General features: G+C 35.8%; 2 protein-coding genes, 1 long non-coding RNA gene and 1 pseudogene across 11 annotated transcripts; 3 read left to right on the top strand and 1 right to left on the bottom strand.

Moving 5' to 3' along the window:
* The first annotated feature begins 6,426 nt into the window (after positions 1-6,426).
* Positions 6,427-7,484, top strand: LOC147556138 (uncharacterized). Its single transcript, XM_086658584.1, has 4 exons — positions 6,427-6,455; positions 6,694-6,820; positions 6,904-7,011; positions 7,095-7,484. Exons 1-4 carry the CDS (start codon positions 6,427-6,429, stop codon positions 7,431-7,433), a joined length of 603 nt encoding a protein of 200 aa, XP_086514710.1. The 3' UTR covers positions 7,434-7,484.
* Positions 7,485-19,856: 12,372 nt separating this feature from the next.
* On the top strand, positions 19,857-22,335 carry LOC147556137 (uncharacterized). The gene is made up of 3 exons (XR_015233469.1): positions 19,857-20,887; positions 21,137-21,260; positions 21,869-22,335. It is a non-coding gene; the product is annotated as an uncharacterized LOC147556137 (long non-coding RNA).
* A 1,072-nt stretch (positions 22,336-23,407) lies between these two features.
* On the top strand, positions 23,408-38,425 carry LOC147556136 (Mitogen activated protein kinase kinase kinase-like protein). Of its 8 annotated transcripts, none has more exons than XM_086663914.1 (19): positions 23,408-23,834; positions 24,394-24,437; positions 25,008-25,069; positions 25,552-25,939; positions 26,866-27,069; positions 29,769-29,957; positions 30,089-30,348; positions 31,274-31,396; positions 31,553-31,642; positions 32,895-32,993; positions 33,517-33,603; positions 34,291-34,408; positions 35,213-35,510; positions 36,147-36,270; positions 36,358-36,377; positions 36,671-36,827; positions 37,053-37,341; positions 37,429-37,501; positions 38,100-38,425. In XM_086663914.1, the coding sequence occupies exons 4-19, from the start codon at positions 25,694-25,696 to the stop codon at positions 38,183-38,185; spliced, it is 2,463 nt and encodes an 820-aa protein (XP_086520040.1). In that variant the 5' UTR covers positions 23,408-23,834; positions 24,394-24,437; positions 25,008-25,069; positions 25,552-25,693; the 3' UTR covers positions 38,186-38,425. The 8 variants fall into 8 exon arrangements, with proteins under 8 accessions (XP_086520040.1, XP_086520041.1, XP_086520038.1 ...); XM_086663912.1 differs by having other exon boundaries at positions 23,612-23,834; positions 31,271-31,396; XM_086663915.1 differs by lacking the exon at positions 25,008-25,069 and having other exon boundaries at positions 23,542-23,834.
* A 12,750-nt stretch (positions 38,426-51,175) lies between these two features.
* LOC147556135 (protein LIGHT-DEPENDENT SHORT HYPOCOTYLS 10 pseudogene) lies at positions 51,176-53,786 on the bottom strand (annotated as a pseudogene). Its single transcript, XR_015235168.1, has 2 exons — positions 53,143-53,786; positions 51,176-51,390 (listed from the first exon to the last, which is right to left on the bottom strand). The product of XR_015235168.1 is annotated as a protein LIGHT-DEPENDENT SHORT HYPOCOTYLS 10 pseudogene (transcript).
* Between the last annotated feature and the right edge of the window lie 7,162 nt (positions 53,787-60,948).

The following is a 60,948-nucleotide window of genomic DNA, read 5'->3' as shown; positions in this document are numbered from 1 at the left end:
AAAAACTAACCGTACAGATTGAATCTTTGAAAAAACAAAATCCAAAACTCAACTTTAGAACCCTCTCATCTTGTCTAAAATTTTTCTCTAGGTTTTCATCTAGCCAGAAATTTTTTTCGTTTTCTGGCTTCTCTCCGGCAATATCTCTCCCTCTATTTCTCCTTCTCGTACTCGTTATCTCAACCCTCAAACAAGACCAAACTTCATTCGAAATCCAAAATTTCATGTAAAGAAGATAATTTCAATATTTAAAGTTTGCTAATTTTCTACTGATTTGTGATTAATATGTGCTAATAGAGTTAATATGTGCTAATAGAGTTAATATGTGCTAATAGAGTGAATATGTGCTTAGTTGTGGTCGGTTTTCAGAGTTTTTTGACCTCTTTTGGATTCTGACTTATTAGAGTTTGTTTCCATTAATTAGTCTTTTAAAAACGCCGTGGAAATGGAAGAATTTGAAGGTGAAACCAACCTGAACTATGCAGAGTTTGGAAGTGAATCGTTGTTCTTCTTATAATTGTATAATTTGAATTCTTCTTTTTCTAATAAATTAATTGTAGTTGAAGAAGAGTCACTCAGTGAATAAATGTTGGACATCCTACAACATATAAGAGAGAATTAGTTGAGCCTAAAACACGCATGAAATTTAGTACCGACAAAGATATAGTTGATTTCTTAAAAAAATATGCTACGAAAGAGGGGTTTCTTGTTAGGAAAAGATTAAGGGATACATACGTAGATGGAAATGCCCGTTATGTAACTTTTGTGTATTCTAAGGCGGACAACAAAGTTTCTCGGAGTAAATCTTTGAGACAAATACCAAGTTACCAGACTGGTTGTTTGGTTAGGATCTTTGAAAAATTTAAATTAGATGGACAATATGGTTTCAAAGTTTCACATGAACCAAAATCATAATATTTGTCCTACAAGATCCTGACTCTTTCAATGTAAATTCTTAGAAGATGGAGGAAAGATATACGTTTATGTCACACAAAGATGACCATTAGAGTTGACTGTTCAACTGAGATTGTAGATCAATTGCGATATAAAATGTTGTCCCATAAATTTAACGATCTTGCTGACTTGGATTTAGAGAACGAAAAATATTTCTCAAGATATATTCAATGGGTTGATAATGAGATTGAAGGAGATGTCCTTCGACCAAAGATGTAATGCGAGCAACTTGTCGGATAGGACAATTGATGAAGAATATCATCAAGCCTAGACGATTTAGGGATTGTAATGTTTAGTTAGAAATCAACTATGATTATCGAATCACAGGGTGTTTCGCGGCTAACTTCGTCCGGATCCTACATCGGGTTACATCAAAGAGTGTCGATTTGATCGGAAGATATGACTAGAGGGATAAGACATACAAGTTCGCATTAGAATCCGGAAATATGTCCAAAATTAAGGTCAAGCGAGAGGCTAAGACAAAGATAGTACGGAGGTCAGAACTAAAGGTGTTTGGGTTCGACACCTAAGGCCCATTAGTGGGCCGACCAAGGCATGGCCGACCACACTAATAAGGGCCAGCCAGACCTAGCCCATTAGGACATAAGGTGACCGGCTATAACAAAGGGAATATGAGTTTCTATTTTCTGAAATCCTAAGTCTGTTTTTATTTTGTTTTTTAGGAATCCTAATTAGGGTTGGACTCTAACTTTAGGGATTCTATATAAGGTCCTATTAGAACAAAATTAGGTGTGAAAAATTCTCAAGGAGATTTCTTACTCTACAACATCAAGTAGAGAAAGAAAGAAAAATAGTTCCTAACTATCTATCTAGTCTAAAGAAGGTGTTCTTCGTTTAACTATCGTAAGGTTCTAGCTAACTTGAAGGCGGGAGATCAAGGTGATTACTCAAGTGTCTCAATTAGAGGATCTGCAATTGGAGCTCTTGGTCTTCGAATAATCAACCATATTAGTCTGTGGGAAATAACGATTAAGGTAGTCTCTGAACTACTTAGTTTCATCTTTAGCTGATGCATGAGATCCTGGGATACTAATGTTAGACATTAGATGTCTGAGGTTCTGCTTAGAACACTAGTAGACACCATAACCCAACAGAGATAGAGATGTTAAAGATGATGCATACCACTGTTTCTAGTGTTTGTACGAAGACCAAGAACACAGTTGAAGAAAACAATGAAGAAGTTAACTTCCATGACCCATTAAAGACGTCCACATATGAATAAATTGAAGCCAACTAAGTGGATAGGCAAGAAAAAAATGAAAATAAAAACATAACAATAGTTTGAAGTATTTATTAAATTTATTTCTTATATGTTGATGATGTTCTCTGAACTTGTTTTGTCTGTTGATGATTGATGGGCCTAAAAGGTCTCCACCCGCAAGTATACGGGCGTCAAGTGATAATCCCGGTAAGACCGGGTCGATCCTCAGAGACTTAGTCAAACTTGTTCTAAAACTTAGAATTAGTACGACTTTCTGAATGATTTGATTTTGGTGATGCAACAATAAAAATAATAAACTACTAGAACAAAAAGAAACACTAATGATACAAGGAGATCAATGGGGAGACGACCTAGGGTTTCGAATCCGCCTAATCATGGTCAAATAACAATCTACACTACAAAACAGTACGGTATTAGCGACGGAATATTACCGACGGTTTTTAATAAAACCGTCGGTAATGTGTCTAATTACGACGGTTTGTAAAAAACCGTCGGTATTGACCTTTTGTACTAACGGTTTAGCACAAAGCCGTCGGCAAGAACCTTATTTTACGACGGAATTACAGGCAAAAAAAAAGGAATGAGAGAAGTTGGCGTCAAGGTATTAACGACGGGTTGAAAAACCGTCGTCTATTACTACTACTAACGGCGTGGGAAAATGAAATTCCGTCGTTGGATGGAAAACAATTCCCGCAAAAAAAAATCCAAACGCGCGAAAACTTTCGCAACTACGGTAATTTCCCAAATCAGTTCACTTCTAAAAATTTCCGAAAACTTCACTCTCTCTCAAACCCACGATTTCTCCATCTCTTCTCCTCTTCACTTCTCTTCTCTTCTCCATCTCAATCTCTCTAACTCTCCTTCTCCCTCTCTCATCTTTTCATCTTTTTTTGTTCTTCAAATTACGAATCCAAGGGTTCTATTTTTGTTCCAAAACTTAGGGTTCTATTTTTGTTCTTCAAATTACGAATCCAAGGGTGGAGTTGTTCTTCATCACTAAGGGGCAAGACGAAGATATCTTTTTCCCTACAAATCGACCACATCTCTCTCTCTCTCTGCTTGAAGTTGATCCAGGTTATCTGTCCATCTTCATCTGGATTTCAGGTTTGTTATCTACTTTGAACTATGATTAAGAAACCCTATTATTTGATTTCCATTTCCATTGATCCTATTATTTGATTTAAGTTATGATTAAGAAACCCTTGAAGATTATGTTTTCTGTTCATAAGCCCGTGTCAATCAAAGAGATTAAGAAACCCTAATTTTTGTATTGATTGTTTGCCCTAGTTTTTTTTATTTACCAGGGTAAACAAGCTTGTGTTCATATTGTTTTAGTTCTTTACCAAACCCTAATACTCATAAACCTGATGTCTACTGCTTTATAGAAAGAAGAGTTTAGGTTTTCTACTTGTTCATCTTCCCCTATTCACCCATATTCACGGGGGTTTAGATAAGGACTTGGTAATAGCACTAACTTGCTTGGTAGATGATGGGCCTAAAAAGTTTCCTAAATAGGTCTACACCCGCAAGTGCACGGGTGTCAAGTTGTAAAATTCCGGTAAGACCGGTTCGTTCCTCAGAGACTAAGTCGAATCTCAATTCTAATCTTAAAACTATTAGGTTTTCAAGAAATGATTTGATGGGTAATATATTTTTTTGAAATAATAAAAAGATAAATAGTAATTCAAAATTAAATAATATTAAAGTTGATATTCAGATAAAGGGAACCTAGGGTTTTCGAATCCGTTTTCCTAACAATTCTAAGGACAAATTAATTTAGTCTAATTCGATTGTTCTTTGTATAACTCAGGTTTTCAGTCCATGGATGGTCTAAAAACCCGGAAGATATTATCGTTAAAATAATAAAAACTGTAATAAATTAATCATTAGAATAATTATTGAAACTTCATCTAAAACCCTAGATAGAAAAATTAGTTACTCATAGGCATTATGTAAAAAGAATTGGAAAATAAAGTAAAGAATCGGAGAGAAAACACCTTTTTTCGCTTTTTTTCCTTCTGCGCAGCCAAACAGAACCTTAGGGAAAGGATTTCCTGCTGATTTTCCACTGTTCTGCCAAACGCGCCCTCTGGGAAAACGATTTTCTCGTCTTCCCGGAATTGGTTTCCCTCTGGGAAATTTATTTTCTCACCTTCTTCAACCTCCTGTTTCTCTCTCTAAACTTTCTGCTTCTTTCTCTTTTCTTAATCTTTCTGTTAATTCTCTCTCTCTATCTCTCTCACAAAGACAAAGTAATTAAAATCAAAGAGATATAAAATTGAAATCAAAAATTGCCTCCATTAAAGCTCTCGGGTTTCTCTCTCTCTCTACAATTTCCTTCTCTGTAAACTCTCTATCTCTCTGTAATCTTCCTATCTCTCACAAATAGAAAACCTAAACCAAAGAAATAAAAGGAAAACAAAGAAATCAGAAACCAAAACCTCTCGGTTTCCCTCTCTCTCTCTCTCTACTTTTCTTCTCTCAAAACCGAACTGATATCTCTCTTAATCTCTCTGTCTCTCTCTCTATCTCTCACCAATAAAGAAGGAAACAATCCAAAATAAAGAAAAGAAATCAAAACAGAAATAATAAACAAAACTTTCTTTCTCTCTCCTGTTCTATCTTCTCTGTTTTTCTTTGTCCTCTAAAACCCGATTCTTCTTAGCTGTGGAGAGATAATTCCATGTGATGGAGCAGCTCCCTGTTATATAATAGAAGAAGCTCCTCAATCCGAATCGACTCCCTCTTTCCAGAATATCCCCTCCATCAATCACTCTCCTTCCTTCTTTCCATTTTCATCCTTTCTATCGATCTCTCTTTCCTTCCCCGTTTCTATCTTCCCATTCTCTGTTTCTAAGAAAAGGAAATAAAAACTTTCCTTTCTCCTTCTTTCCATTTCTAAAATATCTCTCTCTCTCTCTGTTTCAGTCGGTCGGACTTGGTGAACCTCTGTTTTGGGAAGTTTAGATAGCTCTCGGTTCTAATAAAAGGAAGAAGAAGATGATGACGTCAGCTGACGTCATCGAGTCGGGTTGGGCCGGGTCACGCGTACAGCTCGGTGTACCCCTGGACGTGACAGACAGTAGCCCGCGTATCCCCTGGTTCATTCGATTCCTTGCCGGATGCATGCCACGTGTCCCTCTTGACTTTTAGTATACCAAATTTGACCCGAACTTTGACTTGCTCTAATTTATTCATCCGGACTCCGATTTGACTTCCGTTTTCGCCTACGGGTTCGTCTTGGACTCTACTTTCCATCCGAGCACTAATACTGATCATGAGATCAGAATCACAAAATGACCAAAATACCCCTAGTCTGCATTTCTCCGACTTTTATCCGTTTTTCACCCTGAACTCCGTAAAAGACACCTGAGAAAGAAAATCAAGCAAATAATCAGAGTAACAGCTCGAACTGGACTAACTAACCGGAGTTAAGAGATTCAAATGAGACATTTTCACGTCTCATCAGTAGAATATCCCATTATACCTGTAGTAGCTCAGGGACAGTGAAACATGGATGGAGAAATAGTGCTTTATACTCGAACTCTTCTTTTGGTGATTTCTAAGTGAAGATTAGGTTTCAATTACATTCGGAACAGTGAAAGATGTATTCTCCTGTTCTTTTCGTCGAGTTCATAACAAAAAGAGAAGAAGCTGGGGATTGTCCTCATTAGTAGGCACGACGTCACCATATATTAAAGAGAGTTACATAATATCCATCAACAAGTTCATTTGTTCAAATAATTTGATTATGAACAAATTATTTGTTTGTTTTCGTCGAGTACTTCTTGATTGAATTTATTGTTTGTTTGTTTATTATTAGGTTAATCAACCTCCCACTGATTCTGTTTCTAGCCTTTGTTTTAGTCCCAAGGGTAATTACCTTGTTGCACTTGGTTATAGACTTCTGAGCACTAAGAGAAGAAACAGTATCTTTAACCTCTACATGAAAAAAACAAAAACTGTAAATAAATATGAAATTTGTGAATCTAATAAACTATATACCAGTTAGAAAATCATTCTTACTGGAATAAAATTCAAGTTTCTTTTCGAATTTGCGGTTTGTTTTTGAGAATCTTTATCTTTCTTAGAACTTGGTCTGAAACAGTTAAAGAAATCAATAATTTGATTAGTTTTGAAGTTCAGAAAAGTTCTAAGGATTTGATCAATGACCTAGCCTTACTGAAACCCTAAAAATGGTGAGAAATTGAAATCATTATAAATAGAACATGGTTGAAAAAAAGCTTACTTCAAACTTGTTACACTTGTTTTTTGTATCCCTTTGAGGTTTCTGTGGATGTATCCACGTCTCATCTAGGTTGTCTTCCTATTGTTGTACAAGTATCCAGGGTAAGCAAGCTTGTGTTCATATTGTTTTAGTTCTTTCCCTTGATATCTCCTGTTCTCTCTCTCTTGAAATCTCCCAGTAGGAGGAGTTGAAGAGGTTTTCCTTCTCACATCTTAATTCTAGGGTTTATAATTTGCATTGTTGTTAGTCATTCGTTTCTCCAATTAGGGTTTATAATATTGTTGTTAGTCATTCGTCAAAATGCAAAAAATAAGGCTCTTCAGCAAATTCCGCATACAGGAGGTTCAAAGTCCCATGCCAAATATGCTGATGAGGTAAATTACTTTCGTCTCATTCATATCAAATCATAATATTCAATTAATTTTGTGTATAACTCTTTCAGTAATTGCTTTAACAGTTAAGAAAAGAGCTTAATGCATCCCCTCCTCGGACAACAGTATACAAAAAGACTCATACACGGAAAAGAAATCTTGCTCCAGTAAACGAATTGGCAGCAGAGAAGATTGTAATTATTTCATTTATATATATGATATATTATATTTACTATATGATTTAATTCTAACTTATTAGATGTGGTTGCATTGACAGGATAAAATGGAAAAACTACAACATCAAATGACTCAGGAAGATGGAGAATTTGTTGATTCAGGTCCGAACGATATTTTCGCTCAAGTGATGGGACGTGATAGAGGCGGTCGAGTTCATTGTTATGGTCCAGTAAAGCCAAAGCAGTTTTGGGACAGAGATACTTTAAATTCAAGAAAGAAGAGAAGATCAGATGATGTTGAAAAAAATCAACAAATAAAGGATTTACAAGATCAACTCAAAAGTGCATTAGAGAGGTTGGAACAACTTGAAAATGATCGTTCTGGTGGCAGCAACACTCAAAAGGTGTGGGCTCTTAAGCTTTTTAATCAAAAAATTTAGTGACCAATTTTATATTTTGACTATTATGTTTAGGTTTTGATGATCAAATTCTTATGTAGGATTCCCAAGGCCCAACACCAGGCCAATCTTGATCGATGCTTCATCTTATTTTGGCTTTGAGAAGACGATCATAGTAAGTTATTATTTATTTGACATTGTGATAAGTTACTTATTCATGTTAACAACTCATATGTTACTGGCCATGATAAGAGTGAGTCTGACCAATCGTTTTCTGTTTAAGAGTGATCAAATTAGTTTAGAGTTAATCTTATTACTAACGGTACATATAGGTTGCCTTATCGTTCTTTAGCCAGCCTTAGTCACAAAGTGATGGTTATGTTAGTGATGCTGAATTTGTATGCTGGTTTGGAATATGAAAAAGAATGTTTCATTCGATCAGAGAGGCATGTGCAGCAAAAATCCATAAGTTAGAACTCGAAACCTATCATAACATTATGTTGAGTCCTGTTGATATATGTTACTGGCCATGATAAGAGTGAGTCTGACCAATCGTTTTCTGTTTAAGAGTGATCAAATTAGTTTAGAGTTAATCTTATTACTAACGGTACATATAGGTTGCCTTATCGTTCTTTAGCCAGCCTTAGTCACAAAGTGATGGTTATGTTAGTGATGCTGAATTTGTATGCTGGTTTGGAATATGAAAAAGAATGTTTCTTTCGATCAGAAGAGGCATGTGCAGCAAAAATCCATAAGTTAGAACTCGAAACCTATCATAACATTATTTTGAGTCCTGTTGATATTGTTTATCTTGTTCTTCAGTAGTAAATTATAGATGTCTTTGTATTTTTATCTCTTCTCCAGTAAGACTTTTTAAGAAATTGTGCGACTTAATCGATAGATACAAAATTATATCCTTGCAATTAAGATAGCAACCGTCTGATTGGGACCAACACCAGCACGAAGGGGACAACCTGACCTCCCTAGCAATGGAATTACCATAATTAGTTATATTAGTATATACTCCAGGAATTGATAACTCAATAATGAATGATTTTCTTATCTTATTAGTTAACGCCAATGATTTCGTAATCTACATTATTCTTCTGAATTATGTATGCGTTTAATTTTCATACCATTTCATCTAAAATTTTAACTCTGATTGATATCATGTGGGTATAGATTTACATGTTTCCAAGTGATTTTTAGAGTAAATTCATTAGTCTTTTTGACTTAATATTACTTGGTTTGAATCGAGTGATTCACTTGAATAACTTATGAAATCAGATTTGAATTGAGATAATTCTATATTGAAACCCCCGATCGAGTTAATTAGCATATGATTGAAACTTTATGCATTTGTTTAATTTGTTCATTGTTTGAGTGTTTAGTAATCACATGTTATAAACCTTGTTATGCAGGATATACATGGAGTTTTGAGAGGATAAAGAAGATTTTTAATGAAGATTAAGGGTCGTAAAGTAGTAGACACTAAAGTATGCACTTTTTATGTGTTTCGCATATTTGAATACAATTTAAATGTTGTTTCCTTTCAGGTGTCGACATTTTAGGATATGTTTGTGTTCACATTTTGAGATATATTAGTGTTAATGTTCGTTTTGTTCAATGGATGTGAATTATTGTTGCTTTTTGTGTCTTTGAAGGAATTATCTTGAGGGTTAGGCATTCTGCCAGTTAAAAAACAGGGGAGATATTGGAAAAAGATTTAAAACATTAGCGACGACAAGAACCGTAAGTAATATTATTAGAAACGGTATATACATTGTCGGTAATAAGTATTACTAACGGTTTTTTCCCGTCGTTGATGTTTAAAATAAAGAAAATTAACGTTGCCATGAATCAAACTACAACGACGGTATTAAAAAAAACGTCGTAAATGCCCAAAACATCAGCGACGGTATGAGTAGAAACCGTCGCAAAGTCCGTCGGTAAAAGTGTCGCCGACGCCACTTGTACCGACGGTTTTACTGTCGTCGGGAATACTTTTGGCGACGGATTTTCACTATTAGTGACGGAATAAAACCGTCGGTAATAACCTGTTTTTTTGTAGTGCTACTCATCATTTACATTACATAACTAGATTCTCTTGAATGATGATGAGTCAACTATTGACTAATGCCTAATAAGTATCCACCATAAAAGAATCTAATCTAATAATGATGGATCAAATCGGAAGAATAAACAATGAAAACTATATCGAAAATATCGAACTCATACCATATAATCACGGATACTAACTATTGTCTATCAACTTATCAAGCATCAACCATAAAAGAACTTAATCTAATGATGGTGGATCAGGCCTAAAAGCATAAACAATGATGGTGGATCTCACTAAAAGTATGATAAGAGTTTAAACGCGATAATATGATGAAAAGACTATATCAATAATACATAATTAAAACTGAAGGATCCTTCGGTCTGAAGGAGATGCCCTTCCGAAGGAGTGTCCTTCGACCAAGATGGTAATGCATACAATTTGTCAGTTGAGATAACGATGACTTTATCCTAAAGATCATCTAGTTCGGTTCAATTAGGGATCGTAATGCTTAGCTAGAAGCCGCTTACGATCGTCGGATCACTTCGGTAATCCGCGGCTAACATAGACCGGATCCTACAACAGGTTACACCAAAGAGTGGTATCTTGATCGGAGAGAGTTGACTCATGGGAGCTTGCCTATAGATGGATATGATCCAATATGATCCAGTCTGATAGTGTCAAAAAGATAAAAAGAATCGAGCTCGAAAGAGGAACCCGAAAAGGTGGAAAAACTCACTTATGGGGTGTCCTGATCAAGCCCATTAGGGAGTTAATCAGGACCGGCCATAAGAGTAGGATGGGCTGGCCAGGCCGAGCCCATTAGTGGGCTTAAGTGGCCGGCCATATACTATCTAGGGGAAACCCTAATTTTAGTGAGAAATAGTTCTGACGTGTTTATCTTTTATAGGACTCCTATGGAAACCTAATTGGACACAATTTCTAATTAGGGTTTCTCTATATAAGGGTCATTAGAGAACAGAAAAAGGGTTAGATTTTTCTCAAGAGAAAAATTCATCTCTCTCACAATATACAACTAAGTGGAGAGAAAGGGTTTTAGAAAAAAAAACTCCCAATCTATCTATGGAGTCAAAAGAAGAATATTATTTCTTCTCAACCTTCAATGGAGTTCTAGCAGACAACAAAGAAGGGAGATCAAGTTATTCACTCGGGTGTCTCAAGTACAGGAGCGACAATTGAAGCTCTCATCTTCTTCGGGATAAAGTCATTGGAATCTAGTTCGTGGGAAAGCGAATCCAGGTATTCTTCTTTCAGTTTCTAGTTCAGTATTAGTTCATGTATATGATCCTGGATAACTAGTGTTAATCATATGATGATTGAGATTCCGCTTACAACATTAGTTAGATGATTAGTGTATTAGCTACATACAAAACCCTACAAAAACTTCATCAAGAACCCTAGTCAGAGAGTTAACTACACATGATCATTGAAGATTAATTCAGAGGATTTATTAGAAGAGTTAAGATCAAAAGCAAAGTAGAAATAAATGACCCAAAGATAGACTCCTCAATGATGGTGATGAAGATGGAGTGATGGTTAGATTCTTCTTTCACAAAAGTAAGCTTCACCAAAACTCTCTCTGTAATTTTATAAATCAACCCCTTCTCTCTACAAATTGGTCTTAACAGAAAAGAAAAGAGAATAACAACTCTGAAATTATCTATAACAACTCGATTCTCTCCCTCTCTCTAAAGCAACAATCTCTCTGTTTTCTCTCTCACTCTCTCTTTACAATGCAGGTCTCTCTCTTCTCTCTGAAATTATAATGACATAAAAACAAAAGATGAAGAAGAAGAGAATGGTACCTCTGTTTCTATCATGTTCTTCTTCTTCTTCTTCTTCTTCTTCTCTCTCTCTCTCTCTCTCTCTCTCTCTCTAAAATATGCCCTTTAAGCTCATGAGAAGAAGAATAGAGGTCTGTGTAACTCCTAGCCGAGCTCCCTCCAATTAGGTCTTGTCCGAAAAAATGAAGATACCTTTCACTGTTCCCTGTTTTCATTGCATATAGAAGAAGAAGAAAGTAGTTGTCGGTTCCCTTCTGAAATCTCTCTGTTTCCAACTTGCTGTTCTTGTAAAGATTTCCAAATCTCTCCTCTATATTTGAATCTTCTCTATAATCAGTAGCAAGATAAAGGGAGAAGTTTCTCCATCAATACCTCTCTCCAATATCCTCAATCTCTCTCTATTGTTTCTATTTTCCACAAAGTAGATAGAGATGAGAGAGAGATAAAGAAATATAATGTTTACCCAAAATTTGAGCTCCAATAGAGAGAAAGTTTCGGTGTCAAGGTCCTGTCTCCCCCTCAGTTACTTTCTCTCTACTGTAAATCTCTTCATGAGTATTTACAATCTCTGTTCCAGCTATTTCACGATCCCTCTGAAAGATCTCTTATTTCCTTCCCTCGGTTCAACCTCTGTCTCTGTTTAAGTTTCTAGAGAGAGAAAATATCCTTCTTCCCTAACCGAGAGCTCTCCCTAGAATATCTTTGATCTTCAATATGATTATCTTATCTTCTTTCTCAATCAGGAAACAATCTCCTCTCTCCACACAACTCATTTGAATCTTTATCTTCTTTCTTCAAAATTTTTTTCTAACAACTGATTCCTAATCGACTCCCATTTCCCTTATCTTTGTTTCCAGCTCTCTTTCTCTTTCTACTATTAAGAACAGTTTCTAAAAGAAACAGACGAGAGAGAGAGAAAAGAGGAAGGATTTGGGCGCTTAAATGGGAGATTCAAAAGGATAACATATGTTGTAGCTGGGATTACCGTTTCAAAAAGCCGTCGGATAGACTGTTCGGTTGCGTGTCGCAATGTGGATCATTGGATCGTCTGGGGTGCACCATAGTATTATATGACGCAGCGCACTGAATCAGCGCCTGAAATGGATCCCGAAAATATCCCAGTGGTGCCCACCTTTGTACCGAAATTTCATACTAACGTTCTTGATCTGCGCCACGTGTCTCTGGATATTCTGGCTTTGACCCAAACTTCGACTTGGTCTAACTATCTCATATGGACTCTAATTTGACTTCTATTTTCGCTGTTGGGTTCATCTTGGATTCTATTTTTCATCCAAGTATCAAGATTGACCAAAATTTCCAGACTACCGTCATCGCGAATGACCAGAACACCCTTAGTATGTCTTTCTCCCGATTTTACCCATTTTTTGCATTGAACTCCGTAAAAGACACCTGAGTAAGAGAAACACATAATTTATCAGAGTAACTGCTCGAAATAGACTAACTAGCCCAAGTTAAGAGATTCAGATGAGACATTTTCATGTCTCATCAATGATGTATTTTAAACTTATTTATTTTTTGTGCAATGAAGGAACTTGCGTTGAAACTTGAAGTAGTTGTAATTAAATTTTATGTATGAAATATAGATTTATGAAACATTTATAATAGATTAGTTGATTGTCTTTTGGTTTTATTTTTAATTGTTCTGATGTAATTGTTGTTTGGAGCAACAATTTCAAACTTTATTGTTGTTTAGAAACTTGAATGTAATTGTCTTTTGATTTGGATTTTATATATAAACTTGAAGTAGCTGAATCTTTATTGTCGTTTGGAGCAACAATTTGGGTTGTAAAGGCAGCGATTTGGAGCTGCAATTTCTGCTATAATTGCAACAACAACTTAGAGCATCTATTACTGCTGAAATTGCAGAAGTTTGGAGCTGCAATTTAGGAAGTAATTGTTGCTGCAGCAGTTTCGACTGCAATTGGAACGAGTTTTGAATGAGCACTGGTTCTTGTAGAATTTGATGCCTTTCATTTACACGTTCTTCACAAACAACTGATACTCAAACCCATTGCTTTTAAAGATCTTTTGATTCGAAATCATGTGGACTAGCTCCCTGAAAAGCTTGATCTATTATTAAATAGATCATAAGATGCATATAACAAGAGAATGCAGGTTTGAAAAATTTCAATGAAAGACAAAAAATGGAAATACATAACAAATAGGGGCGGGAACCAGACCGAACGAACTATCCACGGACAATCACCCCATCGGACCGGACGGTTCAGACACCCAAACCTCCTGTCCGTCACAACAAGCGGACGGACTCGGACGGACACTTCACAAATTTTGTGTGTCCAAAGCCTGCCCGAGCCCGCCAAAAAGATCGGGCATAGCGGGTTCCGGACAACCGGACGTCGGGTAATTTATTACCACAACCTAAGCACAACCATCAAGGTGTGCCCTTAAAGCAAGGCCAACCCTTTGGAACTTATGCGGCAGTTAGCTGTGAGAGACTGGCTTATTTATTAACCCCCATCCTCGACCAATTCTTTGGCTTGTCCGTGTGGGACTAAAGTAATTGAGCATCCCAATTCTTTTTCTCAAATGCCTCCTCAACCTCCTACTTGAGGTAATGAATTCCTTCACTTTCCTGTAACTCATATGATCCCACACAATGACACAGCTAGACTACGTTACAACCCTTCATATCTTGTTGTATGAATACATATATACACAAATTGACTGGTGTTTATATAGTACAAATACATACATACATATGCATACCAATGTGTACAAACAATATTTGTATAAATATAAACATTCATTGTATAAGCGGTCGGTCAAGCAGACAATTAATCGGTCGGACTTTGGACGGTACACCGGACAAGGCATGGTGTCCGTGTCCATCCACCAATTCTAATCGGTCGGTCGGGCAATGTCCGTCTCGGACACCGGACGTCCACAGACTCAGTCGGTCTCGGGCGGGTGCGGACGGATTCGGGTTCGCGGGCTTTTTTCCCACCCCTAACATAACAACATTAAATTACTACATGTTTGAAGTTAGTAGTTGGTCAATACAAGTTATACTAACTGATTTACCAATCACATAAAGATGTACAACAATATTGAAACTCACAACAAATTACTATATTAGCCAAAAGTTCTTCAATTTCATCCAACTTCATCCTAGGCACTGATGCTTGGGATTTGACTTCGTCATTCAACCTAACGAGCGAAACTGACGATCATGAACTCCCTTCATATTGTTGATGCATATCCATTTGTGCATTTGTAATTCTTTCGCCCTGGGATTTTACTTGGTCTGGAAGTTCTGAGTTCCATTGTACCAGCATCACAAGCGCATTGTATTTGTGGGTATGATCTATCCTTAAAGTACAAATTTGTAATATGGAACGTCTAAGAAAAAGACATAACTAAAGAAAATATAACATAATCAGATTAGAAATTTCAGCAAATGATAACAATAATTAATCGTGAAATCCAGGTCATTTAGAGAAGAACAAGAGGGTTTTAATTACTCGGTTGAAACTCTAACAATTATTACTCTCAGAAAAAGAAGAAGGCTTCAATCACTGGGTTAAAATTCTATTAACAAATATTAACAACAAATTAATAGACAAATTAGCAAACCCTAGTACATTAAATTGAACTTCATCACTTAAGTCAAACTGTAAATACATTTAAAACTATTTCAAACGACAATAAATCGTATATCAGTGATAAAAGTGCAACAAGAAGTTTATATGAAATCGAATGAAGCTCAGGCTACATCACCATGAAAATGAGGCAAACATTCGTACACATTAGCGGATTACCAAATCCTAAGATCTGAGCGGTAAATCATGAAAATCAGAAATTAACATAAAGTCACTCTATTAACACATTAACCACAAATCAGTTCACAACTTAACAAACCCTAGGACATTAAAGTGGATTCCTTCACCAAAATAAACCATAGGGTTTTTAGGCTTACCTAAAGATGATTCCAGAGCTAGGTTGTTTAGCCGATGACGAATCTTGTTTGTCTTCACCACGACAAACTAAGCTTCATTGGTCTTCTTCATACAAAGAAAAAAATGAGTTCAAGCAGAAAAAACTATAGATAATGAGAGGATATCTTAATTAGTCTTCACCACGACAAACTAAGCTTTATATATCTTTCAAATATATTGTTTTCTATTGTATTTATAAAAGATATATAGTAATATTGAGATGATACCTTAATTAGTCTTCTTACCTAATAGAGTGACTGTCAGACTCTATATATTTCGGTTGTAATCAACAATTGTAATGGAATAAGAATTATTTCTTCTCTCTAATTCTATCATGGGGTCTAGAGCCTAAAAACTCTATCGAGTATTGAATTAGATCCTAGTGAGTTTCCGCAAAACCAGCGACGGTAGACAATATCAATTACTCCGTCTGCCGGAGTATTGTCAATTAATTTTTTTACTGATTTCTAATTGTGTTTTTTTTTTCAATCATTTAGTTTAAAATACTAATAATTGACTTCTTGATCTAGAATTGTTCATATTTTTCCATAGTAGAAGAATGTTTAAGATCTAAAGGAGATAAAGAGAGAACGAGTTTTGGATGTCTTATATTACAAAGTTACTCCTTCCTTGCAAGTGTCAACAATTTGATCTCGTCTGTCAACTAAATTCATCAAGATTTATGAACATCAAAACCTTGATTACTCCTAACTACCTTAATCTTTCCTTTATAAAAAACTCTAACGAGTATTGAATTTGATCGTAGTGAGTTTCCGCAAAACCGGCGGCATTGGACAATATCAATGACTACCGTCCGCCGTAGTATTGTCTATTAATTTTTTTTCTTTTTAGTGATTTCTAAATTTGTGTTTTTTTTTTCAATCATTTTTTTAAAAAAAAATAATAAACATCTTGATCTAGAATTGTTCCTACTTTTCCGTAATAGAAGAATGTTTATGATCTAAAGGAGAAAGAGATAACGAGTTTTGGATGTCTTACATTACAAAGTTACTCCTTCCATGCAAGTGTCAATAATTTGATCTCGTCTCTCAACTAAATTCATAAAGATTTATGAACATCAAAACCTTGATTACTCCTAACTACCTTAATATTTCCTTTCTCAAATCTCTCACTTTTTACTTTATGTTTCTGCTCTCTAGAGGATGCGTGAAACCAATTTTCAATGATTGATCTTAATAGAGGTAAATTGAATCAAATTCTTCCAAAATTTTTCTTTCTCTTCAATCTCATTACAGTATCTGGCTTCTTTTCTACAGTTGCAATTTTCTTCGATCTTTATATTCTCTCATTTACTAATCCACATGACTTTATCTCTTTCTTGGGATTTTCAACGACCTCTGTTTTCTCGGTAAAATTCCCTTTCTCTCATTTTCTAAAAAATAAAAATAAATAGAATTTGATTAATCCATATAACTTTATCTCTATCGTGGGGTTTCAACGACCTCATTACTTTCTCGCTGAAATCCTATGTCTCTCTCATTTTCTCAACAAAACAAAATTAGCTTGACTAAGATTTTCTGAACTCAAGGTCTAGTTCATATTTTCTATTTCTTTTCTTCCAATTCGATTTTCTTTCTAACGACGAAGGGAGAAATTGTGGTACAAAAGAAATAAGTTGATCTAGCTCTGGTTTTCCAGGTATATAAAGAAATCTGCGTCTACTATTTCAAAAAAAAAAAAGTTTTAAGACAAGAAACAAACTTTGAAGAAGACTTGACAAATTGCAAAAAGTATAATTTACATGGCAAGCTAAACAAGTCTATCGACCAGCTTAATTTGAGGGGGGATGTAAATGAGATTAATATCTACCATTGGATCGTGAAGATGTCAACCACATCTGCGATTAGATGATGAAGACTTAATATTATTTGTATATCTTTCAAATATATTGTTTTCTTTTGTATTTATAAAAGATATATAGTAATATTGAGAGGATATCATAATTAGTATTCTTACCTAATAGAGTGACTATGAGACTCTATATATTTCGGTTGTCATCAACAATTGTAATGGAATAAGAATTATCTCTTCTCTCTAATTCTATCATGGGGTCTAGAGCCTAAAAACTCTATCGAGTATTGAATTAGATCCTAGTGAGTTTCCGCAAAACCAGCGACGGTAGACAATATCTTACTCCGTCCGCCGGAGTATTGTCAATTAATTTTTTTACTGATTTCTAATTGTGTTTTTTTTTTCAATCATTTAGTTTAAAATACTAATGATAGACTTCTTGATCTAGAATTGTTCATATTTTTCCATAGTAGAAGAATGTTTAAGATCTAAAGGAGATAAAGAGAGAACGAGATTTGGATGTCTTACATTACAAAGTTACTCCTTCCTTGAAAGTGTCAACAATTTGATCTCGTCTGTCAACTAAATTCATCAAGATTTATGAACATCAAAACCTTGATTACTCCTAACTACCTTAATCTTTCCTTTCTAAAAAACTCTAACGAGTATTGAATTTGATCGTAGTGAGTTTCCGCAAAACCGGCGGCATTAGACAATATCAATGACTACCGTCCGCCGGAGTATTGTCTATTAATTTTTTTCTTTTTAGTGATTTCTAAATTTGTGTTTTTTTTTTCAATCATTTTGTTTTAAAAAAAATAATAAACTTCTTGATCTAGAATTGTTCCTACTTTTCCATAGTAGAAGAATGTTTATGATCTAAAGGAGAAAGAGATAACGAGTTTTGGATGTCTTACATTACAAAGTTACTCCTTCCATGCAAGTGTCTAATTTGATCTTGTCTCTCAACTAAATTCATAAAGATTTATGAACATCAAAACCTTGATTACTCCTAACTACCTTAATCTTTCCTTTCTCAAATCTCTCACTTTTTACTTGATCTTCCTGCTCTCTAGAGGATGCGTGAATCCAATTTTCAATGATTGATCTTAATAGAGGTAAATTGAACCAAATTCTTCCAAAATTTTCTTTCTCTTCAATCTCATTACAGTATCTGGCTTGTTTTCTACAGTTGCAATTTTCTTGGATCTTTATATTATCTCTTTTACTAATCTACATGACTCTATCTCTTTCTTGAGATTTTCAACGACCTCTGCTTTCTCGCTGAAATTCCCTTTCTCTCATTTTATAAAAATAAATAAATAAATAGAATTTGATTAATCCATATAACTTTATCTAAATCGTGGGGTTTTCAACGACCTCATTGCTTTCTCGCTGAAATCCCCTGTCTCTCTCATTTTCTCAACAAAACAAGAATAGCTTGACTAAGATTTTCTGAACTCAAGGCCTAGCTCATATTTTCTATTTCTTTTCTTCCAATTCGATTTTCTTTCTAACGACGAAGGGAGAAATTGTGCTACAAAAGAAATAAGTTGATCTAGCTCTGGTTTTTCAGGTATATAAAGAAATCTGCGTTTACTATTTCAAAAAAAAGGTTTAAAGACAAGAAGCAAACTTTGAAGAAGACTTGACAAATTGCAATAAGTATAATTTACATGGCAAGCTTAACAAGTCTAACGACCAGCTTAACTTGAGGGGGGATGTAAATGAGATTAATATCTACCATTAGATCGTGAAGACGTCAACCATCTGCCATTAGATGATGAAGACTTAACATAATATCATTTGTATATCTTTCAAATATATTGTTTTATATTGTATTTATAAAAGATATATAGTAATATTGAGAGGGTATCTTAATTAGTCTTCTTACCTAATAAAGTGACTGTGAGACTATATATTTCGGTTGTAATTAACAATTGTAATGGAATAAGAATTATCTCTTCCCTCTAATTCTATCAAGGTCGACACAGGCGCCTTGGAACCCTGTGATGACCCAGATTCACATAAAGGGGCATACCAAAACAAGCTCTAAAAAGAACCTTAATTCGACCTCAGAATAGTGGATGGAGGTCTACAAAAGTGACCTGAGCTAACTTTGTAACTTGATCTATACCCTGGTTGAAGAGTCGAAGCATAAATATCGATTTTTAAAATGGTCCGAACATTCAAAACTTACATACAACTATGTTTTTTGATGGGTTACCGACTCTTTGAAGATAACCTAGTGTTTGAGGGGGCCCTGGTGTCGTCGCACATGTGACACCCTCTCATCCAAGCTCTTATTTGCTCTTCCCTTAGACACCTGTCATGCCTTTTCCATTCTTATTATTTACCTTTACTGAAGCAATTCCCTACACATACTCCACTTGAAAAAACGAAGACATGATGATTTCTTGAAGAATATAGAACAAAATCACAGAGATTTCTTTAAGAATACAGAACAAAATCACAGATATTTCTCTTAAGAACTTTCGGAAATAAATAACCAACACATCTCAATGCTTTATGACTTCTTTATCTCACCTGTCTTTGGAAACTAAGGCGAGACGTACCGTAAATGAGTTCCATAAATCTTGAATTAATTGTCTAGGAATAGGAAAGATTAATCACTAAGATGATCTATATAACAAAACATAAAGGTTGTGACTAGGACAAGCTTACTAGGACAAAATTAATGTTGTTATTGCTGAGTTGGATGCTGATTTGGGTTGCCACATTGACGAGTGCCAACCATCCTCTTTTAATGTGGATTTTATTTCAAACTTAATGTGACAACCAAAACCCTTTTCCTCCCCTCGATGCTTCTTCTTCATCCATGATCAGTTGCTCTCCCACTGTCGTTTCTTTCTCTTCGACTTCTCTACCACAGAAACTCACTTCAGCATCATCAATTTCAATTGATTTGGAGTAAATGAACAACATGCCAGGTTTCTACATCTGATACAAGAAGATGATGGACTTAATTTGGAGCAAATGAACAAAATGTGATAGTGTTCAATCAATTTCAAAACTTTGCTTCAACTCTTCATTTCTCAATCTCGTCTAGGTTTATGATGATTTCATTTTCTTCCGTGCTTCAAATTTCTTATTCTTTTACTATTTCTTGTTCTTGTCTAAGGAAAAACATCTTTTATGGTGGAAGATGTGGAAACCCTAACATGAGTTCCTGTTCCTAACTTAATTTATTTTTGTTTTTCAAAGTTCGGGAATCAACTGATCATTATATTTTTCTCTTCAATTACCAATCACTTTCAAACGAATTAAACTCCATAATTAAGGTATGACTTTGAATTTGTTAATCTCATCTTTCTCTTTCAAATTGGAATCAATTATATCTTTCATGTTCGCCCTTTTTATTATTCATTGATTAAATATGGTAATTTTGTGTTCTAAAGTTTATATTGTTCTAGATGTGTCTTACATTCTTCACTTTGTGTTTTTCTTCCATTAATTTGTTATTCTTCCATTAATGTTTTTTTCTTCAATTACTGTTTAATGGAATTATAGTGATAAGGTGTTTGACAAAATGTTAGAGGGGCTGGAAATCAACAAGTTTTACAATAATACTCATAAGGTGTTTGACGAAATGTTACATAGGCTGGAACTCAACAAGTTTTAGAAATGTTACTGGTTGTGCTCTAGAAGTACTTGGCTTATGCGTTGAAGATGACAAAGAGAATAAAAATGCGATGTAGAAGGTTGCAGTGGATAATTTTCTGTTGAGAAAAAGTAAGAGGAAGGTCAGATTTTCTTGGGGAATGCTGAGACAACAATGCATCCATTGACTTCTACGATTACTGTTGTCGGTGGAAATGCCAGGTTTTGTGTCTCTACTTAATAACTTGTAGATAAAGATATAATCAGAAGAGGATTTGTATTGAGAAATCGATACTTTTTTAAAAGTGTCGTTCTTATTTTCGGATCGAGCCCACTAACCTATTGAAGACACATAAAGAGAGTGTGTGTGTGTTCCGAATGAAAATTAACAGTTATATTTTCATTAAGAATCTAATCTGACCACTTTCTTAAATTTGAATTAATACAGTTATGTGCTTGATGTTGTCCCAGAAATGAGAGAGAGATTGGACTTGGTTGTGGATCTAAAGCAGCTTGGTGTCGATGCAAATTGTTCCTTGAGCACTAATTGTCCTCATGTTTGCACTAATGCCAATGGAGCCTTCCCGGAGGAAAGGTGAGGTTTATGTTTATCTCCTTTGTGGGTCATTAAGCATTTATATATATACTACTTCTTCTCCAACTTTTTTTGCTTTACATATTTCAACAGCAGAAACATCAACAACAAGACTACTAGGAATTATGTTGTTTATAAGTTTTAAGATTTCAAAGATTGAGAGTTTATAACTACAATAGGTCATCAATTTGGTTATTCAATGTGTGCAGAAAAAACACTCTATCACCAATACAATAACCACATATTTGTTGGATGCGTACACTACTAAAGCCATTGTCACTACCGCCATGAGGCTGAAAACTACTACCACCATAGTTTCATTTAGTAAAATAATTCAAATCCTTTGAATAACCATAGTTAGTCGGGAGTAAGCGAATCGAAAAATATTCAATGAGTTAATTACAATTTTGTCTGTGTTATCAGTGGATATTTGTACTTGATGTTTCACTTCTCAATTTAGGATTCATGCTATAATGGCAATAGTATTTGACACAAGAGGTTATTTATAGGCTTCTCTGTTTCGGGTCGCATGATATTCATATTATACTATATTTGGTCACTTGATATGTCGTTCCAAGTTACAACTAACTAATTTGATTTTATGTTAGGCATTTTGTTATACATGTCAGTGGGGAGAAGACTAGCTCTAGCTTTCAAGCGTGAGCCAGGTCTTGGATTCGGCATTGGTTGGTGGGCATGACATTACATTAGGAAGGGGCCTCAGCTAAGCTCTTAAAATTGGAATACTTTACTCTTGCTCTTTGGCTTTAGGAAGAGAAAAGCATTATTTAGCTTAGATCCTTTTTTAGATGAAATGCGAAAACGTCCTAATCAAAGGCGAAAGGACCGACCCGGGAATGTCTAGGAGAAAGCACATCTTAAGAGAGCAGTCTAATTGTTGTATTCGATGGTAGGACGGTTTAGAAACATCATGTATTGTGAGTTCCATTTGTTCGATGAAAAACCTCAATTAATCTAGATTTTGTATTTCCAGGTACTTGCATCATTTTGCCTTTTTTTTATGATGCAATAATTTTTGATGTTTAACGTTAGTTTTAATGCAATATTCTTTTACTACCTTGAAGTTATGTTCGGGTTTTTCTTCAATGTAGAGGATTACAATCTCTATGTCAGTAGTTTTAGTAGGCAAATTATTCAGCAAAACTCCTTTCATTCTTCATTGGTTTGAGTAAAAAAAAATGACGAGGAAGGGTGACTCTTAATCTTAACTATATGTATTATTGAAGTTCATCTTTCTTTACATTTGGTTTCTTCATAGCATAAACTCGTATTCATCATCGTGGATCCCTCTCGAAATATATGTTTACTGCTAAGAATCACAAATGCGTTGTTGGTGTTTAGTGAAGGAAAAAAAACAATAACAAGAAACATAAGAGTTCTTTGATTTGTATGACTTGAGTCTTCTTTAGATAAAAGGAGATAACTTTTGGGGTTAAGTTATTATGACGGGTAAAAAATTTCAGTGATGATTCACTTGTTACTTTGAGTTTATATTGTAATAATTTTACTGTTCGTTGTCCAAAAGCATGAAAAAACAAATTATGTGAATTTGATGGTTGTTACCTTTAAATATTTATCACTTTTTGATCTTTGATTCTAAAAGTTATTTGTCAGTTCAAACCTAAATATCATACTTACGATCATTGACTGATTTCTTTTACTGATATAGTTGGGTTTTGGTTGTTATTTCTTGACACTTGTCATCAATGTCACAAGGGAGTTGCTAACTGGTAAGGACAGTTCTTTTTCATACCGGTTCAAAGTTTAATTCAAAACGACCTCGTCCGTGCCAAAGGCACGGGTTATGCCTAGTACATACATATAACCCAAACTTTGTACCTTAAGTAGTAAAGGCCAATTTATGACTTCATTCTTGCAAACTCTTCCCATAACTAATTGGTACTATATACTCTTTTATGGCTTTCTCCATCAAACAAACATAATTGAACAGGGCAATCTAGGCAAACTAACAGAAACTATTTTTTGTTGTTCAGAAATGACTAAACTCTACACGATGTTTTTTTCTATCTAGTTCAGACATGAAATCTGATCCAACATTTACATACATTTACAAATTTATACATTGTTTCAACTAAATTTATACAATTTATCTCAATTACATCATTGATTTAAGTGTAAATCTTGATAAAAAGATCATTGTTCGAAATAGTCCAAAATTATTAGTATTTTGTTCGAAGGACTCAGATTCAGACAAGAAAAAGACAAATAATAATACCCTTGGCGGAAACGAATCAGATTCAGACAACAAAAAGACAAATGGTATCCTTCTGTACCACCCGATCTGATTGCTAATCTGAAAACAACACCAGAGATATTAAGACACGTGCAAATTGCACATGCCACTTGTTAGTGAAAACTAATAAAGAGAGTGTGTGAGCAAATGGGCTTTCTTTCGCTTCTCATCGATCAGACACAGTAGAGAGAGAGAGAGAGAGAAGAGATTCTAGAGAGAGAAAGAGAGAGGCCGATATAAAAGGGTGAGAGATCAACAGAAGAAGACTTTTCTCTGATTTAATCGTCAATCTGATTGATGTAAGTATTATCTCACTCTCTCTCTCTCTATACTCCATTCGATTTCATCTCCTGTTCAGTTCATCCCTCTCTCGACTTCTTATTGATTCTTCGATTTCCTATTCCTCTCTGTAGAAAACCCTTTTCTATCTTTATTTCTTCCTCTCTTTAGGTATAGTTTAGACCGTCCGATCCAATTTGATCTGGATCGAACTATTTAAACAACATAACTTATCCTAAACGAATCCTTCTAATTATATGCTAATTATGGATCTTGGATCGGACTACCCTTGAATTTGTTCTTTGTATTTGGTTTGCTAGTAAGACGATTTCATCGATTTAGAAAACCAATAAGCCCTCAAATAGTTCTACTAATTTCTCATCTTATAAATGAAAAAGATTTAATTTTGAGGTTTGGGTTATTTGGGCAAAGCAGATAAGATCAAAGAACATTGAAATTACCCAAAATTCATATAGGTTTGATGAAGTTATTAACTTATTAGGTGTTGAATTGTTGTTCATTTGTTCTCATTTTTTGGCCGTCCAATTTTCTGATGAAAACTGATGATTTTGTTTGCAGTTTTGGTTGGGGAGCTGCTTTTTTAGTGTGTAATGATCTAAGCTGTAAGTAAATCATCTGCCTTAACTATTTCTGTTACTCCCTTACTATTCTTATCTAAAGTTTCATCTGGATTGGATGAAGTATGATTAATCATAAGTAGATTCGAAAGAGAACATTCAATTCAATAAATAACTTGGTTTATTAGGGCAGAAACAACTGCACTTTCTCTTGTGAGTTACCAAGGTTATTGGGTTAATTTTTAATTCAAGAAAGTAATTTTAGCTACTATGTAATTTTCTCAGTTTACGTTCCTAAAATTTGGGTACTACGTTAAAATTCAAGTTTTTATGTATTGGAAGAAGAAAATCTGTTGAAAGTTATCTGCCAGAAGGTCTACCATTTGAGAGTGCATAGAGTCCTATTAAGTTTTTGGGAGGATTAGGTTATATATGAAACTAGATAATGTAGGAATTAGAACAACTTACTATTCATATAACACATCGTCACGTTGGTCCAACACCACCTCATTTCATGATATTCTATAAGTAGCATTTTTGAGTGTTTACGTGTCTATATAGACGCGTCATCTGTCAATTGTGGTAATCAGTTGATTTATGTATTTCCGGTTATAGGCTGGCATTATGTTTTTGGAACTGGCTCCTATCCAAGAGAAAGAATTTCACCCTGATTTCAGGTTGGTTGCTTATAAAATACTTTTTTTCATGGAAACTAGTTGCTGAAGAATCTTATCTCCTCTGCATATCATTAACCCACTATACCTATATTTTAGCTCTATGACGACGTGAGACTTAAAAACAAGGAGAGAGTATGATATGTGTCTTCTACTCTTCCATGATTGGCGTTACTATCGTTTCCTTGTCGTTCCGGGTTTGTAATGTTGTTCCGAACTTGCAGTGCTGGTAGCGTTAGTATCGGTTATCCAGTGTTTGAGAAATATATTCTGAACAGGGTGGTTTGACTTATAGATTAAGTTAAAAACTAAATTTTGAGGTGATAAAGTAGACCGATTGTGGAGAGACCCATGTATTTGTTTGAGAAGATATTCAAACTCTTTTGAAACAATCCAAGGCTTGAAACCGTTGCAATCTTAGCAAATGAGTAATTTCATCTCATTTATATCAATTGTTTGGTAAATCCAGATTTTACTTTTTGCAGGTCATCTAACCTCCAGGCTAAGGAATTTATAGTACAAGAAGTACCTGTATTCTATTGTCTAAGAATTCTGTCCAGATTTCAAATGTTCTTTATGAGGTGAGAGGTTGGGCGAAATGATTTTGTGGTCCAAAGGTTTAACAAGATGGACGAGATACGAGAAGATGCTGGGCCATTGGAATCAGGGTCTCCTAATGCTAATTGGTGGCCCTCAGGATTCATGGAGAAACTACGATCTGTTTCTCTGAATTCTGAAGAAGAGGGTTTAAGTAGTAAAGAATCAACGTACAATGCTGAGCACAATGTGTTGTTGCAGACAGCATCACAGATTCTCTGGACTACTGGGACGTTTTCCGGACCAATCCCGAATGGTTTTTACTCTGTTGTTCCGGTGAGTTGTTATATATACTTCGTTATAGTATGATAACTACTCTTTTAAGGTACATTAAGAATTGTTTCTAGCGATATTTCAGTCTGGTCTTTCTTTTTTGTTATATCTGATCTGGCAAATACTTTTTCAGTGCTAAACGTCAAATTTTCACCTCTTCGTTAGTTTCTGCTTTAGTTTGTCTGTAGTACTTTCTAATAAAGTGTTAATAGGTTAACTCTCTCATGGGCCTTTTGTTATTACAAATAAGCCCTATGGTACCCTACCAATAAAAGATAACATCCCTAGATTTTGCATACAAACTATCAAGTGGACACTTATTGAAATGATTTTAAGTATGATTTTTGAGAAGAATCCTCAAGAAAATGAGGTTATATTTCTGTCTGTGGTGTATTATTTCTCCCATTTCTGCGGTTTTGCATGCAATTTTTACTTGACTGAAATTTGTGTATGAAATATTTCTCTTTAGAGTTGTAACTATACTACTATACCGAAATTTAATAGCAGAAAAATGTTTCTGTTGCAATTGTTTTGTTTACTATTCCGGTAAGCAAGAGATATCAACAAACAGAACATCAATATGCAAACATGGATTTTTAAGTTAAAACTATGTGAAAGCAAGTTATGTAGTAATAATGCGTTATTTTTTAATTTTCTATAAATTTGATGCACTTTACACTTACAACTCTTTTTTATGATAACTATGAGTGATTATATAGGAGAAGGTTTTATTATTAAATATTGATATGGTATACGGATAAAAATCCCGATAGAAAATATTTCCAGTGTTCTTTCTTTAAAACTTAATTCCAAGTGTGTGAAATTTTCTATTGAAACTTTAGCGTGGAACTCATTTCGTTGCTTGTTAAGGTTTGTAGCAACATTCTGAGAAGCATGGTCAGTATTTGATGAAATTACTTTACTTACAGGACAAAAGACTCAAAGAACTTTTTGACCATATTCCATCTCCAGAGGAAATTTGGGCTTTGGGTTCGGAATGTCTACGGGCCGAAATCATTTTGGTCGATGCTGAGAGAGATAAGAAGCTTTCCATGCTAAAGCAACTCATTGTGGCCTCGGTTAGAGGAATGAATTCAAACCCAGCTGCAATGATAAAAAAGATTGCCGGACTGGTGAGTCATTTAAGTCTCTAAAGTTACGCATCTCTCTATCGCTATCCATAATATTATTACGGAAACCTTAGGGACATTACCCAAGGTCGGTAATTACATAAAAAGGAGTTTTTTTTAATTGAATCTCTTACATATATTTGTTGCGGATTCCTGGAAATTTGTTATGGTAAGTTTTTTTTTAATAGTTCACAAGTCACTAGAAATAGGCTAGTGGAAGAAAGTAAAGATCTGGCCGAACATATTTGAGGAGTAGTTTTTGGTGACGGTCAATGTTTTCAGCTACTTTGGGTTATGTTAAATTTGTAGTTTTAATTATTGGTTCAAGTAAGGGTTTTCTCCGCAGTTCTGCCAATGTTTTTAAATCTTATTTGGTATACGAACAGTGTTCCTTGGACTAATGGCACTTTAAAAATGATTAGAAGATTTCATATTTATTAATCATTTGGACACAAAGCATGAGTAGTAACAGTAGTTCACACAACAGATGGAGGTTTCAGCGTAAATCTCCAATGAAGCTTCCATTGACATGGACTGCGTTCCACATTTCATCTTAGTAGCTTTGAGTACTTGTTATACTGTAGGGGGTAGTGACGTCGACCGACAGTCACATATAAGGTGGGCTATGGGGTAACTTCAGATTAGCAGTAGAAGGTGGTAGAATATGTCTATGTACTTCAGATGTCTATTGACTTTCACAGGGATGTCCTATACTTCACATTATTAACTAGTAAGCTACTATTAGTTTTTTTTTTTTTGAAAAATTAGAATGAATATATTGAAGAAAAAGAAATTTACAAGGAAAATAAAAGCTGAAACTTGGGGAACTTGTTACATCATCCAAGCATCCCAGTTACCAACCATGTAAAAGAAAGAAACATCCTTAAAACCCAATAAAATCCTAGACCAAGCGAAAATGGTTCCATTGATATCATCTATGTCAACTTTGCTTGTCAAGTTAGCTTCCTTAAAAATCTTGTTGTTCCTATCCTTCCAGAGATTCCAAATAATAGCCGCTGGTATTAGTAACCAAATATGTCTCCTTGCCTTTTTAACTTTCATTCCTGACATTGAAAATTAAATTTTATTGCTGTACATAAACTTAATGAACTTTGAAATGTACTTCTTGTGAGAAACTCCAACAATTTTGGTTTCTGATTAGAAACAATTAATCGATGTTTTTTTAATTGTGTAAGAGGTGCATTGTGTTGCTTTGCCTCTTTGGTACATGACAACATGTGCTCACTTTATACTGATTGAGAAGCACCAATTTGCTGTTCATGATGTAACTCCATTTGTGGTACCAGCCATACGTCCTTTTATTTAGACACCACCTAAGACTAGTGTCTAGTTTGATGTGGTTGCGAATTTGCGATGTTGTCAAAGGTGTGTTGGCTCGACGCTTCAGCGCCCAAGATGATGAGTTGTGCAAAACTTGGACCCATAAATCTTTGATTCCCCCATGTTTAAAATTTTGCAATACTCCCTTAAACTCGCCTATGAGAGTGCATGAGCTTGCCCCGGGGAATGGTAGTCGGTGAAAGGCAATAGACTGGGTTTCGGATTTAGAGAATTTAAGACTTTTTTTTGATGAAGCTATTTAGAGAATAAAGACTTGAAAGACTCAAATGGTTGCCCAAGGTCTTGCATACTTTTCTCCATACTTCCTCTTTATATTTTCTGTACTTTCTTTTTATATTTCTAAAAGAACAAGAAAATTTCTTTATCTCTCGTATTCATTCTACTTTTTTCTTGAGAAACTCTAAAACGTAATAGCTGGCATCATTTTCTGGTTGTTTGATTATTACCCATGTGGCAATATCAGGGACTTTACTGTTGAGCAGTGTATTTATTAACTTATTTGTGTAAAAATGATTTTTCAGCTGTACTCCCTAGTCCCTACTCTGGTACTCCCTGCCCTATCTTCTTTATGGAACGAGAACAGAAAACCAGAGCATCATTGAGTCACCACCAGTTTAACTTAGTCACAGGAAATGACCTTGTTTCTGGGTCAACTAGCGACTCAGACAACATAGCATGATACGTTTTCCTTGACATAGACTTTCCCTAGACCTAAGTAACTATTTGACGCTTGAGCTGACCAATCAAAGCACCCAACCACCCAAAAAGCCCAGGCATTGTGTAAGACCAGGTTTTATTTAATAATCCGGGTCCGGAAGGTCTTCCTAACCCCTAAGCAATATCGGACTAAATGCCCTGCACATGAAACTTTTGTGTCAAATGATCCACCTTTACTTGAGAGAGAGCCTTGCTAGGCTGTGATACCTTTTGATGTAACACGCTTATAAATACAAGTAAATATTGTTGTTGTTACGGAACCAGCTAGATCCTTAGTTAGATGTGGTTACAAGGTATTTCAACTTCGCATGTACTTTCCATAGACCAACCTAGACTTCTCCACCTGAGCAATCTAGGCGCTAAACCCACCGAGTATGCTCAGTCGATGTGCAGCACAAAGTTTTATGCTATAACATAGGTGTGGAAGCTCTTCACAAGCAATGTCCGGTGAAGTGTTCTCATTAGTTCAAAAAGCTTGATGTGATATTTTCAAGATAGTGGCGTTGCGTGATAAATTTATAGAAATCAATGTTCTCGAATTGCTATTGTTGTTGTTCAGTCAAACATATTGAATATTATCTACTTGTGGAGCTCTTGTGAAGATCAAATGTTACCCCTTACAGGTTTCTGACTTTTATAAGCGCCCAAATTCGGAACTAAGTCCAGCAAAAGCTGCGCTTGAGGAAATCTCGTACTCTGAGAATCGGGGTGTCCAGTTGTTGGGACAGATAAGACACGGTTCATGCCGCCCTCGAGCTATATTATTTAAAGTTCTTGCAGATACTGTAGGTCTTGAGAGCAGGCTTGTGGTGGTAAGGTCTTCATTTCTCGCTTTAAGAGAATGTGCTAAATTTATTTAGCTTAGAGTGTTGTGCTTTTGATATATTTTCTTATGCCTGGTCCATTTGTTGATTAGCCTTATGCTTATGCTTTTCTCATTCAGGGTCTTCCAAGTGAGGGATCTATTGAACACATTGATTCTTATAAACATATGTCTGTGGTTGTTGTCCTGAATTCTATGGACCTACTGGTTGATCTTATGCGTTCTCCAGGCCAATTAATACCATGTTCGACGAAGGCAATATTCATGTCCCATCTTTCTGCTGCAGGAGAGAGTGACTCCGCGGAGAATGACTCCTGTGATTCACCTCTTGAACCAAATAGTCCTCTCTATGGGTTTTCAGATAGAGCTGATACTGAGGGGTAAGCAGATGCTGTATAAAGTCTCTAACATGCTACAACTCGCTTCTGTTTGTTTCCGCCCTTATTTTCGTAAAGAGCATCGGTGGTTGGAGAACACAATCCACGTTGTGTTCAGTCTCTTTTCTCTGACTTACAACTAATATTGTGTACATAATTTGTTAAAATAATCTTAACTCTTAAGCTATACTGTGGGTTGTAGATTACCGGAAATACACCTTCATGTTTTCCCCACAGTTTTTAAAGAAGATTAAGGTCGATGAAGGAAGGGGTATGATAAAACTCTATATTGTCAATGCTGCAGAACTTATTTAGTAATTTATCCTTGGTGGAACTTCCTCTTCTGTTTGGAGTGTAGATTTGGCTTGTTTATCATTTTGAGATTTCTTTAGGATACCAATTTGACTAACATAAACTGTTAGATTGTAAATGTTAATCACAACGTTAGGATTATCAGACTAGATAGAAGAGATAGAGTACATGAATCTGGTTGTGCCAATGAAAATCAGATATATCCCTCACAGTTGTTGCTAATGAAAGACTATTCTCAGTTTCTCATTGTCAACACTTGGTTGCCTAAGTGGTTGATAGTGTTGACATAAACTGTAAAACCCTGGAGGTCCCACGTTTGATTCCCAGAGGAGGTGGAATTTCATGGTTATTGAATTTGGGTTATTAAAAGGTATAAATAATGATAAGTTTGTCGGGCTCTAGGCTCTATGTTGTTGGGCTTTAGGCCCTTTTAATTATTGGTTTAACTTAGACAGTTATCGTGCTTATCACATCTTGATGATGTATCAATGCCTTGTAATGACTAACGTAGATCGTAGTCGATTTCTCAAAAACAAAGACTATTCTCGTTAGAAATCCCATTGGGAATTTTTCCAGTTTTTGTGCTCTGATTTTCTTTTTGTTCCATGGATAGTAGTCCTGAGCAAGATGAGATACTTCAGTCCTTATATCAACGAAGAATCGAAGCGTCGAATGCATCGGGTTCTCCAGCACGTAATATAATGTTGCGACAAACAACCTTTAATGACGGAAAGCTAAGGTAAGGCTTATTTATTTCTAGTAATGAATCCATTTGAAACTAATTATGGTATCCACTATTTACTTTTCTATTAGAATGCAGCTTCGAACTTAGTATTTAGTTTCAATTCTGACCTGCTGCAATTGTGATTATTCTGTCCTTAATTATTTGGCTCAGTTTATCACATAGCGAACCCAACACTGCAAACAATTTATGGCGCCGTAATAGGAGAAAAGTGATTGCTGAGCAACGCACAGCCAGTTCAAGGTTTTTTTTTTCTCTTGCATCGTCTGCTCACCTTGGCATGGTTATATGAATGGAATATGCTAGTATCTGCACAATTTTTGTTTTTAACTTAAATTAATTTTGTTCTTTTGTTTGATGTTTTATTTACTTCGATGAAAAGTTTAATATACTTCACAAATTATGTTAGCTGTAAGTTTCTACGCTTTTACTAGTATTTTATCTTAAAGGGGTCTGCATGCCATTTAGCTGTAGCATCGATACTGGTACACTAAGCAGCTTTAAATCATCAAAATTTAAATGCTTTCTTTTTGGTGTTAAGATATCGTCGTAGTACGCTCGTAAAAAATTCTCAACAGTATTACTTGTAGATCAGTTAATTCTGAAAAGGAAATGATCTTAATGGTAGCTCGATTTTAAGTGGATCTGGAGTCGACATATTCTTGGGTTTGTTAAACAACATAAGCTGCTGAAACAACATTATGGACTGTAAAGAATTTCTTTTTATGGACTGTAAAGAAGTTCGCTAACTCCTTAAACTAACTCTCAAATTTATCATAATGTCATCAACGAGATTCTCGTGCAAGTAAATATTCCAATCAGAGTACATTGGATTTGTAATTGACATATACCTTAAAGAAACATGATGAGCTTTCGCTTTCATATTCGTCTTCAAATTTAATGCATGAAACAAATGAAATCAGAGTTTCATTATCATGAGCATCAGCACCATGATCATCATAATATTGATGATAATGATCACCATCTTCTGCGTTTGGGACCAAGTGTGTATATTTGCATACAAGACCACCAAAAAAGATCTAAATGTGATGTTTGGGAGGACGATCTGCTTGCTTCACAAGTCAGCCACTGTCACAAAAAATGGGACAGCGTGTATATCAGCCGCTTGCGAGACGCTCCTATGCACTTATTGGATATTTTGGGCAGTTTAGCGGTTACTATCACATAATATTGTGTATTTCTTGAGTTCACTTGCATGTAACGATGCTAGGACCATAGAATTCCATTTTTGTGCATATTATATGACCAAGTTCGGTGTAAAACTGAAAATTATTTAAAAACCAGTGATGTTAAAGTAAGATAAAAAGATATGTGAATGTGTACGTTCATGTCCTTGTTTTGGCATTTCTAGCTCACCGTGTCAGGCAGTCTCAACCTCTATCGGGTTCAAGTAGACTACCTGTTTAAATGTTTACTAGGTTTTAAGGTATTTGCTAAGTTTGAACTTTGGTTTTGATTACTTACACTTCTGCAGTCCAGAGCATCCTTTATTTCGAGCACGTGGACGTTCCATGCTCAGCGGTAGCGGTAGACAATCGTTTAGAGAATTTGCGGATGATATAGCTTCATCAAGGTCTTATCTTTGTATACTGTATTAGACTACTTCACAGTATGAATGAAAGAAAGTGCCTATCATGTTTCAAAGTATGAGCATAATAAAGGGCATATTTGTTAGATCCAAAGGGGCTAATATATTACTTGATTTCTCTGAAATTTTGATATGGAGATCTTATTATACAAAATGATTCACAGAATGATCTAATAAACAATTAATACAATATGATTATTCAATTAGTAGTACTCGTAGAGTCCACCATACTACTAGTGAAAGGGAAACTGAAAGACTGCCATCAAAGCAGCCCAAGCTTACTAATGCATGTGAATTATGTCCCTCTATATGAATATGAAGGAATAATGAACGCACTCGACTACCTAGAGGCCCATTAGTAGCCGTCAATGGGGCACCCCTTACTTGACTCTCGAAGTCATAAATCCCCTTACGCCAAAAACTATGTATTACTGTTTAAGGAAATATACTTTCTTTAGTTCTACATGCTGTTATTAGAGTAACTAATTAGGTAAAGATATATTTGCAGGTCAGAAGGTGTGTCGACACCAGAAACTCGTAGAATAAGAAGAAGAAGCATCAGCATTACTCCCGAAATTGGTGACGACATCGTAAGGTTGATTTCTGTTATACGATGTATGCTAACTTTTTCTTGTATAGATAAAGCTGTAGCAGGCGTAAAGCTGTTCTTTTCTTGTTAGAGATAATTATTCTTCACTAGGAAGTACATTTTTTCAGAGGTTCGTTTTTGTTTCATTTTGATGAGTTTCCGTCTCATCGGGTGAAAATTCCTCTCACTGTTCTAGTACTTAATTTCTTTCCATATCCCACCAATAATTTCTTTCCGTTTGAGCAACAACGGAAAGAAAGTTAAAAAGGCTAATATTGACATCTTGAAATGGCCAACAAAGACGTGGATAAAAACCAAAGATTCCAAATTTAGTTTCATTTTTCCTTATGCGGCGAGCGTAACAAACTCCACATGTTTGGTAGAAAAATAATATCACACATGCAGATAGTAGGATTGGAGCATATACTTAAAAACAAAATGCAGTTGGAATTGAGACTTCTGATATTTATTATTTGAGAGATCAAAACATGCACATCGAGGAAATTGGATTATGAGTTTGAATCAATATACCCAATATCATAAAATGATGTTGTTGTTTAGCTGAAGTACTACTAGCTTGTGAAAATATGTATGTCTGTATCTGTTTTCTGGTTCCTATGTAATGTTTGATGGATTATCTATTTTTCTAGATCTCTGCGGTGCATATAATGTGATTCATTTGCTTTTTCTCAGGGCTGTGCGAGCTATGAATGAAACGTTGAAGCAAAATCGACTTATAAAGCAAGAAGGTGATGGATCAGTATCAAATTCTCCAAATAACAGAAATGATGGTCCAGATCTTCGGAGAAATGTACCTCTCTCTCTCTCTCCACTTTTGGTTGTGTTTGGAGTGTAATGCAGGTCCTATCTTGCTTGTGATTGTGCTCACAGTGTTGGCTACGACATCAGCCTGTTAATGACATTTATCTTGTACTGACATTAACCGGGATCTTCTCGATTTCTACCTTTTTTCTGTTAACGAATCTAGTGACTCTAAAAATAATAAATATATATTGGAACTAGTCATGGAAACCAACACCATAGATATCCACGCATCTTTCCTTCCAGCTCTTATAATAAAATTAAACTGAAAATCTTTCCAGTGATGGCTTCTATTCCTACACCAACTCTCATTAATGTCACCAAATTGTGGACTGTTAACGGGAATCTCGGAGATTTCCTTCACTCTTCAGTAAGATAAATCCTTGCCATCATATCCTAGTATTTAGATTACTAAGGGATACTTATAGAAGGACTCAAGCTAACAAAGATGGTACCTGTTATTCTTTCATAATTCATAATGCTTTTTTTTTTGACTTGGGTGCTTGAAGTTAAAAAAAGATAGCTCTTTTGTAATCCACCATCACCAATTTGTTTCTTGGCTTTATTTATGTCCTGGTACTTGTTTGTAAGATCTTATGTTGTTCCAAGATCTAAATTTCTTTGATGTTTGGTTTGTCCCAATCATGCTTTGTAACTCTGCTTTCAAATTTGTATGCATATTTGAATACTTATTTATGTTGTTGTCCTAATTAACTTTTTTGGAAAATTGACTAGTCGTTTTAATACTTCAGTCACCTTGTGCAATTGAGCTTAATGTGTTCTCCAAATTCAGGTATCGGACTTTTGTCTGGATGATCATGACAAAGTATCAAGTGAAATATCTGGTAGATATAATCACACAGGAAAGCAACTAAGTTCTCAGACAGCTATGTCATTACCTTCATCTCCTCGTGCATTTAGAGGCCATGCTTCTGAAAGGAGTGGTCGCCCGGACTTTGTTGGAACTGAATTAGTTTCAACGTGGAACCACGTGCTCGAATCTTCGACTTTCCTCAACAAACCACTGTTACCTTTTCAGGAATGGAGTATTGAATTCTCAGAATTAACTGTTGGAACTCGTGTTGGTATCGGTAAGCACTATTAATTTGTGAAGTATTACTACATCTGAAGTATAATTTAGATAATGATAGAGAAAGAACCATCATTTGTACGGTGCTCATTGAAAAAAAATGAAGCGATTACCCCTCAGGTGTCTGTTTCATAGTCCCGGATCAGTGTTAAGTAATCTTTGTCAAAGTTCCATCTTAGCTTTTCAGCGACTATCCTGAACACTCGTGCCTCAAATATTTAACTGTTTCATTTTGCTCTGAGTTCTATATCGAACATTAACGTTATGTTCATATGGACAACGTTTTGGTTTACGTCTGGAGTGAAATGCCTCTCTTAGAATATCTTCGTTTTGCAACCATCAGAAATATCAGGTGGAAATGTGATTCTAAACATAGGTAATAGTAATCAAAGTATACTTCAGAGGTATATTTGCTGTTACCAGTGATCCGACCTAGTTGTTGTTTTATAACGTATTAGGTCCTTATTGTTAATATATATGTACAATGCGAAAAGCTTTTTTCTTAAGGATAACACAGGAATATATGATTTTATATTCCGGAATTAATTGTGTTTCTTGAAAAGTACCAATTAACACCATAAAAGTAAACACCTCAAAATAATCAATGCTGACGTCATATTCTTATGCTTTTCCCTAGGGTCCTTTGGAGAAGTTTTTCGTGGAATTTGGAACGGGACTGACGTTGCTATCAAGGTTTTCCTGGAGCAAGATATGACTTCCGAAAATATGGAAGATTTTTGCAATGAAATATCTATTCTAAGGTACTATATCATTATTCTTTGCGGAACATGAAGTTGTTCAGTTCTATCTTTCTTTTTCTGACTATGGGCTTTTGTATTTTTTTACAGCCGCCTTCGACATCCAAATGGTAATTTACTAGATCCTAACTTGTTCGCCGTACGACTTAGATTAGATTTCTGATATAAAATGTTCCCAAAGAAGGTTTTTTGATGGAAAATTTTTTGTTTTCCACTTCTATACTCGTAATAGTGGAGCAAGCAAATATTTCTCTTGCTTGGGTGCATTTTTCTGCAAAAATATGGCGTTACCATTCACGTTTTCCTTTTCTATTAGTCTTTCATACTTCAAATTTTTCCAAGTAGGAAATTTACCAAGCTTACTGTATGTAACTTTTAGAGCATTTGTTATCTATTCCGGCAGTTATCTTATTCCTTGGAGCTTGTACAAAGCCTCCTCACTTGTCTATGGTTACTGAATACATGGAGATGAGTTCGTTGTATTATTTGATCCATATGAGTGGCCAGAAAAAAAAACTCAGTTGGCGCAGAAGATTAAAGATGCTGCGTGATATTTGCAGGTTGGTCTATTTAGACATGAATTCCTTTGAAACAAGATTATATATAATTCGTAGATTGCAGACTTTTATCATTTTATAGGTGATGCATATTACTTCATGTATGCTCATGCTATCCTTAAGTGTGGGTTCACAGTTTAAGCTATATTAATGTCTATAACATAGAACCTTTACCTCTCAAAAAAGTATTGGACTTAATTTGATCTTTTGTTCATGTTATCAATTAAGGGGATTGATGTGCATACACCGAATGAAAATCGTTCATTGTGATATAAAAAGTGCAAATTGCCTCGTGAATAAGCATTGGGCTGTCAAGATATGTGATTTTGGTCTCTCCAGAATAATGACTGACAGTCCCATGAGAGATTCCTCGTCAGCAGGAACTCCAGAATGGATGGCTCCTGAACTTATACGGAACGAGCCATTTACTGAGAAATGTGATGTGTTCAGCCTTGGGGTGATAATTTGGGAGCTTTGCACTTTAAATAGACCTTGGGAAGGCATACCTCCGATGCAGGTATAGTGATTCATTTCAATTGCTTGCGTGATTTATAAATGCTATTGAGGACTTCAGAAATTGATTTATGAATTCTCCACTCCTTAGGTTGTTTATGCAGTTGCAAATGAGGGTTCACGACTAGAGATCCCTGAAGGTCCTCTTGGGAAGCTAATTGCAGGTACATACTGTTCGCTCATTCTCGCGGAACTTGAGATAACTTTTCTTCGCTCAAGTTTTCTCTGATCTTCTAAACATTTGTTCAGGTTCATTCTATAATGTGGAATTTTGGCATAGTTTGATTAGTAACTATAGTAAATCCCTTGATACCTCGGCCCTGCTTAGTAATTTTGCCTTGAGGTTTTTGCCAATTTTCGCCAGCAAGCTTATGTTTTCATGCAATCTGCTGTGGTTGTACAAACACGTTCAAAATCTACCGTTCTCCTAGGATGAACTCCGCAAAGGGTGCGCTTTAAACCACTAATATGTCCACCCTATTCTAAAAGCAGATTAGCTCGTGTGGAAAACTGTGCAGCCAGACCAAAGATAGATGTAGATCTTGCAAGTAGTACTTTGGTTTGCGAAAATCACAAATGTTCACATCATATCAAGCCATGAACTCTACGTCACATACACTCTAAATAATGTAGTATAGAAACTCTACAACGTAGATGTGCTTGTAGTTTTAACCCCCCCCCCCCCCCCCCCCCCCCCCCCCCCTCCTTTATCGGGCAAGTGTTACCGAAAGCTGACTCGCTATTAATGGACCAAAATTGCAGATTGTTGGGCTGAACCTGATGACAGGCCGAGCTGTGCAGAGATACTTTCCCGTTTGCATGACTGCGAGTATACACTAGCTGATTGACTTCGTCATGCAGCATAGGCATTGAAGTTAGTAGGGTTTTAAGTTGTAAATTAGCTTTGCTTTTTCTTATTTCAATTTGTTCTGTTTTCTCTTCTCCCTTCCCCTGAAAACAGATCATTGTCAGGCCCAGTTTTACCATTTTGTTTGTATTTCCTTTTACATTAGATTTGAGTTGTCCATTTGAGTTTTGGAAATATGCTGAAAGTAATAAATGAATTTTTTTCATTCTCCCCATGAAAATGGTTGAGCATGGCTTGGTTTATGTGGATTCAGATGGCTAGTATGTGAATGTTCCTACTTGATCTGTTCAAACCTATTCTGTAGTTGGAATAAGTCCTTGGAATTTGGTTCATCTGCAGTTCTGCCCTATCTGTCTGTAGTTTAGTTTCTCACTACATTCTGCTGCACCATCTAGAACACCTGATTTAAGTGTGTCTCTAGCTGATGCCACAAGTGTTTTTGAGCATATAGGTTTATCCAAATCAGACATACTGGTTGAGTGAGCTTAGTTGGCGATAGTCGACTATATTCATGGGTGATAAATGGATTTTTGCTGCTGTATATGGCTCCTGAAAGGGTGGTTATTTCCAAGTACCCAATTGGTGATGGGAGAAGTGTTCCTTGAATGATTAGCTAAGTCAGTGAGCGGATACCGAAATAACCAATAACAACTAATTGAAGGCACAAGGGAGGAAAGGACTAGTGCTCGTGAGAGGCATAAGAGGGTTTGGCCTGCAGTCACGAGTGACCGATAGGATAGACTGGGTTTTGAGGTTTGAAAGAGCAGATCGGCCGGAAGAGGATTGGACCACAAGAGAAGAGGTTTTGGAGACCCATGTCAATTCGGATTGGCTGCACTCACAGGTAATAGTCAAATAATTGGAAATCCAGAATAGTCTAGTGATTCAGTGCCCTAACTTCATACTTCGGCATTGAGCCGAGCAGGAGGAGCAGTCACTAAAACTGTCAGGGTGGTATGAATTGGGCAAGTGAATGGGTGGGTTTCTTGTGGACGATGAGTGTGGGAATTTGAGTCATAGATGATGGTGTGAATCGATTGGCAGGGTTCGGTAAATGTAAGTAGGTAGGTTGTCTTGGCTGCATGGTTGGTTGTTTGAACTTAGTAACCAAGTAGTGTGTCTGATGTAGTAGAGTGGGCGGAGGTGGGAGGGCAATCTGGTTTTAAAGTTTATAGTTTACCTGAAAAATTCATTACTAATTTGTCTTTTATTTGTGAAGGCGCGAAGAACTTGGTGAATATTAAGGGGCTCAGATAGAATTCGAATGTACTGATAACTATTGAAGATAGAGTAACTCTTTTATACCTAAAACTTGTAGAGGAACTCTTTTATACTGTATTAGGGTTTCATAATCCTAAATAACTTTTAATTAAAAGAATTTCTAGAGAAGATTAAAAAAACAGAAAATCAACTGAAATATAAATAATTACTAAAAGACTGTTTTGACTTTTGAGGTGATAAATGATGAAACTTGGCACTGAAAGTGGTCTAAGCTTAGTAGAGGCGAGGAAGAGTGGCTGGAACACATTGCACCAACGCTTGTTTTATGCATTTTCTCTTAATTTGGTTGGGTCAGTTTCGTCTCTAAAATTATCAGCTGAAACACCTACATCGGTCTCGTCCAATTGAAACGAACTCAGGCTACGAGTTAACAGGAACTTCAACATGGAATTCATATATATCAACCGATAATGTCTAAATTTGGCTTTAGGTAACCATTCGGGATAAGAGACTGTTTTGTTGAATCTCGAACTGGGGGATGCAACTTGCATAAAACTCAAAAACTTCTCTGGCGCTCAAGTCTGTACACGGTGTTCTTGCAGTTAAAATAATGAACATTGAGTGTTTCGAGTTTAGAAATTGGACCTTTGAATGATCATGTAAGCTTTAGATTCAGCTTGTGATCGTTGATGTCGTGTCTCGTTCAAGGCAAGCTTGTTACCTTTTATAGGCTTGTCTATCCGATTGTTAATAGACGGTATTGATGAGGCGGTATAGATCCACCTTCTTGAGATGAAACTGTTATTATGCAGTCGTAAGATATCGAGATTCCTCTTTGACATTATCCTGTACATGTGATAGACATAAGTTTCCCTATTTAAGGATATTAGTATTTTAGATAGATCGAAATTTTCAATCGTACTTATCCTGTGGGGGTAAAGTTTCTTCCTCACGAGACTCTTGAATACTCAGGATCCTCGTCGACTAAGATCTTAGATTGGGTTCGGGGTTGAGTCGTTAAAGTACTAGGCACACTTCTAACCCCCAGGATTGAAGTATCGGTCCCACTTAAGCGGACCCTTGTCTTCTCCGAAATTACAAGACATACCTGGTTGTATTTGAGCCAAATCAAGGCTTACGCGCCTCGGCCCTAGTTCTGGGCTTGAGCGTTAGAGCTATTTCGAATTCTACCTTCTTGTTTACTTGTTACGGGTTGAGCATTTGGGCTTTTAGTTTTTTCTGGATTATTGACCTCAGTCAACTGGTGTCTATTTTTTGGATCATCATCAACCATATCAAATGTTCGTGAAAAGTTCCCAAACCTTCAGGTAGGTCAACCACATGGCATTACTATTACTCTTCTTCGGAATCTTGTAAGAACCATACTTCTTGGGCTTGAGCTTGAGCTTGTTATAAATACCAACCGGAAAACGCTATGTTCTTAAGAACAACATCATTTGATCACCTTCCTTATACATAGTCATTCGTGGATGTTTATCTGTTGATGTTATGTTTGTAGCATTTGTCTCCTAAAGGTGAAAGTGCACCTCCTCGTGCAGTGGTTGAATTTGCTCTACTATATTCTCCACAACTATATTAAATCATGCCCCTTTAGTAATCACATCATCCACATTTTACTAAGAACGCTTCACATGATCAATAGACAAAGAAGTTCCTCCTATGGTAAAATGTACAATATTGTTATAAGCAAACTCCACTTGTGGTATGAAAGATCCCACTGTTTTAGTTTGTCTCCACAAAGTTTTTGTATCATGTTTCCTAAAATTCAATAAGCCACTTAAGTTTGATAATCTGTTTGTGAATGTGTTGCAGTACTACGATTTAAAGAAGTGTCAAACATTCTCCCTAAGGTGGAAACTGGCTAAGGAACTTTGAATCTTTGTGAGAAGTGATAAACTATGGTTCGCCATGTAACTTCACTTCTTCACGGAAAAATAGTCCTACTATGTATGGCATTAAAAGTTTTCTTGCGTAAAGTGTACCATCTTTGAGAAATTGCCAACTATAACAAAAATTAAATCTAATCGTCGTGTACGGGGAATTTTGTTTAAAGCAACACATGTCAAGTATCTAAAGGTCTCAAAACACAGGTTTTTGTATATTTCTGGCAGTTCCTGGAGAGGAATTATCCATGAATCTTGTGTTGGGGTATTATCTCTGCCCAGATATTGTTTCTATTCCACAAGCATCTAGCTCCCAAATTAATTTTTCCGGGAGTGATGTTATGGGGATGTATAAACTATTGCCCTTAAACAAATGCCCTTCTGAGATAAAAATGGCTAAGGAACTTCCAATCTTTGTGAGAAGTGATAAACTATGGTACCTTATGTAACTTCACTTCCATTAGTCACTTAAGTTTGATCATATGTTTGTGGGTGTGTTTTAGTCAGTGGGGTATCAGGATTTACCTTTAAGGTGTCTAAAATATTACTAAGTCAATTCGAAAAATTACAATCTCACAAGCTGAAGCAAATAATAAATATTTTATTGATAAAATTGATAGCCACAAATAATTGATACTAAGAGAGCTCACACTTTTATAATTCATAAAGTAAGTAAATAAATTAGAAAAAAACATATATACTACCATGTCCTTGTGATTTTATACTAACTTCGAAGAATGAAGAAGCATATAAGGTTGAATTCTTGGTGACTAATTTGCCGAAGTCTCTCAATTTTGTTGGGTAGTATCGAGGGAAAGAGAAATAATCGAATATAATCGAGATCTCATCGTTTTAAATTTTAAAAATTCTTTGTAAGTAGTTATGTTCTACTAAATAAATTTTTGCTGACAAAAAAATGAAATCATGGTTTGAGAATTAGCTGAAGTATATAATGAAATACTCTTTACAAAATTTGAAATTCAGTTCAACTAACTAGGAAACCCTAAAATTAGTAAGAAATTAGGGCGAAAACACTAAATAAGTAAAAAACATGATTGTTGGGATTGACCCCATGACCACCCGCAATCTGTTGCTGCTCAAATAAGAGATCGAGCAACAGAATATCAATATTCGGGCCTGGCACCCACCTCTACCACCTTTTATGAAACTTTACTTGGATGCTTCATTCACACACATCGGCGAACGAGCAAGGATCGACTGTATTTTCTATGACTCTCAATCGACTTTTCAAGGAGCACTTACGGAAATAACAAGAGGAAGAAATGTTGAGGAATGCGAATGCAAATCCATTTTACAGGGAATGAAATGGACAAAAAACAGACAAATAAAATACCTTCATATTGAAAGTGACAACAAAAACATTATAAACAATCTTCAACATCATACTTCAACAGTACACTAGCAATCTCAAGGTCACATTAAGGAAATTCAAAAGTACAGCAGTTGTTTCCAGAAGATCACCTACTCCTACACCTAGAGAATCAACAACAATCAAGCGGATAAGTTAGCCAAATAAGCGCGTATTAATAATAGTAATTGTGGCTGGAATGTTTTTCCTTATTTCCTTTGACTCTAGTTTGTAAGTAGTTTTTATTTGTACTAAAAAAAAATAGTTTTATTTTAATGCAGTTTCAACAAAAAAAAGTAAAAAAAAAATAGGAGATCGAGCCAATTAGCTGTTGATTCTATTGTGATGTTTTAATACAGAGACAAATTGTTTATACAAATATTAAGCATAATAAATAGTACAAAAAAGGAGCTGTAACTCGAACTCACGATCTCACTTTAGTTGAGCATGCGTTATACCATTGAGTCAACATCATCAATTGGTCAAGATCAGAATGCAGAGGAACTTGTAATGTTGAAGTTTTTCTTTTGATATTACATATACTAATTTATAAATGTTGAGGGGGCTACAGACCCCTTAGGCCCAACTTAGATCAGCCAGTAGTTATAGTATTACGATTTAAAGAAGTGTCAAACATTCTCCATAACATAGCGCGAAAATAGCTAAGGAACTTTGAATCTCTGATAAACTATAATAACGTCATGTAACTTCACTTCTTCACGGGAAAACAAACTTGCTATGTGTGAAGCATTAAAAGTTTTCTTGGGTAGAATAAAGTGTACTATCTTTGAAAATTTGTCAATTATAACAAAAACTAAATTTAAATCTTGGTGTATGGGGAATTTTGTTTAAATGCAACACGTGTCAAGAATCTAAAGGTCAAACTCAGAACACCGGTTTTATACATCTCTCCCAATTCTTTGTAGGAAATTGGGCCGAATACCTAACTTTACAAAAATTTTTGTTAAAAAGACGAGTTATATTTTTTTTTTGTTAAAATTTTTGTTAGAAACTCAAATATTCGTATTTTGTTGAGTTAAAAGCCCAATGTTTTACAAAGGTGTTGCAAGGTATTGCAAAGCTGTTGTAAGGTGTTGCAAGGCGTTGTAAAGCTCTTGCAAGGCGTTGCAAAGTTGTTGCAAGACGTTCCAAAGTTGTTGCAAAGCAGTTGCGAAGCTGTCGCAAGGTGTTGCAAAGTTGTCGCAAAGTGTTGCAAATTAAAAAAGTACTTAGGGAACTGAAGACTACGAAAAATTAACTTATCTTTTTTAACCAAAGTCCAATTTTTTTTAGAGAGGTTTGGCCAAATTTCCCTTCCTTAAAATATTGGAGGGTTTATCCATGAATCTTGTGTTAGGTATTATCTCTTCCTAGATATTGTTTCTAGTCTTTTTTCATATAAGAAGAAGAAGATATTGTTTCTAATTAATCTACAACCACGTAGCTCCAACTTAATTTTTCTTCAAATAATGGTGGAGATGCATAAATTAGTGTCCTTAAACAAATTTGAGATTCAAAAAAAAAAAAAAAAAAAAAAGTTAAAATATATTAGATTATTTTTCAAATAGCCCCCAACTTTGTGACCAGTGTCCTGCCTAGCCCCCTACTTTATCAAAAAATATCCAGATGACACTATTTTTTCAGTTATCGTTAAATGTCCATTGTTCTCTCTCCTCCATCTCATCACCTCTCTGCCACCTCATCTATCACGCCACATCATCGTCTTCACCGGCGAAGGTCGCCAGCCAGCCAAATTTTCGGTCAGCGACCTTCAAACTTCAAAAAAAAATTTCTCTCTCCTCTCTCTCTACAAAAAAAAAAATTGACTTCTCTCCTATCTCTCTCTAAACACTCCGGCGAAGGGAAATCCCGTCCCCTGAGTGTTTAGAGAGAGAGAGGAGAGAAGTAAAAAAAAATTCTTTTTTTTTGGAGAGAGAGAAAAAAAAAAGAAAAACATTTGAAGTTTGAAGGTCGCTGGCCGGAAATTTGGCCGGCCGGCGACCTTCGCCGGTGAAGACGATGATGTGGCGTGATAGATGAGGTGGCAGAGAGAGGTGATGAGATGGAGGAGAGAGAGTAACGGACGTTTAACGATAACTGAAAAAAGGGGACCATTTGTGTGTTTTTGATAAAGTAGGGGGCTAGGCAAGAAGCTGGTCACAAAGTTGGGGACTATCTCGGAAATAATCCAAATATATTCCTGGTTGTCTCTCCTTTCACTTGGCCCAAACTTTTTGAAGGGTCCGTTTGATGCACATGAAAATATTTGGGCAAGAAAACTATTTTCTTTCTCGCAAGAAAGAAAATGGTTTCCATACGGTAAAATCAAATTTAAGCGTTTGGTATGACTTTAAGATTTTTTCGAGAATTGCAAGTTTGAGTGTCTGGGGGGAGTAAGACATATGAACTTGTGAAATAATTTTTGTTAGGAAAAATAACCTAATTAACTTGTTCAGGAATATGAAGATAAACGATGCGAAAGTAAAAGTAGAGACACCAAGATTATTTAACGTGGCAAAAAAACCCTCCAAACTAGAAGGTAAAAAACCACGGGACCTAGTCCAGAAATCTTCCACTATAATTAAATAATGGTTTACACAATTCTTCAAGATGTGTAGAAACACTCTTGGACAACTCTTCACCAAACCTATGGTGGATAAACTGAACAAAGAAACAAAGAAATAAAATCTCTTACTCCTTAGGATTTGAACAAATCCTAGATTACTAAAGGTTGAAGAAGATAACCACAAACTAAATTGCTTCACAAGATTAATAATCTTCTTTTCTTCAAACCAATATTCTGCTCTTTCAATCTCTCTTGAAAGAACCACTTCAGAAATCTCTCTTTCTCTGACTTCTCTTTGTTCTGGAAGTTGTTGTCTATAATCTCTTCCCTTTCATTCCCTTTTATAATGATATATAGGGAGGTTTACCAAAAGAAATAGGAATTCCTTTTTAGGCTTGAAAAAATAGAAACTTCTATTTTTTCCCCAAACAAGGAATAAGGGAAATCCTATTCCAACTAGGAGTCCTTTTATTATAAGGAGGGACCCCAACAAACTCCCCCTCCCGACTAATGAAGAGGGACCTACCATCCCCAAACCTGCAACACTGCTACATAGTTCATGTTTGCCTTTGGGTAATGGTTTTGTCATCATATCTGAACCATTGTCGTCAGTATGGATTTTCTCGATCTTCAACACCTTTTCTTCAAAAACATCTTGGATCCACTGGTATCTCACATTTATATGCTTAGACTTGGAATGGAAACTAGAATTCTTACTGAGGTGGATGGCACTTTGACTGTCGCAATGAATAACATAATTATCTTGTTTCATACCAAGTTCTTCTAACAGTCTCTTCATCCATAACATCTCCTTGCAACATTCTGTAATGGCAATATATTCTGCCTCTGTAGTAGATAAAGCTACACACTTTTGTAATTTAGATTGCCATGACACTGCTCCCTCTGAAAATGTAAATAAGTAGCCTGATGTGGACCTTTTAGAGTCTACATCTCCTGCCATGTCTGCATCTGTGTAACCGACTAATACTGGCTTATCATTACCAAAACATATACGAGCTTTAGACGTACCTCTAAGATACTTTAGAATCCACTTCACTGCTAACTAATGCTCTTTGCCTGGATTAGCAAGAAATCTGCTTACTACTCCAACTGCAAATGCAATGTCCGGTCTTGTACACACCATTGCATACATTAAGCTTCCTACAGCTGAAGCATAAGGAATTTTCTCCATTTCTTCTTTCTCACTTCTAGTTGATGGACACTGATCACGAGTCAACTTGAAGTGACTGGCTAATGGACAACTCACTAGTTTCGTCTTGTCCATATTGAACCTTTCTAGAACCTTCTCAATGTATCTTTCTTGTGATAGCCAAAGTTTTCCAGCTTTCCTATCACGAGAGATATGCATGCCAAGAATTTGTTTTGCTGGACCCAAGTCTTTCATATCGAAATACTTGTTTAGTTCCTTCTTTAACCTGCTAATTTTATTAGCATCTTGACCAACAATCAACATATCATCAACATAAAGCAGAAGTATAATCAAATCTCCATCAGGAAATTTATGAACGAAAACACAATGATCTGAAGCCGTCCTGTGATACCCTTGATCCTTCATGAATGATTCAAACTTTTTGTACCATTGTCTTGGTGCTTGTTTCAGCCCATATAAACTCTTCTCTAACTTACAAACCAAGTGTTCCTTACCTTTAACTTCAAACCCTGTTGGTTGTTCCATATACACATCTTCCTCCAAGTCACCATGAAGGAAATCGGTCTTGACATCTAGTTGTTCAATTTCTAGGTTCATACTTGCAGCCAATCCCAATACTAACCGTATCGAGGACATCTTCACCACCGGAGAGAAAATCTCATCAAAATCAATGCCCTTCTTCTGCCCAAATCCTTTCACCACTAGGCGTGCCTTATACCGTGGTTGTGAATTTCTTTCTTCGGTTTTGATTTTGAAAACCCACTTATTTTTAAGAATTTTCTTATTCTTAGGTTTTTCAACCAACTTAAAAGTGTTGTTCTTATGCAATGATTCAATCTCATCTTGCATAGCTTTCAACCACTCCTTTTTGTGTTCATCATCTATGGCTTCTTCATAACACTGTGGTTCTCCACTATCTGTAACCATCACATACTCGTGTGGAGGATACTTGGTAGATGGTGCTCTATCCCTAGTCGATCTTCTCAATTCAGCTGGTGGTTCATGTTGAACTTCCATTCCTTGCTCAACATCATCACCCATAGGAACATCTTCATGAGCTTCATCTTCATGATTTTGTTCTTCACCTGCATTATCATGCATAACCTTAGAAGAGATATGTGGATCTAGATCAATGAGATCATTACTATATTTCTCATGCTTCTCAACTTTCCCGAAGTCCTCAATAGTTTGATTTTCAAGAAAGACCACATCTCTACTTCTAATAATCTTCTTATCGACTGGATCCCATAACCTGTATCCGAATTTCTCATCTGCATACCCTAAAAAGATGCATTGCTTGGCTTTATCATCAAGCTTTGCTCTTTGATCTTTAGGTATATGCACAAAAGCCCTGCAACCAAACACCCTTAAGTGTTCATAACTGACTTCTTTCCCAGCCCACACTCTCTTAGCTACATCTCCATCTAATGGTGCTGAAGGTGATAAATTAATCAGATAACATGCAGTACGCATTGCTTCACCCAGAAGCTTTTAGGCAGCTTTGCTTCTGAGAGCATACATCTGATCCTCTCCACAATAGTGCGGTTCATGCGTTCTGCTACACCATTTTGTTGTGGAGTTTTGGGAACTGTCTGTTCATGTCGAATACCATGGGTTTTGCAATACTCTTCAAACGACCCGATGTATTCTCCTCCATTGTCAGTGCGAATGCACTTCAATGATTTTCCTGTCTCCCGTTCTACCATGTTGTGGAAATTCTTGAAAACTGCAAGTACCTGATCTTTGGTCTTTATGGCATATGCCCAAACTTTCCTGGAAGCATCATCTATAAAAGTAACAAAATACAAAGCACCACCAAGTGTTTTGACCTTTAAAGGTCCACAAACGTCAGAATAAACGAGCTCCAAAACACTGGATTTTCTTTCAGATGCATTCCTTTGAAAGGAAACTCTATGTTGCTTTCCTACTAAACAATGAGAACAGGTGTTTAAATTTATACCTTTTATGTTCGATAAGTCTTGTCGTTTAGCAAGGATTTGAAGTCCTTTCTCGCTCATGTGCCCGAGTCTTCTATGCCAAATATCAGTGGAAGAATCTTTTTCAACTGCATTCAATTCTCCTTTACACAGTTTTACTTGAGTCCTGTATAAAGTACAACACTTCTTCCCTCTTGCTATCACCATTGACCCTTTTGTGAGCTTCCACTTTCCATCACCAAAGTGACTGTGGTACCCTTCATCATCTAATACTCCGGTAGAGATTAGGTTATATCGAAGATCTGGTATATGCCTCACATTCTTAAGAATCAATATACTCCCTGTGCTCATCTCGATTTTCACTTCTCCAATTCCTACGATTTTTGAGAAACCTAAGTTTCCCATCCTGACTTTGCCAAGGTCACCAGTTCTGTAAGAGTTAAAGAAATCCTTACATGGAATAGCATGATACGAAGCACCTGAGTCAACTAACCATGTTGTTTCTAGTTCTGACTCAGTCATACTTAAGCAAGTCTCTCCACAACCTGAGAGTAAGATAATGTCATCACCTGAGGCAACTGCCGCAACATTATCTTGTTTTTCATCATCCTTTTTATTTTCCTTCTTTGGTTTCCTGCAATCACTCTTGTAATGACCCATTTTTCCACAACCAAAACATCTAACTTCTTTCTTTGGTTTTGATCTCCCCCTTGACTTATCACGGTTATGAGGTTTTCTACTTTTACCTCTCCCCCGTCTTTCTGTAACAAGTGCCTCTGAATGAGACTCGTCTGACGATGATTTCCTTCTTGTTTCTTCATTCAACAAACTACCTGTTACGTGATTCATACGCATTATGCCATCAGGAGCAGAATTGCTAAGAGACACCACCAATGTCTCCCAACTATCTGGTAAAGAATTTAGAAGAAGCAAGGCCTGCAACTCATCATCCAAAACTAACTTCATTGCAGAAAGCTGGTTTACTAGACTTTTCATCTCATTCAAGTGTTGAGCAATTGAGGTTCCTTCTTTATATTGTAATTTTCCTAGCTTTCTGAACAAGTAAGCCTTTTTGGTAGCTGTCTTCTGATCATACAATTCTTCTAATTTCCTCCATAGACTAAAAGCGGAAGTCTCCGTCGATACATGATGAAAAACACTGGGTTCTACCCATTGTCGAATAAATCCAACAACCTTACGATCTAATACCTTCCAGTCTTCTTCATCTTTCTTCATCGGTTTTGTACCGTGATTTTCAATGGGTGCAGCTAGGTCTTTGCAGTATAACAAATCTTCCATTTTTGCTTTCCACATCAAGTAGTTTTCTCCATCTAAACTAATCATGCGATTAGTATTCACTTCCATATTTCTGAACAATAAATCCAACCTAAGCTCTGGTACCACTTGTTAGGAAAAATAACCTAATTAACTTGTTCAGGAATATGAAGATAAACGATGCGAAAGTAAAAGTAGAGACACCAAGATTATTTAACATGGCAAAAAAAAAACCTCCAAACTAGAAGGTAAAAAACCACGGGACCTAGTCCAGAAATCTTCCACTATAATTAAATAATGGTTTACACAATTCTTCAAGATGTGTAGAAACACTCTTGGACAACTCTTCACCAAACCTATGGTGGATAAACTGAACAAAGAAACAAAGAAATAAAATCTCTTACTCCTTAGGATTTGAACAAATCCTAGATTACTAAAGGTTGAAGAAGATAACCACAAACTAAATTGCTTCACAAGATTAATAATCTTCTTTTCTTCAAACCAATATTCTGCTCTTTCAATCTCTCTTGAAAGAACCACTTCAGAAATCTCTCTTTCTCTGACTTCTCTTTGTTCTGGAAGTTGTTGTGTATAATCTCTTCCCTTTCATTCCCTTTTATAATGATATATAGGGAGGTTTACCAAAAGAAATAGAAATTCCTTTTTAGGCTTCAAAAAATAGAAACTTCTATTTTTTCCCCAAACAAGGAATAAGGGAAATCCTATTCCAACTAGGAGTCCTTTTATTATAAGGAGGGACCCAACAATTTTGCCATCCAATTATGAATAAAAGACTTCAATCATTTGTTGATTTTGTGATTACTTGCTTCCAATTTCTGCCATCGACATGGGAGCAAAGATGGTCAAATGGAAGATCTTCAAAGCAGATGTTAACAATTGTTATTTGTGCATGAACAATTTGGAGGGGACCCCATTTCATAAAGTTTCTATTCATAAAAATAAAAATATAATTTGGAAGTGGCATAACTAGTTACATCCATGAGTCTGATGTTGTTCTTTCGCACTTAATGCATCATCATATATATTTAGATATAACAAAAAATAGGCATTTAGATCAAATATTAATATCTATGTTCAAGTAGTTTTTCACACAAATGCTATCCAGATAGCACATGTATCGTATGACATTTTTTTTTTTTTTTTTTTGAAGTTGACTACGATCAACGTATGTCGTTACATTTGACATTGATACATCAAAGATGTGGTAAGCTCCATAACCGCCCACTCAAACTCTAACATAACCAGGCCTATAGCCCAACTAAACAATGACATTGTTCTATGCACAAAATGCTGCATAAATGCCCAATACTTGATATTTTCACAACATGCATTGGATCATATGATATGATCCAAAAACTACAAAAGTATCCCGTATTTCCACCAAAACCTTTATTACCATAATTGTTTAATAAGTTTTGGACAGTCCTTTCCCTGCAAGCTGGTTGTGATTGAAGGAGCTAGAATTAAGCCCAATGGCCTGGTCGAACAAAAGAAAGAGTTCCACCATTTAAGTAATTAACCGGATAGAAGTTATACAAGGAGAGTATTATGTAAAGGCAACAGAGAGGAAAAACTATTATAAAGCATCACAATGTTAACAGATAACCCAGATGGAGAATAACTATCTAAGATAGAATTTGGTTCTAGCTTCATGAAAGCTTCTTCAATAACTTGACCGCTTCCCGAAATTCTTCATGATCCTGCAAGATGAACCAGGCTGCCTGCAGACAAGCACTATCAGTACTTTAAGCAATAAATGAAATGTTCAAGTGATAAAGGCAATGTGTGGGAGTCATGACAGAGGGAAAGGGAGATCACTACTAAAATCTCATTCACATACCAATATCATCTTCATATTAGTTACAGGAAATAAAAAAACTATGGTAAATCACTTTGGTTGTGTGGTAACATGTATCTCTCCACAGGAGTGATCAGGGTACGAAACATATTGTTTCGAAAACGTAACTATCAAAACTCACCTTAATTTCCAAAGGTTGAACCCCATCTACTTGCCCTTAAACCTTAGCTATATGTAATGAGGCACAATTAAATTGCCAACCCCAAATGTTTTTTTTGGCAACGTTATGTATGCAATGAAAATTCCTACCTCAATAAGTTGAAGTATGAAAAGATGCAAGTAGTAACTTGTTGAACTAAGTAGAAGTTGTTACCCAAATCCTTATAATGTACTCATAGCTCATGCCGCGTAATACTACCACGGTACTTTGATGCAATGAATCCTCCATGAGAAATGTAACTTACTTTATTGGTTGATCCTCATGAACTAAAGCATGAGTGATAAAAGACATATTACTAATGACATGGGCAGAGATGTGACAATTGTGTACACAAATTAAAAAATCTATGCATATATATATATATGAACTTAATTTCTTTCAAACGAAGGAAAATGAAATGTGAAGCCTCGCCAAATCGGTCTTAGACGTTCCCTACTTCCCTATACATAAATTTAATTACAGAGAGATTTGTTAATTAGTTGATTAATGTAGTATTAAGTTCAATATCATTCTAGTTGGAAACTAGATATTATCATCGGAAATGAAACTCCGTTTAAAGCTTCTACTTACGCATTCACACACACACTCTATATATATAATTAGTTCAATATCATTCTCATTTGCTTAGAGTTCTCACTTTCTTTCTAAATATATATGCTTCTAGTCATGGGTTATTCCACTGAAGCCCTAAGCATATTTAGTGGCACTGTTGAAATCTAAGAATAGTTTCCATTTTGAATGACAAATCTACAATTTGTCTCAAAAAACATAAGTAATAAAAGCTTTGGTTCACCAAGTATATATCTACAATTTGTCTCAAAAAAAAAAAAGTATATATCTACAATGATATCAATTTTGTAGTTTTATGAGGAGGACAACTATTGAATCTTATGCTTCAAAAAGAAAAAACTATTGAATCTTATGTAATCTAAATCCTATATGGGGAACAAAATCTTTCACTTTGTTAAAAGAGACAAAGCAAGATATATAAGTATATATAACTTGCAAAGGAGAAACATGAAGTGAGAGAGAGAGAGAGAGAGAGAGAGAGAGAGAGATATGTTTGTTTACAATTATCACTGTTATATATTTAGGGGGGATTAATGTTAAGGTAAAGTTACACAGTATAATTTGTCTCACTGATTCTGTTTTCACAATCTTAAAAGCAAGATATATATACAACTTAGGGTTTTGGAACATATGAAACTAGGGTTTCCTATGAGCAATATCAGATCCATACAAGTTCATATGTTAGAGATGATTATTTGGTACAGTACTAATAGAAATATAAATACTTCATACCCAAGTTTAGTTTTATGCTTGTACATACTAATAAGTAATATCTTATGTGATATGGTTTGATGAGTTAAGTTCTTAGGGTTTTGAAAACTAACTAACTAGTTGAATATAGCTTCTAATAATGAACATAATTCTGCAATAAGTGAAATTAATTACCATCTTTGTCAAGCTCAAGTAGATGATAAACTGTAGTACTATATCGAGGGATTCGATCGGCGTTCAGCCTTAATGATTTGGTTTCTCTTCTTCTTATTCTTCTTATATGGGATCCCTCTTGCCTTAGCCTGACACTCCCTCACTTCACGTAAAAAAAGGCGAATAGAACTACTAGCGAAGGGGTTTGTTTCCGGAGTACCACCGTTCTCCTCATAAGCAGCTCGAAGACGACCGATAATTGCATCAAGACTTCCCCAAGCTTGTCTAAGTGGACAAGTACAGGGAGCCGGTGGCTCCGGCTGCCCGAAGAAAATACACCCTTGAATGTGAATTTTAGTCTTTCCAAACTGATCAAGGTACCTAAGGAATTCAAGTACATGGTTGCAATTACACTGAGATAGTGAGACTGGTGGCCTGTGGTTCTTCAAGTACTGACCAAAAGTGTTCCAGTCTCTTCGTTTCTGCGATTCATAGCGACTAAGTGGAGCCGTTTGTTGTTGCTTATGCTGATCATGACTAGCTATTGATCGGGACGAACCTTCTGCATAATGGGTTTTTCCTTTATCACTAGTCGACATAGCTAGTTTCGATCCAGAGATTGAAGTTTTTTCTTTTGTATTTGGGTAAGAGAAAACAGAAATGGAATGAACTGATCAAAGGAATATGATATTGTAGTGCAGTAGGCAAAGAAAGGTTTAGAGAAATGAACATATAGGTCCTACTGAAGGGACATGGCATGGGGCCTATCAAGGTGCTTTTGTTCTATTTTCTTCCTTTAATAATAGTAAGATTAGCTATAATATTCCTACTCAATTCAACTCACAATTACCATAATCGATCAGATCGATGTAATCATTGTTTTGATAGTATGTATATATAACACCACAATATATAAGATTGTTAATCGTGGATTAGCTAACGAGTTGACGTTGAGGCCGTGTGGCCCATGCATTAGAGCTATCAAGCTAGCCCACTTGAATCCATGATTATTTTGATTAGAGTAAATTGTATAAGAAAAAAATTCAGAGAACAAGAGATGGAAGAAGTAGAAACCTTTTGTATCTTGTGTTGTGCTTATTTCATCACTTAGTTTCTTAATTTCTCTCTTATATTTATTTTTACTTCATCAGTGATTCAGTGGTATCAAAGCTAGGTACGTACGTTCTCCATATCAACTGAAGAAAATGTTAGGCTCAAAGAACGTCGTGCCTGCGCGGGGTGGGAGGGTTCTGACCAAGATTATGATGTTCAGGCCCTCTCCAGTCTGATTGTCAAGACAGAGACAATGTCAATGTTAAGTCAATATAAATGGCTTATTCAGTCAAAATAATAGACATAATTAGGGGAAAAAAACTAAGACTTTTGAAATAACTAAAGGTGTCATATTTATTATGTGTAATTTAACTTATGTGTGAAATACTATCTGTAACTATGGACGAGAAGTTTTAAAGGTGCCTCTCAATACTGTCTCCCAATAGTGTTATTAGCGCCTTCCTGTTACTGGCGCCTCCATATTGGCATATTCTAGAAAATGGTTAAAAGCTCCCTCTCTTAAAGACAATAGAGATTCTTCATAAAAAAAAAAAAAAAAGACAATAGAGATTTGTTTGGTGTTAAAAATTCAAATTTGTATTTTTGTTGGTTAAAAATCAAATATTTTTGCATCCTTTTTGCAAGTTGTTGCAAAGCTTTTGCAAGCTGCTACAAACATGTTGCAAACTGCTGCAAGTTGTTGCAAACCTTTTGCAAGTTATTGCAAACCTGTAGCAAGTTGTTGCAAACTTGTTGCAAAACTGTTGCAAATTTTTAGCAAGTTGTTGCAAATTACGAAATTGCCTAGAGAGCCGAAAAATTAAGAAAATAGAATTCTTATTTCACTAAAACAAAAATTTATATGGAATTTTGATCAAATTTCTCTTTCGATAAAGAGTTCGAAAGTTTATATGAAGATTACTATTTACGCGGTCGATACAATTGTAGGGAAACTATCTTCTACACTTGCAGGGGAACTATCTTCTTTCCCAATATTAGATATTGTACTGAAAGGCATCTTTTGCTAAGCAAAGAGGTTGAGTCACAAATTAGAGTCTAGCTATGAATTTGTATTGAAACTTTGGAGATAATTATACCATCACCCCACTAATAATGCACTTCAATTTTAATACTAATAATCCCAAGACAACAGACTGCTACTAGTGTTCTTTTTATAGCTGGCTTCATATTTACTTAGATTTTCATCACTTTTCCAAGATTCACTCAGACAAGCAAATTTAGCTTAGCTATCTATCTAGGTATCTTGAATAATGTCATAGTTGTCCCTTAGCATTTCATCACCAGGAAGAGTTCTCTCTCTCTCTCTCCCATCCCATATGTCTCTCCTATCAATCACTATTATTGGTCCTGTTTAATTGGACAGCAACTCTTCCATGGATGATTTTGTTAGTATGTTTTGCTTTAGGCCGATACATGAAAGGATAATGCTATTATGCAAGTTGTCATAGATTGACCATAAGTTCACTTAAAAAACAAGTGATTAATGTCACATGATCAACTTTACATTTAATATAAGAAATATTTGAACGACGGCTAAACCTTTACAACTTATAAAATTTCTCAATTACGAGAAAGAAAAAAAAGTAATGACATATTCATGAACTCTTGAAAAAATTAACTAAACGAACAAATAAAGTTCGTGCGGAAACCTTAACGACTTAGGGAATAAGAGAAACCCGTGACAGAGGCTCAGCTAATAATGGTTGGCTTCTCCATTTCCCTAGCTCTCCAGTTACAAACTTGGAAGGTATAGGCTCGGACCATATTCCTTTTCTTCTTAAAACTTCTAAGTTGAACCACTCGACACTAAGGCCTTTCAAATTCCTTTGTACTTGGATGTCTCATCTAGATTGTCATCAATTCATTGAGGACAACTGGTCGACAAACCAGTCCTACAACTTGAGGAGTAACATTCAACATAATCTTAATAGCCTAGTCAAAAGTTTGGTCATTTGGAATAAAATCGTCTTGGGTAACATTGAATAACAAATCAAAATTATCTCTTCCCAGCTTTAGTCCACTACTAATAAGTCTGCTCAATAAGCCCTGAGCAGCCAATTAGAAGACCTTTATCGTGAGCAGGAAATTATCTAGAAGGAAAAAGTCTAGAAACTCCTTTCTTACCTTAGGTAATAAGAACACGAAGTACTTCCATTCTACTACTATTAACAGAAATAGAATTACTAGAATTCTCTCCATAAAAAATAACAGTAGTAACTGGATCTCTGAGGAAACGACCATTCCCCAAATCTTCACCAGACACCATTAAAGATATCTCTACGTCTCGGAATATTGTATCTTCTTTTCCATCCCGTCACTTCAGATACCCACAATAGTACTCTTACAGGTATCCCCTCCAAAGAGGAAATTGATTGAACTATTAAAAGCATGCGAGTAAAAGCAACACCAGGTCTAGATGGTTACCCCCCCTCTTTTATTGTACTAACTGGGAGATGTATAGTAGAAAAAGATAATGTAGGAACGGTTCAATCTTTCTTTGAGGGTGCGAGCCTCCCGTCGAGCACCAGTTACACGCACATCTGTCTTATTCCCAAATCCCCTACTCCCCAATCACCGACAGATTATAGACCCATCAGTCTGCTCAACACCACTTGTAAAATTATTACCAGAGTCTTGGCAGACTGGTTGAAACCGCTTCTTCAATTAATTATCTTTCCGTTTCAAGCTGCTTATGTTCCAGGCAGACAAATTACTGATAACATCATTATTGGTCAAGAGCTCATACAATCGTATAATAAGCTCAAAGGGGCAAAAGGTTACTTTGGCCTAAGCTTGATATGTCCAAAGCTTTCGATCGCATTGAATGGTCCTTTTTTGCGGACATCATGAGGAAATTAGACTTCTCTAATCATTGGATCCATCTGATTATGACCTATATCTCTAGTTCTTCAATGGAAGTTCTTATCAATGGTAGACCAAGTTAGGTTTTGGTGTCACCTATTGTTATAAGCGGAATCTCAAACGTCTAGTATGTCTAACAGTAGCTACCAGGATCGCATGCAAGAACTAAAGATGAACTAGAATGGGATAGAGATTTACCTGAATCGTTTTCCCTCGAACTAAATCTGGTACCTTTATCCCGAAGATCAAAACTTCAAATTGCAGTTCCTCTACTTGAGACACCCGAGCAAACAACTTGATCTCCCTCCTTTAGAGTCGGCAAGGACCTTATCTATCTCTCCACTTGATGAAGATCTCTTCTTCTTTGACTAGATAGATAGGTTGAGAGCATTTTCTCTAAAATCCCTCTCTCTACTTGATGTTGTAGAGATTTATTTTTCATAGAAAGCTTCACACCTTTTTTGTTCTATAATTGTCCTTATATAGAGAACCGTAAAGTTGGAATCATATTTCAATTAGGATTCAATAAAGACTCTAGAAAAGATAAGACCCAGAATCCTATTCTGAATGGGATTTCTGTTCCATTTAGGACTCCTCTTATGTGGTCGGCCAAGACAGCCCCTTTAGTAGGTTGGGCCTGGCCGTCCATAGCTACGGTCGACCCTTCTCTTTTAACCAGGACTTCCTTTCCGGACCTCCTTTCCTGACCTAGTTCTTTCTATCTTTATCTAGATCCTATCCGAACCTTTCGGATCTGTCAAATTGGATTTAATCCGACCTTTTTCCTTATTTCCTCTAGTAAACTCTCTTAGATCAAGCCACCACTCTTTGGTGTAACCCGTTGTAGGATCCGGTCGATGTTAGCCGCGAATCACCGAAGTGATCCGATGATCGTAGTTGGCTTCTAGCTAAGCATTACGATCCCTAATTCGACCAGACTAGATGATCTTCTGGATAAAGTTCTCATCATCCTCTCTGACAAATTGAGCGCATTGTCAACTTGGTCGAATGACACTCCTTCAGAAGGAAATCTCCTTCAGACGGAAAGGACATATCCTTCAGACCGAAAGGTATATCTTTCAGACCAGGGCCCATATTCTCCCCTAGTAGAGGAATTCGACATGGAGACCCCCTATCCCCTTTCCTATTCACTTTGGCTATAAAAGGGCTTAGTAACAGGCTCCTGGGATCCTCTAATGTGGTTAACTCTTTTGTCAAGTTCCCAAATACGAACCTAGATTTAGTTATTGAACATCTTATGTTTGCTGGCGACTGTATTATCTTTGGTCGCAATTCTGTCGATAGTATTCACAACTTTAAACACATTCTTAACTCGTTTTGCAGTTCTTTTGGTCAAATGATCAATTAAACCAAGTCTAATATCTTCTTTCTCATAACTCTCACCTGAAATTCAAGCGAATGATCATTAGAAATCTTAAAGTTAGGCAGGCTTCCCTTCTGATAAATACCTGGGAGCTCAACTTTTCATTGGAGGTAATTAAGACCAAGGTCTTTAACACTCTTATTGACCAAATACATTCCAAATTGTCCAATTGGCAGAATAGATTTCGGTCACAAACGGATCGTTTTGTGTTTGTCTGAGCAATTGCGGTGGTCATTCCTTGATACTAGATGCAATTCTTTGCCATCCCAAAAAGCGTATGCAACCGCATTCAGACTTCTCAAACGTCTTTTTGGTGCAAAAGGTATATGTACTATAGCTTGGTCCTCCATTTGCCTTCCGAAAAATCGTGGAGGCCTTGGGCTCAGACATCCGTTTATAGATAATCAGACATTACTTAGAAAATTGGCTTGCCATCTAAAAATAGAACCCAACGCGGTTTGGGTTAAGTTGCATAAAGTAAATACTTCCATAAAACTCAATATCCTGGCCTGACAAAACAAGCCAACTCGCGGACGTGGAAAGCCATAAACAAACAGCTTGAAAAGAACAATTCCCTTTCCATCTAGGAACTCCACGATGGTGCTCAGATCAACATTTTGACCGAAAACTAGATTTCTAACCATCCCCTCCAATTGCCAACATTCATAACTCTACTCTTATTCGCGTGTCTTGATTGAATCAAAGCAATCATTGGAATGACAACTTAATCTCCAACATGTTCGACACTAACACCTGTAACTCTATTCACTTTATTCACAGGCCTGAAGAAAGACAATCATTCCGTTGTTAGCTCGATGCATACCAGCTAATGGAAGAAAACTATAACCTTGCTCACAACGGTATCAATTGGAACTTTATTTGGAAGATTAAAACTATTTCAAGAATCTCGCTTTTTTTGTGGAAATGTTGCTCGGGCAGCCTATCAGTCAGAGGTTGTATTGGTAAGTACATCGGTAATATTTTCTCTTGCCCGTATTGTAATCAAATTGAATCTCAAGATCATGCATTGTTGCAGTGTCATTTTGCAAAAAAAATATTTGGTTCTATTTTAATATACAATCCACTAACATTGTGTCTTTAAAGGAATGGATCATATCTTGGCATGCGACTAAGGATCAGGAAAACATAAATCTAGATACATATTATTCTACCATACTCGGATTTATCTGGAAGTCATGTCGTGATCGATGTTTTCAACAACAAATAATTTCATCCCAGCTGGTTACTGTGCAAATTATGGTTTTTCCTAACTTTACTCACCACCACACTACTAAATGTAACTCTTCAAATATACTTCAGTGGTTAGCCCCTTTTTTTTTTGTTGAAAGTAGTGGTTAGCCCCTATTTACCTTTATGTTAAAGTAGATACACGCGCATCGTTTATTAATATTAATGAACAGGTTGGGATCAGTTGCGCAATACATAATCATAGATATCAACTCATTTCAGCTAAGGTTTCTTTAACCAGATCCAGAAACGTAGAAGAAAGTGAAATCATTGCACTCCTAAAAGGAATCAGATGGATTCATTCATGTTGAAAGTGACAATCAGACAATCATGAGGCATCTCAAAAACCCGGCACACTTGATTCAATGGTCAAAGATTCATATTTCATGCTACAGAGATTAAAAAAACTAATTTCGAAATTCCTTGGTATCAAGTTCTCCTACATCCCGCGAAAAGTAAATGTTCAAGCAGGTAGTCTCGCTAAATGAGCTAGAAATAATGATTGTATAGAATTTGGACAATTTTCCCCTCTTTTCTTTTCCATAAGTATTATAATAACTCTTTGATTTGATTAATAGATGTAGCTATTGCAACAACAAAGAAAACCTTCATTCCAAATAAATAAAATACTAGAATCCTAAAATTTTATGGATCATTGTTGGCCAAGTTTAACTCTAACTTCTTTCAACAAAAAAAAAAAAGAAAAAAAATTTAACTCTAACTTTTTCAAAGACTTCATATATGACATTGAAATTCCAACGGCGCAATGTACACAAACAACTATAGCCTCTCACACCTCACTCTAGACGACATTGATATTACGGTGTCATCTCTATGTATAAGAGACTTCTGACTTTGGTACCACGTTGAGACCCAGCTAACATATTTATCTCTTCAAAAGAATATTTGATAGTATAACCATATCGAGTAGTCTAATAAACGGTATGACTCGGGTAATAACATGTTGTCACGACCCACGCACCCAACACAATGCTACAGGGTTGTGGCTAACAATTTCAGGGTCCAGTTAATCGAGAATCTCAATGAAACTGTTTTACACTCGAAACAAAATTTTGAAACTAATTAATAAAGAACAGTAAATCATTTTTTCCACCGCACATTATTTAGGATTCACGAAAAGAAAATTAAATTCTAGGACAAAGACTCAAAACATTGAACAAGCTTGTAAGGTAGGTCTCTTAAAAAGGATAATAAATAGACAATAATTGGGCTTGAACCTTAGACTGTGTATTAATTGT

This window comes from Eschscholzia californica, unplaced genomic scaffold (assembly GCF_041429995.1).
Source record: "Eschscholzia californica isolate CP2 unplaced genomic scaffold, dmEscCali1.0.p SCAF_2, whole genome shotgun sequence".
In the NCBI taxonomy this organism is placed as follows: Eukaryota; Viridiplantae; Streptophyta; class Magnoliopsida; order Ranunculales; family Papaveraceae; genus Eschscholzia; species Eschscholzia californica.
This window is presented reverse-complemented; position numbering and strand designations above follow the sequence as displayed.

Coding starts and splice junctions, on each gene's coding strand:
- LOC147556138 (XM_086658584.1), top strand. CDS start 6,427: ATGGTTGAAAAAAAGCTTACTTCAAACTT. Junction 6,456..6,693: donor AAAAAGCTTACTTCAAACTT/GTTACACTTGTT, acceptor CATTGTTGTTAG/TCATTCGTTTCTCCAATTAG. Junction 7,012..7,094: donor AATTGGCAGCAGAGAAGATT/GTAATTATTTCA, acceptor TTGCATTGACAG/GATAAAATGGAAAAACTACA.
- LOC147556136 (XM_086663912.1), top strand. CDS start 25,694: ATGGACGAGATACGAGAAGATGCTGGGCCATTGGAATCAGGGTCTCCT. Junction 36,271..36,357: donor AATGAAATATCTATTCTAAG/GTACTATATCAT, acceptor ATTTTTTTACAG/CCGCCTTCGACATCCAAATG. Junction 36,378..36,670: donor CCGCCTTCGACATCCAAATG/GTAATTTACTAG, acceptor CTATTCCGGCAG/TTATCTTATTCCTTGGAGCT.